General features: G+C 43.0%; 2 protein-coding genes and 4 long non-coding RNA genes across 7 annotated transcripts in view; 4 read left to right on the top strand and 2 right to left on the bottom strand.

Moving 5' to 3' along the window:
- LOC148715894 (uncharacterized) overlaps window positions 1–5,001 on the top strand; it is a 5,522-nt gene extending 521 nt beyond the window's left edge. Inside the window, exons 1-2 of the long non-coding RNA XR_015995774.1 lie at window positions 1–539; window positions 4,700–5,001. The exon at window positions 1–539 is cut by the window's left edge and continues 521 nt beyond it. This is a non-coding gene — a long non-coding RNA (uncharacterized LOC148715894). The remainder of the gene's footprint in view (window positions 540–4,699) is intronic.
- A 2,555-nt stretch (window positions 5,002–7,556) lies between these two features.
- Window positions 7,557–13,235, bottom strand: LOC148715893 (uncharacterized). Its single transcript, XM_088746329.1, has 2 exons — window positions 9,330–13,235; window positions 7,557–9,116 (listed from the first exon to the last, which is right to left on the bottom strand). The coding sequence occupies exons 1-2, from the start codon at window positions 11,118–11,120 to the stop codon at window positions 8,373–8,375; spliced, it is 2,535 nt and encodes an 844-aa protein (XP_088602455.1). The 5' UTR covers window positions 11,121–13,235; the 3' UTR covers window positions 7,557–8,372.
- A 12,227-nt stretch (window positions 13,236–25,462) lies between these two features.
- On the top strand, window positions 25,463–28,740 carry LOC148715892 (uncharacterized). Of its 2 annotated transcripts, XR_015995776.1 has the most exons (3): window positions 25,463–27,356; window positions 27,878–28,005; window positions 28,101–28,740. It is a non-coding gene; the product is annotated as an uncharacterized LOC148715892 (long non-coding RNA). The 2 variants fall into 2 exon arrangements; XR_015995775.1 differs by having other exon boundaries at window positions 25,463–28,005.
- Window positions 28,741–30,758: 2,018 nt separating this feature from the next.
- LOC148715891 (uncharacterized) lies at window positions 30,759–35,516 on the top strand. Its single transcript, XR_015995773.1, has 2 exons — window positions 30,759–30,900; window positions 35,223–35,516. It is a non-coding gene; the product is annotated as an uncharacterized LOC148715891 (long non-coding RNA).
- A 3,941-nt stretch (window positions 35,517–39,457) lies between these two features.
- On the top strand, window positions 39,458–47,107 carry LOC148715890 (uncharacterized). The gene is made up of 2 exons (XR_015995772.1): window positions 39,458–42,645; window positions 46,806–47,107. It is a non-coding gene; the product is annotated as an uncharacterized LOC148715890 (long non-coding RNA).
- A 2,555-nt stretch (window positions 47,108–49,662) lies between these two features.
- On the bottom strand, window positions 49,663–54,452 carry LOC148715889 (uncharacterized). The gene is made up of 2 exons (XM_088746328.1): window positions 51,436–54,452; window positions 49,663–51,222 (listed from the first exon to the last, which is right to left on the bottom strand). The coding sequence occupies exons 1-2, from the start codon at window positions 53,224–53,226 to the stop codon at window positions 50,479–50,481; spliced, it is 2,535 nt and encodes an 844-aa protein (XP_088602454.1). The 5' UTR covers window positions 53,227–54,452; the 3' UTR covers window positions 49,663–50,478.
- Between the last annotated feature and the right edge of the window lie 16,758 nt (window positions 54,453–71,210).

Here is a 71,210-nt window from a genome sequence, read left to right as displayed (position 1 = left end):
CGAGTTTGAGTATTCTCATTAGCTGTTTGTTGGATCGTGCATGAATATTATAGGGAGAAGTAACAGTTCAATCACTTCTGGCAGTTTAATTAGAGAGGAGGTTGAGATATGCTTAGCCTCCAAGTTCCGTGTCGATAGGAGATGTATGGTTCGATTACTTTTTAATTTTAATTTTTATTTTTCGGCTGTCCTCCCTCGCGTGGGTTCGGGTAGATTCTTGGGAAATGTGCGCTTGCCCAAAGTCCATCATCTCTCCACTACGAGAGTCCAGCCATGGAAATCCTCCAAATATGGTCAACCATTGTTCTGGCGCAGAATTCTGCGCCAGAACAATGGGACGATAGCTGGACCAGAGAACTGGACCGAGAAAATGGCGGCCAACCAGCCAGGAACGTTTCACTTCTGGCCGAGAATAGCTTTTTTTATTTCTTAACCAGTATGCGACTCCAACTGCAAAGTCGGACGGACATTCCGAGGAATTTCTGGACTCACTGGAGTACTTGTGGATGAAACGAGGTGTTTCAAGAAAAGCTTGAAAGGTAAGTAACTGCTGTTTCATTTTTGTGCCTGCAAGGCTCTCTGTTTGGTAGCATTTCCAGCATGGACGTGGTAGTGAGTTTTGTAGGTACTGCAAAGGCAACAGAGTTGACCAGTTAAGGGATTTTCGAATGCCCTATGCAGTTTGTGAAACGGAACGAAATGAAAATCTGTGATTTGCAAAAGAGAAATCTGCTAGAAAAAGAAAAAGAAAATCGTACACTAGCCTGAAGCTCAAGAAAAATCAAAGCGCTTGGGTCAGTTGCGACATTTTCAACGCGACGCGTAGAATTTTCTGTTCGAATCATTTTTTTGAACTTACATTTCTAAACCATTGCAAGGTTCTTCTGTATTTCTGCGTAGTAAAATTGTTATAAGAAAGAGCTGCATTTTGGAAGAAATGTATGTTATCTGCAAGATGACCTTTGTGTCGATAGGTCCATTGAATGGAATATTAAATTTACCATCATGATAGTTTGTTCGAGTTTTTGGAACATAAATAGTATTCCTAGTTGCACAGCGAGTTTTAACATTATGCTTATCTGAAGTTTTAATAAGGAACGAGTCATAAAGCTTTGTTAATTTGCCGATCAAGAATTGGTGCATGAGGTAAAGAGTTTGAAGTTTGATATGATCCTGAAGTTTTAGAGGTTTAAGTTGAAAAAACAAAGTACTTCTACGAGTATAAAAATCAGAGTAGGTAATCAGACGAACCATTTTCTTTGGTATTCTCTGGACTGGTTTCATATTAGGGTCATAGGTGTTACCCCAGACTATACAACAGTATGAAAAGAAAAAAGGAAGAATGATGGCATGGTGTAATCGAACTAAAGTTAATCTTTGACATGCAGATAATGCCCAATGTTGTAAAGAACAATGCGTCGTAGATAATTTTGTCCAAAGTTGTTAAAATGTTCTTTCTAACTAAGACAGCTGATAGCCTATGAGAATTTCCAAGTACTGAACACTTTTATGCTCATTAATTGCTTTGCCATCTATTTCAATTTTCATAGAGTAATTCAATTTTTTCTGGTAAGGATGGAATATTACAAAATGTGTGTGTGTGTGTGTTTTTTTTTCTATCAATATTAAGAGACAGTTTGTTTAAGCACAAAGCCATGTATTAATTTCACCGAGTTGCTTAATGACCGTTTCCTCAAGATGCTGTAAATCTTTATCAGAATAAAACAGATTTGAGTCATCTGCGAACAGATGAAAATCACAAGTGGATGAAGAATTTACGAAATCACCGATATACATATCTACTCATTGGTATACTCCAATTATTGTATTTGGGTTTTGTGGGACTGAATTTTCAATAAAAAAAAAAAGCACAGAAAAATTCATTTGAGGCAGGTGAATGTGGGGTTACAAAATTCATGGAAGAATCTAGGGAAAATAAGAAAGGTGCATAACAAGATAAGGACACAATTAACAATATTCCAATGAATCGCATGTTGGGTAGTACTCTGAAGTAACGTTACACTAAGACTGCTAATAATTTTTAACCCAATAAGATTCACAATTTGACCTGGATGTTTTGTTCTGACAGAAAGTTCAATTAAGAGACGACAAGTGTCACCAAGATAGGTTTCAGGAAAAGTCATCGGAGACGTGACTTAAACAATGTACGGGCAGGCGCATGGTGGTATATCCTATAATTTAAAGTAGCAGAATCTGTCAAATTTTCTCATTATGGATGTTGTTGTTTCATGCCAGTGTGTTTCCCAAATTCAAGCTACGTGGAGACATGAAATGAGAAGGTCAACTCCACGCCATCCTGCGAATGGTCGACGTGACGTGCGATCAAAATTCGTGCCTCTGCCGAAATCTTACTCGGCAATGAAATTTTGTCAGTGTCTGTCAATGTACCTAAAAACAATTGAAGCGTCTGTTTATTTTGGTCAGCTACTATGTGTATCAATCAGCACAACCTACTTTAATTTGTGTAAATCTGATTGGTTTCTAGTCTGATCTATTGTTGCTGAGCCTACAAGTGGTTTACATTTGGACTTGATAGAGTAAAGGCTTTTGCACTAGGGATGCATGAAAAAGACACCCGGCTGTCTTCCGCCGGTCAAGAGTGTAATTTTTCACGTATGTGCGCGTTGTAGTCTGCCCAGTAAGGGCCTGGTACACATGTATTGTTGCAAGGTATTTTTATCAGTTACATGTATTGTCTTTCGTGTTTTATCCATCGCTCCTTTTAATTTGTCCGTGACCTTGAGTACGGCTCGTCGGGTAGGGCGGTTCTATCGGAAGCCAAATTGATATTCGCGTAGAATTTCCTTTTTTTTCTTTTTTTCTAGGAAGGAATAGAGTTGGTCATGTTCCAAGCTCCAGAGAATACCGATTTCAACCTTCTGTCGTGTGTAAATTTTTAGGACACCTACACTATAACATCAGAAAATAGTAGTGGAGTTACACTGCTTAAAGGCCTTTTTCAAAACTGATGTTTTCAAGTTTTCTCTCCTCAATCATATTGTAGGCCGAGCTGTGGAATTGCCTACCACTAGATGTCAGAACAATTGAACATTTCTCATCATTTAAAAACAGCATTAACAAGTTTTCTCTTAATTAACTTGACGTAAACAAGGATAGATTTTTGTAGTTGATCAATGTATCTTTGGTCAATTCTACGTTGCGGACGTGACATTTAGAGGCGAAATTTGAGTATTAAATGTCTCCTAAAGCCAGATCCGAACTATTTGAATTGTAATGAGTCGTGTCATAAAATTACCCCTGAAGTACCTTTTTATTTTGCCAATGTTCAGGAAAGAGCTTTTCATTCACCACTAATAATGTTCAGAGTAATGCCACTGAAGTAAAAATGCTGTTTTTATTGCTTTTATCTGTAAATTGGGAAATAAATAACAAATAACATATAAAAACTCTGACGATCTAGCCCATTTTGGGCATCAAAGGCCATTTATACTTTAGAAAATTGTAAAAAAATTGATAGCCTTACATATATCATAATATGTCTATAACTATCATTTGTGTCACTAAATATCTACGTATCTTCTCATGTTTGAAAAGTTTATGAGGTTTTCTGGGTTTTTACAAATGTGTCAAGCTGGGGTATCAAAATTACCATAATACTCAACCATAAGAGCAGCATAAATAAGACCTGAAACAGTTGACAACCTAGACAGAAATTAGATAAATGTTGCTCTGAATCATACCCTGGAGGTCGTGTCCGCAACACCTTTTGTGTCTTTGTGTCTTTTATGTCTTTGTCTTTTGTCTGAGGCATCAAATGTTTGAGAATTTTTTTTTTTTGCCATTGAAAGGCCCATCCTAGTGAGTAGTTAAGATCTCAAAGTCTGATTCATAGCAATCAATTTCTTTGAGATATGGCAATTTAGATATTGGTATGTAAAATGGCTTATTCGGTTAATAAAAAACCCTAAAAAACAATGGCGTCACACACCCTGGGCGTGACCAATACTGCCAGTGTAGATTTGGATTCTTATAGAACTATGTATAAGCTTTCATTAGAAATAAGTTTGGCTCTCATATTTTGAATTGGAAAATCTGTCAAATTCTCATGTCTCATATGGAATAGCCCCCTTATGTTTTTTTTTTTCTTTTCTTTTTTCTTTAACCGAGGCAGTGTATTTTAACAAGGAATCATCCTGTCCGCTTTGAACTGGCCTAATCATGGAGAGGTTGCGATTTTTCCTTCTTTTCATTTATCTTAATTGTTCATTTGTCTACAACTTCACTAGGGAGATCTCCTTAAATTGATTCTCCTTACTGTCTGCCATAGAGTTCTCATGATGTCGGTTTGGAGAATTTTGTATTGCATCAACCTGAAACCCCCTGATTGATGATTTCATCTATTCTCAGTACTTCTCTGCTAGCTATTGTAAGGAGAAATTCTGTCTTGGTCACTTACGGGAGTCAAAGGACAAAAATCCAGCCAGGAGAAGATTTCCTGTATTTAAGGGGGGTTGCCCACATGATTCCCTAGGGAGCTGGCAAGTGTAGGGCTTACACGTTGAAAATATTGATGAAGCCAGCAGCAATATCCAAAGTTTTTCGTATGGAATTGATTGTCGGGCCGGATTACCCTTTAGTGCTGGGATGAACGAGTGTTGCGATCGATTTCCACATTGATCTCATGTTGACCTATGATTTTCTTGTCCTCTTTACACAGTACACGGTGGAGCATTTGTCGACGGAATGAGGTGGTTGCAAAGCTTGAAAGGTAGTGCGGAGCCAAGAATAGTATTTTTTTGAGGGAGCAAGAGGAACTAATGACAGTTGTATATATGTATGTGTGTGTGTGCGTGCGTGCGTGCGCGCGTAGTAATTTTAGATATGTTTGTACTTATATTTATAAATTTGGCTGTATTTTACTCGGATATACTAGCTCTCTCGAGCTACACTAAATCCAAGTTTAAATAAAGTGATACGTATGCATGCATGCATGTATGTGTGGAAGTTTCAGTGTGAGAATTGTCGTTTCGCCGTTGCTGTTTCCTCAGTTACGAGCAGCCCTGATTCAAATTTGCATGGGCCCCTGACCTTCTTTGCAGGTCCGCGGTGAATGCGTGCGGGAACCATGGCAAATGTGCGTCTGTCGTCTGATCTGGACCCGCTGGTTTGAAAGGCATTTAGCCCTAGTGCAGGATTCAAAGTTGCACTGGTCCTTGATCTCTGTCGAAATGTTTAAGCGCCTATTATAGTGGGGCTTGTGTTCTGCTCGGGTGTTAGAGGAAACTAAGCACGAAGATGTACTCGCTGTGTTCAAACTGCACGCAGAGCTAAATCAAAAATTGTGTTGCCTCCCCTGACCAAGAGAGAATTTCTCCCTACGATATCGATACATTATCAAGGGGACAAGTGATGAGAATAAAGGAAGGTATTAGTTTAGGGGATTGCTAGTCGCTTCCAGCTCCAAATTCTCGGAACTGACATGGTGAGAATTGTATGGCAGACAGTAATCGTAGTCAGGTTGAGGACACGGACACTCTCACGGCAACTCCACCGATGAGAACCTGGCTTGAAATTTCAGTCTAAGTAGGTTGTCGTGTGAGGGGGGCTTCAAATGCAACTCTCGGCCCGACCGGTTCTAAATGACAAGCAAAACTCGCCTGCGAGAACGGGAGACGAGGAAAAGGTGCTGATGACGCGCTCTTGACCCCGAAACTCCCAAGATGTGATTGTCAAGTGTCCCCTCTAGCTGCCAGACATTTCCTTGTAGACAGGTTATGGGAATTGGGTGCGCGATCGAGGGGACATCATCTACCTGACGAGTTTGAGTATTCTCATTAGCTGTTTGTTGGATCGTGCATGAATATTATAGGGAGAAGTAACAGTTCAATCACTTCTGGCAGTTTAATTAGAGAGGAGGTTGAGATATGCTTGGCCTCCAAGTTCCGTGTCGATAGAGGATGTATGGTTCGATTACTTTTTAATTTTTATTTTTATTTTTCGGCTGTCCTCCCTCGCGTGGGTTCGGGTAGATTCTTGGGAAATGTGCGCTTGCCCAAAGTCCATCATCTCTCCACTACGAGAGTCCAGCCATGGAAATCCTCCAAATATGGTCAACCATTGTTCTGGCGCAGAATTCTGCGCCAGAACAATGGGACGATAGCTAGACTAGAGAACTGGACCGAGAAAATGGCGGCCAACCAGCCAGGAACCTTTCATTTTTCGCTGAGAATAGCTTTTTTTATTTCTTAACCAGTATGCGACTCCAACTTCAAAGTCGGACGGGCATTCCGAGGAATTTCTGGACATTGTTGTACTTGTGGATGAAACGAGGTGTTTCAAGAAAAGCTTGAAAGGTGAGTAACTGCTGGTTCATTGTTGGGCCGGCAAGGCTTTTTGGTAGCATGTCCAGCATGGACATGGTAATGATTTTTGTAGGTACGGCAAAGCCGACAGAGTAGACCAGTTAAGGGATTTTTTCGAATGCCCTATGAAGCAATCTTTTTCTTTTTTTTTTTTTTTTTTTTTTCCTCGATGTTCAAGAGTGTTTTGCAAGTTTTCCACCTCGAGACAGGGGCACTGGTTTTTAAATCCTTGCAAATGACTTTGAGGGTAGTGATGATCGATGGTGATGATCTCAGCAATGGCCCCAACAAGTTTAATAATAGTGATGCAAAAAGCGAGGGGGAAAAAAAAGACAAAACAAAAACAAAACAAAACAAAACAGTCCTTGGACTTTGGAAAGTGCCCACGATACAGACCAGTACTAATGAGAGCACTATTTGCCACAAAAACACAAACTCGTTTTATTGCCTTTCCACTTACGAGTTATTGTACAGCTGCCACGAAATCTAGAACTTGTTGAGTTAGAAGTCTTTGCCTGACAAAATCACTACCCAAATGTCAACAGTCGATAAAAGAGAGCCAAATTCCTTTTTGCTACCTCTAAGGCCTCTTTTTCCAATTTCTGTCGGTGTGGGAAGAATATTTTCCTCTAATATCAAACATTGCAACTACAGTAAAAACCCGCGTGTAAGAATGTCTGGCAAGACAGGTTCTTAAAATGTCTTCAATGAAAATGCCATTAAATAGTTATAGTGTACAAAATCAAAATCTAGAACCTGTTGAGTTAGAAGTCTTAAAATATCTTAAATGAAAGTGCCATTAAATAATTATACAGTACAAAATCGAAATCTAGAACTTGTTGAGTTAGAAGTCTTTGCCTGACAAAAACCCTACCCAAATGTCAACAGTTGATAGAAGAGAGCCAATTTCCTTTTTGCTTCTTCTAAGACCTCTTCTTCCAATTTCTGTCGGTGTCGGAAGAATATTTTCCTCTAATTTCAAACATTGCAACTACAGTAGAAACCCGCGTGTAAGAATGTCTGGCAAAACAGGTTCTTAAAATATCGTCAATGAAAATGCCATTAAATAATGATACTGTACCATACAATGTGTACTGAACAATGTACTTAATTGTACAGTTTAGAAGTTTACAGCCAGGAGGGCATTTTTTTTTTTTTCTTTTTTTAAACTTGCTTTGATACATGACTGGGAGCCATGAATACAGTGGGAGAACTGTATTGTTTTTTTACACATGTTTTACAGAAGTATCAGATGTATAGAAAACATTTGTTTTATGGTTAGAGACATATTTTGCTACGACATTGTTGAATCGTTATTCAGAATGACTCTTCTTATAAGAGCCATGCGGGTTTTGCTGAATAAACAGGTTCTGACATTTTTGGGTATCGACATCCAAAATTTCTGCCAAAAAAGGCTCTTAATTACTAGGTTCTTACACGCGGGTTTTAGCTGTATTCCAAAAACACTTGAACTTCAATTGCAGTTTTTTGTTTTGTTTTTTTTTTCTTTCCTTCTTTCTCTTTTTGTGTGTCTGGTTTTTGTTTGTTTTCAGAACCTTGTGAATTTCGAATCGGCTTTTTTTTTTTTCTTTTCTTTTTCCTTTTTTTTTTTTTAAAACCTGAAACGTTTGCACTTGCGAGAGTCATTGCCCGGCAAAAACGCGACTCGAATGTCGGCACTTGACGAGCAAAAGACACAGCAGAAACATTCTTGTTTACAGCCTAGCCGCCAAGCGGTCTACAGTTCGCTCCTGTCGGTGTTCGAACACAGTGTCTTTTTTTACTCTCCGATCGAACCCTTTACACCCTGACGACGACGGTATCCGAATCTCTCTATACGTTTCTTTTGGCACCGGCAAGGAGAATCGGTTTCCCTAGCAGAGTTAGTTTTCAGGGTTGGCAATCGTTTCCTACCTTCTCGTGATGTTCTCGAATGACTCGGCTCTACCACCGTGGGGAGAAATCGGATGCTCGTCGCTCTCGGGGTTGGAAAGGGTTCGAATGTGCGCGGTCTGCTGAGGTCGGCTCTCAGGTGGCAGTCTGCTCAGAAAAGCAGCCAGCGAAGACCTGGGCGAGAATTCTCTGTTGCTCCTCGGGGTCGTCCGGCTGCAAATACCACAACCATCTCTGGTCCTCGCCACGAACACATCTTCGAAGGAGAAAGACCAGGGCGGCCAGCTGGCTCTGGCGGTCCTCGTGGTGACCGATGGCCGTGCCCAGCTTGGACAGGTGACTCCAGACATCTCCCCAGCCTCTCTCGAGTTGCAAGTGCTTCAGCCGCGGACACAGCATGCAGAGGAAACCCGCGTTGGCCACGCTTCGAAGCTTGGTCGAGGAACAGCCAAGAAGCTCTCGCAATGCGTTGACAAGGGACGGCCTTCTCTCCTCGGGGGTTTGGCCAGAGTTCAGCAGACGTGCGATGGAGGGCGCAAGTTCCAGCATGGCAGCCAAGCGCTGGTTGCGCTTCAGGCCGAGTCCCACTAGTGTGGGTCGGTCCAATTTGTTCATGAACTGGCACACGAGGCAGTCCTGGTTTAAGCACTGTTCCGCGACTCGCTCGACGTCCCCGCCTTCCTCGTCGCACAGACAGTACGGGCAGTTTTGATCTTCTTCGCCTTGCGAGGGGCGCACTGCCGGTTCTCCCAGGCACGTGCAGTTTCGTTTGGAAGTGGTCCACAACGAGCAGACTTTGGCTGCGACCGTCTGATCGCGTACCTCTCGGTAGCTCTCCTCTGCCGTACTCTGCCTCTCCTCCTTGGCGGCTCGTGCGACCTACGGCAGGAGAAAGAGAGAAACGAAATGAAAACATGGGTCCATCTAGTCTCCCAGTGACTCGGTCTAGCCACAAACCCCCTCTAGACCCAAGATCTCGCCCATAAATTCTCCTTACTCTCTGACGTACAGTTCCCCATCACAAATTTGGTGTCGTGTGTCATATCATGATTCCTTCAGTGACTCGTTTCTTTTATTCTCATTACAGCTTACCGGTGTGGGGTCACAGGGCTGGTTGGCTCTCAAGAACCGTTCAAGCCTGTCCAGGGATTCCTCACTGGGAAGGCGCGAAGCACGGATTCCTGGCAGGGCTAGCAGGGCTCGTCGAGGATCTCCTGCAGGGGGCGGCGGAGGGCTGGCCTCTCCTGGCTCTTGGCCGCTGACGCGCGAGGTGCTCGTCTCCTGGGGGAGCACGGTCCGCCGCCGAGCCGTCGGTCTCCTACTCTGTCGATAGCCGGAGCTGCCGCTCTGCGGGCCTTGCCGGCTCTGCCGGCCTCGCCGGCTCTGCCGCTGCGGCTCTGTTCCTGGCCCTGGCCCAGCCCCGACGCCGAGCTCTTCGATGACAGTGGTGGTAGACACAAAGCGCCGAAGCAGACTCTCCATGTGCTGCCTGACGGCGGTGTCGTGCCCCTCTGTACCCGGTCCGCCCGGCGGCAAGGTCTGCGATTCTCCAGCAGTGTCCCAGCCCACCGACAATTGGGACTCTGTGCCAGAACTGCTTCCTGCCTCGTCTTCCTCTGACGTTGGTGGAGACTGGAGCAGGAGTTGCTGCCAGCGATCTGTGGAGGTCCTCCTCAGGCCTTGTGCCTGCTCAGCCGTCAGTGCTGTTAGGGTCAAGAAGTCTATGCCGAATCGCGTCATCAGATCGACCAGGCGGGCCGGTTTGTCGCGTCTGCCAGCGTGTTTTATCGCACTGGTGCGAGCCAACATCAGTTCGGATGTGGTCAGCCCCAGCCCCTCGATCATCGTTCGCGAAGTGAAGGCAGCTATGTCTCCTGCAAGATTGAAGCAAGAAAAAGAATGAAAAATGAAAATCAAAGCAAGACGCAACGAGACGAGAGAGAGAGAGAGAGAGAGAGAGAGAGAGAGAGAGAGAGAGAGAAAAAAAAACAACAGAAAAAAAAAACAAAAACAAAAAACAGAAAAATCGAAAAAACCGCGGGAAAAACACACAGAAAAACGTAAAAACCACGGGAAAAGAAAAGAAAAACAAAAAAAGAAACCAGAAAAGAGAGACAGACGAACAAGCAAGAGGGCTTCTCTTTTTACAGGGGCCCTGTATAAGAAAACCATCAGAGATGGAGAGACTGATTGTGGACTGTTTTTGTTTGTCTCACCTGTAGACATGCTACGCACTGCCTGATTGGAGATGCGCGCTGCAACCACAACGTTTCCTGGCAGCAGACCCCCGTGAGAGTGGGCTATCAGCCGACGTGGGAAGCCGTGCGTGAATTGCGCGGAGATGTCGCTCCAGTGAGGGGCCCGGAGGTGCATGACGTTGCCGAAATCGTCCACGCGCAGATCTTCCAAATGACGGTCGAACCACTCGTTCCCCGTTCTCATTTTATCGCTCAGGGCATGGCCCGCCTGGTGGAACATGGTCTCTTTGGAGAGCTCGCCCCTCATCTCCTGGCTTCTGTCGGTGGAGCGCGGCTGTTGCTCGCACCATTCTTCTCGGCTGGCCACGTAGCGGGCGCAATAGTCCCGGCACTGGTCTAGGTCTCCGAATTGGACCTGTTCGTCAACATCCTCTGGGAAAAGCCCCCGTGGCAGCCTTAAGCTGTCGAAGAGGAACAGCTGGAAGTTGAATGCCGTGGGTTCTTCTGGAGATACGGCAAGACCAACTGGGAAGTACGGTCCGATCAGCCGGCTGGTAGACGGGCGTTCCTGCCTTGCTCTAATGCTGTTGTCGAGGGCCATGTGGGTGGCCGGTGAATCCCCCTCCACGATCGAACTGTCGTCAAGAAACTCTTGGCTGTGGGTGAGAATAAACAAAAAAGACATTGAAAAGACATCAGCGCTAGGGTACCCCGCTGGTGACTATTGTTAGTAGATTCTTAGTTGCTTGTCTCGTTTTTGTGTTTCCTTCGGGCTTTTTTAATACGCTGTCGGTCGTTCGCACGCGTAACGAGTCTCTCCTTGTTGAAAATCCATGAACCCTTCCGCTCCCACGATGTCTGTCTGCTCAACAATTCTCACGGCGTCGGCGCGGCCAGCAGAAAATGTCTACTCTTAGATCGATGTTAGAATGACGTGGCTGATCCACAGATTGTTATTAGGAACCGTCACTAGTACTGTTGTTGCTATCACCATCGTCACTGGAGTGAAAGGGTTCATTCTAACTCCAGAAACGCAGTGGGTTTCTGTGAGCGTCAAGTTTATCGAGCCAAGTTAGCCTTCAAATGCCTCGGACATCCCTCGCTAGCAACTAAACGACTGCCTGAATTAGCCCTTGGACTCTCCCAGAGGTGATTTGCATTGAACTTCTCCCTATAGTATCCCATACATTTATCCCGTTAACCCAGCTGGTGAGAATACTGCAATGAATTAAGGTTGGGTTCCCTTGATTGAGCGCCAAATTCTCGTCACCAATTGACAAGGAAATGTGTCGCAGCTAGAGGGGAGAATTAACAATCAGATCTGGAGAGTCCAAGGGTTGGGGTGCATTTCTGCGGTGACAGTTCATAAATAAAAGTTCTGACGTATCACAAACTGAAATACAGGGATGTGAATACTCTAACTTCTAGTGGCGAGTCAAACTGGTCGGCGACAGGACCGACTGACCCGGTGACTAAGGGGCCGACCATTTAACTTCTGAGCTGGGGGGAGATTTTTGAAAACAAATTTCCTGCAAGCGCTTGTTGGAATAAAGAAAAAAGACATTTCATGCAGCCCAAATGTAACAGAAAAAAATGTAGCCAAAAATCGGGAAAAAAACAAAACAAAAAAACGCTATCCTGCACAGCAGATTGCTTGAAAAAAAGGGGGAAAAAAAAAATTCTTGATGACCCCGCCCCCCTCAACAGTTAAATGGTCGGCCCCTAAAGGTGTCATGAACGAACAGGGCTGGGTTGTTCAAAGGCGGGTTACAATAACCAAGGATTAGTTTGAAATTTGATTTCAGATCTGAAAGCTTTCAAAAGAAAACTTCCGTTTAATTCCATTTGTCTACAGTTTGATAATTGAATGCTCTAATAAAATGGGAAAAATCAGCCCGAAACCACTTTTGAACAGAGAAATATAGAAACCCGGATTAAATTTTAAACCTGGGTTAGCACTAATCAGCCTTCGAACAACTGGGCCCAGTTCTTCACCAACGCGTCATTACCGCCAAATTCGCTCCACTGTTGTCGAATGGCGCTTTGTGTCGATGGAATTGCGCATTAAAAAAAATTATTTCAAATGGTAAAATGTACCTTGCTTCTCCCATGACATCATCATCTGGCCCCTCCTTGTCACTATCGCGCCGAGTCGCACGGCCGCTGCTGTAAGAGAAGACAGGAGTGCTGTTTGAGATCGACCTACATCATATTTTGATGTTCCACTCGTCTCCAGTGCCGAATTAAATTTGGTAAGCAAATCAAAGGAGTCGGTGCCGTGCCGGGAATCAAAAGCGAGAGCCATCGAGTCGTTGAAAAGAAAAACAACACAACAAAACAAAACAAAAATGTTTGAAAAATGAGATAAGAAAAAAAAAAAAAAGAAAAGGTGATTTGGAATTGAAATGCTTTTGATTTCAGTTTTTGCCCTTGCCTCCGCTTCTCCCTTGAGCACAAGTCATCCGAGAATTAAGTTAAGATCGGCACAAACACGCCAATTACCACGGATTAATACAGAACGTTTTAAGAATTGCCATTTGAATGGAATCAGGCTAAGTAACAATCTACATCCTATGTTTTCATTGATTTTATATCATTATTGTAAACGATCTTTACTCTCTGTAACGTTCGTCGTGTATTTTAACGAGCGAACTAAAGACACATCAACATCAACATTACCATTACAATTACAATGACAATTAATGGCACAAGAAGAAAATCGAGGCTGAATCCTAACCTTGTGGCCTCGGTAGCTTCTGTCTGCAGGAAATCGGCGCCGGAGTAGGTGGCTCTTTGGCTTCTTGGAGTCGCAGACGCACTTTCGCCCCTCGATGTCTTTGTCCGTTTGCTTCTTGGGGGCATGTGGAAATCTTCTTGCTCCCTTGGAGCGCACTTGGCAATATGAACTCTTGATCGCGCAGCTTATTGACCTCACTCGGAGCGTACGATCTCTCGTAGTCGAGAACACAATTATTTGCACTACGCGACAGTGAGCGTGCAAGGTATTTACAGTCCTTCACCTGTCGCGCATAACTGTATCGCGTGTCGAATGACAGGAAACGAGCTCAGATATGCGGAAGGAAGCAAATGCGCTCTTAGCTGGAAAGGAAACACGGTCTCAAAACAAAAGCAAACGCGCCATTGGCACCGGAAGACAGATTCTCCCCCGGTGTTTCTTCCAGTTTCGTTTGTGTTTTCTGCCTGCCTGCCTGCCTGCCTGCCTGCCTGCCTGCCTGCCTGCCTGCCTGTTTTGTTTGTCTGTTTGTTTGTTTGTTTGTTTGTTTTGTTGGTTTGTTTTTCTTTCTTTGAAACCCAGGTCTGTTCCCCTCTTTTAATTTCCTTTTAAACGCAGCTTCTTTGGTTGTGTTTACTTCACTTTTGAAACTCGATCCGATTAATTTTAAAACAGGAAGGCCAATATGCGCTCTTGGACAGGCAGGAAGTGAAAAGAAAAATAGCAGGATCTGCATTTCAAAATGAATCTGCCGTATTTACCTAGTTACAAATGTGTTCTTAGTAGCGTAGATGTAGATGTTACGCTCAACTCGAAGCGTCTGTCTAAAAATTGCTGCAGGACATAAACTTCCGCGTACAAACAATTAAACCACAAACAGGAAGCCAATACGGTCTTCAATAGGAAGTGAACGTGGCCGCTTGTTATTCATTCATTTTTTTGTTTGTTTTTTTTTTTTGTTCTCTTCAAAAGGCAACCTTTTCAAGGAGATTTAGGAGGTCAGAGGTCAGGTTTTCTCGTACATTCTCTGTCGAGTTTCGATGAATGTTGGACCTCACGGGATCAAGTTGAAACTTGGACACATCTCTCTGGTTATATTCGGGCTAAAGAAATCATTTCGGTAGTATATTACAAAGCTAAGATACTGCGGCATGTAGGAAAAATAAATTCCCATAGCTGCCTTTGAAGCTTTTTTCTTTTTTTTTTTTTTCCCTTCTCCTTCTTAATCTTCTTCTTCAAGTTCGACACTGGCAGAATTAGAATGCACGATTTCAACAAAAATGCGGGAAACTACATGTATAGTTGATGCTTAAGAATTCATATCTCTCGTTAGCAAGTCAAGGCTAGAGAAGTGATGTTGGTACAATTAAAAAGCTAAAAGAATTCTACCTGTAGAAAAAGGTTATTTGAAAAGGCTGCTTTGAAAGGATTCATTTGTTTTTAAGACATCCTTGAAGTTCATGAATGGCAACGCTATTTAATGGAAACGGCGCAGAAACGTCATTTATGCTCGATGCGAGAAAACTCACATCTCTCGTTATATCGAGGCTAGAGAAACGATTTCCATATCCTTACAAAGCTAAATTAGTGCTGCACTTAGGAAAAATACATTGCAACGCTCGCGTTGGATCAGTCACATCAAAAACGGGCCATTTCAAAGACCACGGGACATTTGCAGGCTAGAGTCGGGTCGGGGAGCGGGGAGGAGGTGGGGCGACTGGTAACCAGCCAGACCACCAACCCCTTCACGCTACATGAAGCTGATTGTTAAGTGGTGAGGTTCACCGTGCTTTGCTTGCTCTAAGAAATTTAATTTGCTTCGGGCCAAGGTTAGCGTTCTCTGTCTCCGCTCAAGCTCCCGCATCCAGAACGACCAGGGGGGACAAAACACGCACGCACGGTGGAGGAACTCCTCCAGGCCCTCGCGCGGTGGCTGACTTGGTGAGTGCCATTAGATTGCCACTGAAAGCCCCATTAGTGTGATTTAAAGAAAGCCTTGGGCCCCTCTCGCTATATGCGCATTCCATTCCATTCCATTCCATTCCATTCCATTCCATTCCGTCGTGTATGGAAAGCCATACTGGACAAAAGTGGGCGAGAATAGTTTTGTTGGCCGAGAAATCATTTTGTCACGCGATCAAGAAAAACATTTCAGTGCCCGGTGATCGACCCCATTTAATATGGCCTTTCATAATTATAGTACCTGTCCAATCGATCTACGCACTGCTCGCAAAGAGCAATAGATATAGCTTCCCCCGCGGATTCATGAAAACTACTTTTACAGCAACAAATTAAATACCAAACTGGAGAGCCAACTCGAGAGCCAGTTCAAATCCTGCAAGCCTAGTTACTCTTCATTCAAGGCTCACTGATTCAGAAATTCTCAAAATGCATTGACCAAATCGCTTTTGGCACAACCTCTACTCCAACCAATAAATGTATCGATGAATTGATATATTGTTAACGTTCACTTTATTAGCTGTCATCGTGATTGGTCTCCCCTAGACCTTTCATTTGCATAATTATTATTGATATCATTGTATTTATTCATACAGTCATTTCATGCTAATGTCTTTATTTATGCATTATCTGTATTTATAACCATTTTATATTAGGATATATTTTTAAATGTAAGTGTATTATAGTCTACTAAGTAGATAGCAGGTCCACATCAGCAACTGATGCCATCTACTCAACCTGCTTTAACAAATCAAGAATGTATGTCTGTGTGTAACCAATTTTTTATCATATTTCATTCTCATTGCATTGCTTGCTCACCAACTCCAAATCCTCTTCAGCCCTAATTGAAACCCACAACTCCATCAAAAAACTGCATGTCTTATGTGACCATGCCTAGCTGCTAAAGATACTCCTTGTTATACAGCTAGGCTATCCTTAAAAATTCATCCATAAACAGAGCAGTTCTTAACTCCATTCTGCTGCTGGCTAACCCATAGCCCAGAAACTATCACAAGGCTTCTCCGGTCAGTGGTCTTAGGCCACAAATAGTCTGCAAGTAGGTCTATTTCCACTGCAAATTCAACCTTTCATCTATAATTATCATCACAGTGACCCTCACTCCTCCTCCATAAATGCTAAAACCAAAGCAATCCTCTAATATTTTGGACGCGCGAGCACAAAGAGCGCCGCCCTGCGATACTCACAAACAGTCTCCGACCTGTCCTCGTGCCTTCTCAGGCGCGTCCTGCCCAAAACCCTCTGCCAACCCCTTACTCTTTCCATCTCTATATTCTTATAAGCAATTCCCACTCCCTAAGGCCTGGGACCAAAGCAATCCTCTAATATTTTGGACGCGCGAGCACAAAGAGCCCCTCCCTGCGATACTCACAAACAGTCTCCGACCTGTCCTCGTGCCTTCTCAGGCGCGTCCTGCCCAAAACCCTCTGCCAACCCCTTACTCTTTCCATCTCTATATTCTTATAAGCAATTCCCACTCCCTAAGGCCTGGGACCAAAGCAATCCTCTAATATTTTGGACGCGCGAGCACAAAGAGCCCCTCCCTGCGATACTCACAAACAGTCTCCGACCTGTCCTCGTGCCTTCTCAGGCGCGTCCTGCCCAAAACCCTCTGCCAACCCCTTACTCTTTCCATCTCTATATTCTTATAAGCAATTCCCACTCCCTAAGGCCTGGGACCAAAGCAATACTCTAATATTTTGGACGCGCGAGCACAAAGAGCCCCTCCCTGCGATACTCACAAACAGTCTCCGACCTGTCCTCGTGCCTTCTCAGGCGCGTCCTGCCCAAAACCCTCTGCCAACCCCTTACTCTTTCCATCTCTATATTCTTATAAGCAATTCCCACTCCCTAAGGCCTGGGACCAAAGCAATACTCTAATATTTTGGACGCGCGAGCACAAAGAGCCCCTCCCTGCGATACTCACAAACAGTCTCCGACCTGTCCTCGTGCCTTCTCAGGCGCGTCCTGCCCAAAACCCTCTGCCAACCCCTTACTCTTTCCATCTCTATATTCTTATAAGCAATTCCCACTCCCTAAGGCCTGGGACCAAAGCAATACTCTAATATTTTGGACGCGCGAGCACAAAGAGCCCCTCCCTGCGATACTCACAAACAGTCTCCGACCTGTCCTCGTGCCTTCTCAGGCGCGTCCTGCCCAAAACCTTCTGCAAACCCCTTACTCTTTCCATCTCTATATTCTTATAAGCAATTCCCACTCCCTAAGGCCTGGGACCAAAGCAATACTCTAATATTTTGGACGCGCGAGCACAAAGAGCCCCTCCCTGCGATACTCACAAACAGTCTCCGACCTGTCCTCGTGCCTTCTCAGGCGCGTCCTGCCCAAAACCCTCTGCCAACCCCTTACTCTTTCCATCTCTATATTCTTATAAGCAATTCCCACTCCCTAAGGCCTGGGACCAAAGCAATCCTCTAATATTTTGGACGCGCGAGCACAAAGAGCGCCGCCCTGCGATACTCACAAACAGTCTCCGACCTGTCCTCGTGCCTTCTCAGGCCCGTCCTGCCCAAAACCCTCTGCCAACCCCTTACTCTTTCCATCTCTATATTCTTATAAGCAATTCCCACTCCCTCAGGCCTGGGACCAAAGCAATCCTCTAATATTTTGGACGCGCGAGCACAAAGAGCCCATCCCTGCGATACTCACAAACAGTCTCCGACCTGTCCTCGTGCCTTCTCAGCCGCGTCCTGCTAAAAACCCTCTGCCAACCCCTTACTCTTTCCATCTCTATATTCTTATAAGCAATTCCCACTCCCTAAGGCCTGGGACCAAAGCAATACTCTAATATTTTGGACGCGCGAGCACAAAGAGCGCCGCCCTGCGATACTCACAAACAGTCTCCGACCTGTCCTCGTGCCTTCTCAGGCCCGTCCTGCCCAAAACCCTCTGCCAACCCCTTACTCTTTCCATCTCTATATTCTTATAAGCAATTCCCACTCCCTCAGGCCTGGGACCAAAGCAATCCTCTAATATTTTGGACGCGCGAGCACAAAGAGCCCATCCCTGCAATACTCACAAACAGTCTCCGACCTGTCCTCGTGCCTTCTCAGCCGCGTCCTGCCCAAAACCCTCTGCCAACCCCTACTCTTTCCATCTCTATATTCTTATAAGCAATTCCCACTCCCTCAGGCCTGGGACCAAAGCAATCCTCTAATATTTTGGACGCGCGAGCACAAAGAGCCCCTCCCTGGGATACCTACAGACAGTCTGCGGTATCTCCTGGCATCTCGCCAGATGAGTCCTGGCAAAAAACCTGTATCCTATTCTGTTCTGTCCTAACATACCAAACTGCTACTGTGTCACTGCCGAGATGCCCTTGGTGATTCTCCCTACTCTGTTTATTTTTCATGTAACAATGATTGTTTTTTTTTAATTATGTCAAAGGGTACAAATAAAGTTGTTGGTGCTTGATATTGTAAGGAGGATTTCTGCCTTGGTCGCCTCTGGGAGTTAGAGGGTTCACCATGTTATCACATTCTATATGACATGAATTATCTGGTACATCTTTCATCTTTCATCTTTTTTTGTTTACAGGACTTTATTTCAGAGGACCAGAATCAGAAGTTATTACAAGAGCATGAAGGTATGCATAATACTGAATTAGTGGAATTATATCTCTTGAGTTTTCCCAAAATTCCCAGTAATTCTTAAGCCTTTCACTGCCAAGATCTCATTAGTAATTCTTCTTTCTGTCTGCCATACAATCTTTTTCATGTAAGTTTGGAAAATTTGCTATTGGATCCACTAAAAATCCCCTTGACTTGCCTGCTTCAAATGGACTTGATATCATGAGCAGGAAATTCTGTCTTGGTCACTCATGGCAGTGAAATGGTTGATAAATTTCAGTTTGCGGGATCTACAAGAACACTGAAACAGTATACAGTAACATAAAAATATGCTGCTTGACAAATGACATTTGAATTGTAACACATCCAAAGAAGTTACAACCACATTAAATGAACTCAAAGCCTGACCCTGGAAGGAAAGGCTTAAATACCACTTGTATTATCTTACATCCATGATTAAATGACTCATTGATTGGTATTCATGGCAACACACATAATTCAAGCAAGTCATTGTATTTCATGGAAAAGCCAATTGACAGATTCTATTTACATTTGTGTCAAATCCATTTGGATGATTTATTTGGACTATTTTCAATGAGTGGCCATAATGGAGGATAATTGTTTTAAAGTTTTTTTTCTAGTCAGTCAAAACTATTTGACATGTAAAACTGAGTTGAGCATATAAATCAATTTCACTGACCACTTGAATTCTTACTTGGGGGTTAGTGATGCCTATATTTATTTCATACTAGTTGCCTCCAAGTTTTCCTAAGCTTCCCAGTCATTGTTAACACTTTCACCAAGATAGCATTAGCAGTTCTCCTTACTGTCTGCCATACAATTCTTCTCTAAGTTGGAGAATTTGGTATTGGATCAACTAAAAATTCTCTTGTGGATATTTTGTAAGGAAAGATTGAAATGACTTATGTGGAACCCGACCTTAATCACTCCATGCCTAAAACTATTTCCTTATTTTTTGGTACAGTGTGAACTCAGGATAATCCCCTAACAGATTTTTCCTTCATTCTCCGCCTCACATGTGTGCTTCATATGGAATTCATCCTGTGAGAAGAGAATTTCCTTGTCACTCATGGCTGTGAAAGGGTTAATTATCTCTCAATATTAACAGCTGCCAAGGCCGCCTGCTGTTTGCATTGCGTTGCCATTGGTTTTTTGTAATCGGATGCTTTGGCGTCTTGGCGTCTTGCTTCGCGTCAACAGATTTCGTGTGGCTTTCAGTTTTGTCCACTTTGCACTAAACCTTGCGTTCAAGCTTCACCGATAGGTAAGTACCTTTTTCTCATTTTGTGTAGGCAGTGTCAGATTTATAGTTAGGGGCGGAAGATTGCCGTGAAGATTATTTCGGCTAAGGCGGTGAACTGATTTATAATAACCTAACTGGAAACGTGCTTAACACTCGAGTGAACGCCCTCCGTTTAGCTTGAAGAGCCTCGAGAACAAACTCTTAGGCTTCAAAGGAGATCGAACGTTTGGAGCAGTTAATTTATTTATCACGAGTATATCTGCGTTACTTTTCTAATGTACATTTTGTCGTTGCATTTCTGTTGTCATGGGGCTGACTGTATAATCGCACCCTTGAGCCAGTGTTTAGGCCGTTTACTTTGAAGAGCCTCGAGGCTGTTCGTCAGCAAGTGAGAAACTATAACTTAGATTTAAAAGGACGTGGCATATAGGCGTACTTTTTTAGCACGTTGTTCTGCTTCATTTTTTTTTATCATTACATGTTGGCGTTGCATTTTTGTAAACATGGGGCTAGCTGGTGTAATCGGAGCCTTGAGCGTCCCTAACGCCACCGCGGTTTAGGCGTTTAGCTGGAAGAGCCGAGAAGCTGTTTGTCAATCGGCTCCTTTTCCTTGAGTGAGAAACTGCGGCACACTGCGTTGGTGGGGGGGTCGTGTGAGGCCGTTGCTATGAAATGAATGCTTTGCTTGGAACGGAGCCTCTAATTGATCTTTCGGGAAAAATAGGGTTTGGAAAAAGAGCGACAGAGTCTAGTTTGGAACCTTTCTCAAGATAATTTTGGCTGCAAATTGCGTAGGAGACGTTAAGTAACATGGTAACCACCATTTTGATGTCCAATTGAGTCATGCGCAAAATGAATAGCTCGTGGACTAGTGTTGATGAACCGAGGCAACCATTTGCGTTCAAAATGTCGGAAACTCAATTTGGCCTTCAAAGCTTTGACGCTTGTGAGTTGACGGGATCTCCTTCAGTTTAGTTTCGCCTTGAATACGGGGTTCAAGAGAGTTGACGAGGCATTTGAAGCCGTCCAAAGAAACTGTTTCCCTAGGTGTAATCGTCCTTTTCATTACACTACTTGACACATACCCTGTTAATGAATGTACTTTCCCACTTAGCTAAAGCACCGCACTGAAGTTCATTTACAAAATGGCAGAGGGTCTTCCAAAGTTCCAGGTTGTTGAGTACGACGCCACGTCAAGTTCAGAGGAACTGCCGTCAGGCAACGAGGCTGGGTGTTCCTATGTCATCTCCTCGCGCCACCTGAGCCCTCCGCGAGTTCCGCAGAGCTACAACAGCGACAAAGGAGGTGCTAACACCGCACTATATCAACGCGCAAGTAGTGGTAGCGACTGGAGGGACAGTTTCTCCTCTGAGAGCGACACCTCCCCTGAGTTGCCGCCGCCACCACCGCCGCCTAGTCTCAACCCGCCAAGACCACCACCAGAAAAGCGACGAAAACTGGTCAAAAAACGTCACCGCCGCTATAGAGGAGAGAGGCCCTCTCCTTCCCGTAAACTAGCAATGACAAATTATGCGGAAACTGCGGATCAGCCTGCGCCAGTCTGTCAGCAAGAAACACAGCCTCAACGCCCCCCTGATAGGGAAGTGGTCCCGGACGCTCTTGCATGCCAGCCCGGACCTCCGAGTACCGGAAGGTCGCGAAAATATGCAGTGGGCGAATCGGAAATGCCCAACGATCTAAAAGAGTTCCTGCGAAAGGTTGACCATTTTTTCACCCGCAAACACTCACTCGCGCGTCAAGGCATGTACGTGTCAGAAACAACAATGGTGAAAAGCCTTGAAAGGATCTACGGTGAGTTTTATAGTTCGTGAAAACAATACAAACAAACAAACAAGGCAAACAAACGGAGGCCTTTTATTGATGACGGCACTAACCCAAATTTCCCTTAAAATCTTCAGGCTTTCTGGGCTATTGCAAGAGCCGCGGGGAATATCTGTCGCGCAGACTCTTTGAAAAGCGCTCCTTGATCGAGTCATATTTGGACTATCTTAGGGTAGGTGTATGTAGGTGTATGATAAATACTTTGTAGACATAAAGAGCAGCAGAACACCAGGTGAGCTCTCGCACAACAGAAAGAAAAAAATTAGAGAGAGCAAGCACCTGGAAAACAAACTCAGAGCAGCGGTCTCAGCTGTTGCCTTTCCTTTTTCAACAGGATGAGAGAGGTCTTTCGCCAGCAACTATATCTAACCACGCTTCCTCGCTTCTGTACCCGCTGAAGTACATACACCGCCGACAGGCCCCAGATTTCAAAAACGTAGAACTCATTCAACAGCTGCGCAAGATGGCCACTCTTCTTCAGAGACAAGGAGAGCTCGAGCGGCCAAGAACGCAACAGGAACTGGTGGCCCTCAATCGTTGGATTTCATGGTAAGCAAGCGAGTGTCTTTTTTTTTTCTTTTTTTTTTTTTCCGTGTCTCGCCTGGGGTTGACATCTGTCCTTGTTTTTTTTGCTCGATAGGGAGGATGTTCTTAAGGCGCTCGCCCTTCAGCGCGAGAAACTCGAGGCTTGCCTGGTTAGGAAAGCAAAAGCACGCGAAGCCAGTGACTTGGTATTGTTATCGCTGTACGTCCACATTCCGCCAAGTCGTTGCCTAGAGATACGGACTCTGGAGGTAATGAAACAAGAAGAAATCACAGGCCTATTCCAGGCCGCAAGCTTCAGAGAGCGAAACATTCTCCTCTTGAACACAGACCGCTCAGCGACGCTGCATCTCCAACGCTACAAAACTTGGCGTCACCACGGGCACGAAGAAATTCCAATTCAGGTTAGTGGCGAGTTTCTTCTTTGATAACTTAAGTACCTTTTAAGAATCACGCGAGGCTGCCAAAGTCTTAATTGCCTAAGTTGTATCGACAGACAGACAGACAGACAGACCGATAGACAAGTTGCATGAAGAAAAACATGCGAGGGAGCAGTTCATCTAATGTTCTCCTCTCTTGTTTTCCACCTTAGGCGAACAGCGAATTGGCCAGACTGTTGCACAACTTTGTCAAAGATTTCCGACCATTGCTGTCCGACCCTTCACAGAACAGCACGCTACTCGTGGTGAGTTCACCGCACTGCACTGCTTTATAGCTATTCATACCGTAATCGTTTCTCTCTTGTTTCTGTGCTGTTTTTGTCGTTTCAACAATCCTAGGAATGACAGCAGTAACGATAATACCTCTTTGTTGCCTGCAGAATGCCAATGGCCAGCCCTTCACTAGTAGTTCGTATACGTCTCACATCAGAGGACTCTTACAGAGGTTGACTGGCCGTGCGGTCTCAGTCAACGGCCTTCGCTCCGCATTTCTGACCTGGGCGCTCAACCGGGGTGATTGCGATGAGCAAATGAAAGACAGCCTAGCCAAGGCCCTCAGACACACTCGGAGAGAGGCTGAAGAGACGTACGACCGGCGCACTGCTGCCGAAAGGCTGAACTTAGCGCTTGACTTAGCACGTGGGCAGGCGGAGGAGAGCCTCTTGCCAAAAACACTGGAGGCTCCACAGGACAGTGAACAGCACGAAGCGGACGACATTCGGCCAGGACAATTTGTAGCACTGGTAGAGCCGGAAAGCACGCTCCAGGCTCCCAGAATACTGCTTGGGAGAGTACAAACCATACTGGAGAATAGAACGGCTTCGTTGCTTTGGTACGAGGCGGATGCTTCGGGTAGTTATTCGCTCGCACTGGACGGGTCGTTCTGGACAGAGAGTCTGGATGCATTGGTGCCTGTCCGGGTCCAGAATTCCAAAAAGCCACAAGCGTATAGACTCAAGGAGACAACGAGGTCCATTCACAAGAAAGTTCATGATTCCTAGCCCGGAAAAAGAAAATAAAAACAAAAATAAGAGACGATAGACGATGCATGTTGTACTAGTTTCTAGTAGTTTGGTTTTTGTTCGCTCTACTCACTCTAATTAGCCCGTTTGACCGGCAGATTGGAAACCTTACCAAGCTAAATCAGCGGTATATCTGTAAGCCAAGCGTGCCGGTTCATGGCAAAATTGAAGATTAATTTTCGGATTAACAGGAGTGTGGCGTTTACAATATACGTTTCTGTTTTTCTTTTTTTTATGTTGTTGTTGTTGTTGTTTGTTTTCCAATCAATACGCTCAAGAGAGTATTACCGTTACACCATAGATTAGTCATAGCTAGGGGAAACCCCACGCTAAGATGATGAATTTGAGCAAGTTTTGCACACCATCTATTTGGGTAAGCGCAAGTGCTTGGTACTAAGTAATTTTAACATGAACACGCTTTCTAAGAGCACTAAACCGAAAGAGATATCTTAATCTGATCCATTCAGAGGGTTTTAATCGCTTGGTATTCGAGGCAACGTATATAGCTGAAACAAAAGTTAGTTGCTTATATCATGTCCACTCGAATTTTGCCACTTCAAATACAAGTGGAAGTATTGCAGCGGAAATTGCTGACCAATTGCATGTTTTTAGCCTTGTGTACGATCCACATTGTAGCCCCATTCCTGATGCAATGGACGTTAGAGATTCTAAAAAGTTTGACGCGATTTCTTTTCCAAATGCGTTAAAGAACGCAAACTGGCTTCCCGTGTAAATAATAATAATGATACAAATGAGAGTGTGTCGAGATTCCTTCGCATTTTCAACAGAATTAGCAATGGGCATGCATCTTTGAAAATTAACAAAACTAAGAAAAAGTCGGCATTTAAACCCTGGGTAACTGGAGGTTTAAGGAAATCAATTAAAATTCATAATCAGCTTTGTAAGAGAATGAACATGATAAATACAAACTTTATCATCGCAACAAAATAGTGGCCATTAACAAAATATATCGCGCACTTTATGATAATAATAGGTAGTTGAAGATTCCACGAACTCTCAGAAAATGTGCGATAACACGAATGTCACCAAACACAAGTTGCAAGTAAACGACAAAAACTTTGAACGGCCGTTCTCAATATCAAAAGCGATCAAGAAGTACTTCTGCAATGTTTCCGCCGAACTTGCATCTCAACTTGCTTGCCAAATTAAATCGCCGCTCCCCTTCTTACGAGCACAGGGGAACCCTAACATTGAGACTCGTTCCGCTTTATCAGAGTAAATTAAGCTTAATGCGTATTAGGACGATGAACAATTATATGACTCGGATAAAGACCCTAGATTACTGGACAAGTGGCTAATGCATTAAGGTAATATTGCAAGCCAATGGTACAAAAGCAACGGTATGATTGTCAATCCCAAAAAAAAACCAAACCAGCATAATAGGAAAGTTACATCATGTATCCTCTTTTCCACTACAAAAATCAATTGACTTGTTTGGAATTTCTGTGGATGACACACTTTGCTTTGATGAAAACGTCTTTGACGCAGTTAACCATTCCATTCTGGCTTTCCAAACGATCTTTCTGGGTGGAATTTTAGTATCCTAACCCTAACCCGGCTTTTGTCAACCTAGGGTTCGGCTTAGGGATGAACCCTAACCCTAAAATCTAAACACTAACGCTTAGAAAAGCTTGCTATATGGAGCGATTCTATCCTAACCGCTCAAAGCTATCAGTGGGATTTTGGTTCAATACTGCACCACCCTTCGTTAATAGAGGTCAGATCTACACGATTTTTTCCGTAAGTTTCTTTTTCATGGACAAAAAGGGCCTGGGAAGAACTTTTAACGTCACGTGACGTGACCTAACTTCATTAGTTCTCTGAATATAGAAATCCAATAGGTTTATTTCAGTGCCTGCCATTGTTTTCGTTGTTTTATGTGTGTGTGTGTTCCGCTCTCCTTTTTAACCTTAAGTACTTTGTACCTAAATAACGCCAACAAACCTTTTTTCAGTTGTGTAAAATAGGAGAAGCCTGTAGCTCGCATAAGCCTCTTCGTTTCCCTAAAGGTTCCTCGCCTTATTCTAAATCTCCAGTTATTTACATCAATGTATAATCATTTCATTCATTTTGTCTCTACTGAGGTATCAAATATTACAATACTGGCAGAGACAAAGTACCTTATTATCACTTATTTTCGCGATACTTAATTTTCGTGATTTCAACAAATTCGCGAAATGAAAGTCCCGCGAATGAAAGGTGCCGCGAAAATTAAAGACGCCAAGTTTAGAGACCTTTATTTCAAGCTTTCCGTCTGCTAGGAGTTGGAGGGCTCAAACTTCAATTCAAGGCAAACCCTTCTTCCTCATTATGTGACTAATCTTGCTTGTATTGGCTTCTTAAAAAGATGTTACTAAGTTGCTGACATTGTTGAACACTTCAGCCAGTTGTTTGTTGCGTTTAATGTTTCTATTCCGTTGTGGTTAAATAAAATACAGAAATGGAGGTTTATAAAACCAGCACTAGTTACTTGATTCGCAAAATTTAACTACCTCGAAAAATGATGACTCGTCAAAGTCGCAAATATTAAGTCCGCGAAATATTTTTGTTCCAAATATGCGAAAGTAAAGTGGCGCGAAAATAAGTGATAATAATAAGGCATGCAAGAAGACTTAGAAATCAAATGTATAAAAAACGGCTGACAAGCAAAAAATGTTATTTAACGTAGAGCGCATTCTTGTAATTATTCGTTAGTTTCTAATTTTTTTGCAATGGTTTAAATAGAAAAATTACGAAAACAAGGAAACATGATTGTGTGAACTGCCTTGACATGCGCTTCCCGACAAGGGCAGGAGGCTCGGGATGCTTGGGACTGGCTGGCCTTAATTGATTGGCAACAATGACGTAAATAAACGATAGCCGAGCGTAGGGGGTCATGGCTGTTAAAAAGCTACCGAAAAAAGCGTTATAAATTACAAAACACGAATGACTAAATGAATGTGGAACCCGACCTTAATCACACCATGCCTAAAAATATTTCCTTGTCAGTTTTTAGCCCCAGAAATATATCCCTCCCTGCCTATTAAATGTATGAAAGCGATCTTTGTATTTGTTTTTGCGCGATATTTGTACTACACAAGGCACCGCTGGATGATAATTCTCGTCACTCTCTGTAGTACAATTCTTGTGATGTTAGTGCAGAGAAGTTGGTAGAGGATGAACTCAGGATAATCCCCTAACAGATTTTTCCTTCATTCTCCGCGTCACATGTGTGCTCAATATGATATTGATCCTGTGACAAGAGAATTTCCTGGTCGGCTCATGGCTGCGAAAGGGTTAATTATTTCTCAACATTAACGGTTGCCAAGACCGCCTGCTGCTTGCGTTGCATTGCGTTGCCATTGGTTTTTTTGTAATCGGACGCTGTCACATCCCGACGCTGGTATATGAGCTTTGTTCGCGTCCCCATCACGTACAGTTGCGGTAGATTTCGTGTGGCTTTCAGTTTCGTCCACTCTGCACTAAACCTTGGGTTCAAGCTTCACCTATAGGTAAGTACCTTTTTCCCATTTTGTGTAGGCAATCTCACAGTTTTCTAGTTAGGGACGGAAGGGTGCCGTGAACGTTAATGTTCTAGGGCGGTGAACTGATTTGTATTAATCTAATTGAAAATGTGCTTAATTAACACTCGAGTGGACGCCTTCCGTTTAGCTTGAAGAGCCTCGAGGAGAAACTCTTTGATTTCAAAGGAGATCGCACGTTTGGCGCAGTTAATTTATTTATCATGAGTCTATCTGCTTTACTTTTCTAATGTACATTTTGCCGTTGCATTTCTACTGTCATGGGGCTTTCTGTACGTGTGTAATGGGAGCCTTGAGCGTCCCTAACGCCAGTGCGGTTGCGGTTGAAGCCGTTTAGCTTGAAGAGCCGAGAGGCTGTTTGTCAATCGGCTTCTTTTTCTTGAGTGAGGAACTCTTACTTTTCAAAGGAGATCGCATGTTTACACATTTTTCCATGCTTGTCCGGTTATTTTGCTTAATTTTTTGATTTCGTTTTCTTTTTTTTTTTCCAGTTTATCATCATTCAAATAACAACTTTGAACTTCATTCAGACAACATCTTTTAGATTATTGTAAGATATCACATAGCAAGATAAAGATGGCCAAAAGTTTTTCAGAAAATCCGAGGCCTGAGCAACTCCGTAAGTAATTTTTTTTGGGGCAAGAGGTACTTCGCAAAGTATTCGCAAATTTGGTAATGTGAAAACTAACTATTCCAATGTGTTTGATTGTTTAGAAACACGCTGTTTTATCTGTTTGGGTGAGGAAAGTCCTCTACAGCGGACCAGCTGCTGTAAGCAGCTTAGTCACTTTGAAAGCTGCTTGAAGGAATGGTTTAGAAGACAACTGGGAAAAAGAGAAGTCGTTTGTCCACACTGCAAGCAACCAGTCCCAACAGACACCTTACGAAGTCTAAACTTACACCTCAGACCAAGTGGCGCGTCAGGGAGATGGCAATCAGCAGAAAGTTGGGCTCGAGATACTGTGCGACAGTGGGATGAAACTACAGGCTATTGGGAAGACCCAGCGTTTTGTAGCATTATGGCGCACCGCCTTCCTGAGGGCGTGAACTTTTTTAGAGATCCAGAAGATCGTTTTTTTATCAATACCTTTGACATTTTAGAAGGCCGGCAAATTGAAATGTTTCTTGGATCTACGAAAAAAATGGCATTTCAGAGGCTACATTTTGCGTTAAATAATTTGGCAGCAAATTAAATTTAGTTGTATTTGTTACTTAAAAGAACTTGTGTACCGTATTTCTTTCATTTTCTTGGGCGCTCTACACTAGGGAGAGCACAGGTCCCAATCAAAAAAGAAGGTGTTCTTTTCTTTTTATTTTTCTAATAAAATAAGTATTATGTTGTGGGATAATATAATTGTTGATTGATTATTTGAGTGGGCGTGGGTAGTTTTATGTGTGTGTGTGTGTGTGTGTGTGTGTGTGTGTGTGTGTGTATGTAAACTCCTCGCAACCATTTTTCCAAAATAGAAAGTAAATAGCGAACTTCGCCGCATGTCAGCTTAGTTTAGTCATCCTTTCACGTCACTATATATATACTTTTTTTAAAGAAAAATTTTACGTTTCGAAGTGGAGATGAGTTCCCGTGACACTTCTGCGGTCTTTCCTTACACTTAGGTGGCACGGAAAGCCGTAAAAATCTTGAACAAAAGCTCATCTTTCAAACCGGCAGTCTAAATCCCACTGGGATCAATGAACGCTTTTCATTCCACTAATTTATTCATGTTTTTCTCGTTGCCATGCACTCACCAATAACGTAGCTCCATTTTCTGCCTTTAAAAGCACACACAACCCACAATTCCTCTATTCGCTCCGACGAAGGGCTAACGCTCGAAACGTCAGCTTTTGTAATCATTACGGTGGCGAATTTACCATTTCAACTTTGTTGATATATCCAAATTATCTCGTTACTCCCACCGACGCAGCCCCAAACAGTTTCTTTCGAAACGATCAGACTTTCTTTTAGACACGAAAGGCACTGACGTGTTATTGCGCAATTTTATTTTTCTGGGAAAAAAAAAACAAAAAAAAAACAGGTATAGGACAAAAACTAGTTGCGTAGATGATGTCCATTCGAATTTTGCGACCTCAAATACAAGTGGAAGTATTGCAGAGGAAATTGTTGACCACTTGCCTCTCTTTAGCCTTGTGTACGATCCACATTGTAGCCCCATTCCTGATGCAATTGACGTTATCAAAATTTCATTCCCTATCGATTGCTTGGCAATAACAAAGAAATTAAACCCTCAACCTAGCCCCAACTTAGCCTTAAGGTTAGACATAGAGTTGGGGTTAGCCGCACAAGTTTCACGGAAGCTTCCGTCGGCCTGACCCTAACCTTAAGGTTAGACACAAGTTTCACAGAAGCTTGCGTGAATAACGAAAACAGCTGAACCATAACCCTAAAATCTAAATAATTCGGATATATCAACAAAGCTGAAATGGTAAATTGGCCACCGTAACGATTACAAAAGCTGACTTTTCGAGCGGTGGCCAATTTACCATTTCAACTTTGTTGATATATCCAAATTATCTCGTTACTCCCACCGACGCAGCCCCAAACAGTTTCTTTCGAAACGATCAGACTTTCTTTTAGACACGAAAGGCACTGACGTGTTATTGCGCAATTTTATTTTTCTGGGAAAAAAGAAACAGGTATAGGACAAAAACTAGTTGCGTAGATGATGTCCATTCGAATTTTGCGACCTCAAATACAAGTGGAAGTATTGCAGAGGAAATTGTTGACCACTTGCCTCTCTTTAGCCTTGTGTACGATCCACATTGTAGCCCCATTCCTGATGCAATTGACGTTATCAAAATTTCATTCCCTATCGATTGCTTGGCAATAACAAAGAAATTAAACCCTCAACCTAGCCCTAACTTAGCCTTAAGGTTAGACATAGAGTTGGGGTTAGCCGCACAAGTTTCACGGAAGCTTCCGTCGGCCTGACCCTAACCTTAAGGTTAGACACAAGTTTCACAGAAGCTTGCGTGAATAACGAAAACAGCTGAACCATAACCCTAAAATCTAAATAATTCGGATATATCAACAAAGCTGAAATGGTAAATTGGCCACCGTAACGATTACAAAAGCTGACTTTTCGAGCGGTGGCCAATTTACCATTTCAACTTTGTTAATATATCCAAATTATTTCGTTACCCCCACCGACGCAGCCCCTAACAGTTTCTTTAGAAACTACCAGCCTAAAATCTAAACACTAACGCTTACAACGAATTTGTATATGGGGCGATTCTACCGCTCAAAGCTACCAGTGGGATTTTGGTTCAACACTGCACCATGGTCGTTCCGTGAAGAGAGGACACTCCATTACGACACCTCCCGTGACTTTTTTCCTAGAGGAAAAGGGCCTGGGAAGAGCTTTTGAGGTCACGCGCCTGGTACTTTTAAATACCAGAGCTGCCATATTTTATAGTATTCGAAGTGTTGGCGTCTTTCCTTCAAGTCTTTTCTTATTTCCTTCGCTTGAAAACAGATCAGATGTGTGGAGAGAAAGAGGTAAGCTCATTTTCTATCTTTAGTTACAAAACACCAGGCAAATGTCGCTTGACCATCCGTTGGTTGGCCACCATCGAACCGCGCGCGCTCGTCGGAAACCATTATTTTTCTCTCGCGGATGGCTTTCCGACGTTCTTCACTTGCAAGAATCCTTCCAATACTCGTCTCTAGGGTGAATTGAGCGGAATATTTGCCCATTGACCGCAACCTGAAGAATGAACTTCTCTTGAGTCGCGGTGTTAACCATAGTTTTCCAAGTGCCTTGCTTATTTTTGGCGAATGTTTTGACTGTGGCGTGGATGATTCCAAATGGCTTGCTGCAGTTTGCGAAACGGAACGAAATGAAAATCTGTGATTTGCAAAAGAGAAATCTGCTAAAAAAAGAAAAAGAAAATCGTACACAAGCCTGAAGCTCAAGAGAATCAAAGCGCTTGGGTCAGTTGCGACATTTTCAACGCGACGCGTAGAATTTTCTGTTCGAATCATTTTTTTGAACTTACATTTCTAAACCATTGCAAGGTTCTTCTGTATTTCTGCGTAGTAAAATTGTTATAAGAAAGAGCTGCATTTTGGAAGAAATGTATGTTATCTGCAAGATGACCTTTGTGTCGATAGGTCCATTGAATGGAATATTAAATTTACCATCATGATAGTTTGTTCGAGTTTTTGGAACATAAATAGTATTCCTAGCTGCACAGCGAGTTTTAACATTATGCTTATCTGAAGTTTTAATAAGAAACGCGTCAAAAACCTTTGTTAATTCGCCGATCAAGAATTGATGCATGAGGTAAAGAGTTTGAAGTTTGATATGATCCTGAAGTTTTAGAAGCTTAAGTTGAAAAAGGTAATCAGACCAACCACTTTCTTTGGTATTCTTTGGAGTGGTTTCATATTAGGATCATAGGTGTTACCCCAGACTATACAACAGTATGAAAAGAAAAAAGGAAGAATGATGGCATGGTGCAATTGAACTAAGGTTAATTTTTGACATGCAGATAGTGCCTAATTTTGTAAAGAACAATGCCTCGTAGATAATTTTGGCCAAAGTTGTTAAAATGTTCTTTCTAACTAAGACATCTGACAGCCTATGAGAATTTCCAAGTACTGAACACTTTTATGTTCATTAATTGCTCTGCCATCGATTTCAATTTTCATAGAGTAATTCAATTTTTTCTGGCAAGGATGGAATATTACAAAATGTGTGTGTGTGTGTGTGTGTGTGTGTGTGTGTTTTTTTCTATCAATATTAAGAGATAGTTTGTTTAAGCACAAAGCCATGTATTAATTTCACCGAGTTGCTTAATGACCGTTTCCTCAAGATGCTGTAAATCTTTATCAGAATAAAACAGATTTGAGTCGTCTGCGAACAGATGAAAATCACAAGTGGATGAAGAATTTACGAAATCACTGATATACATATCTACTCATTGGTATACTCCAATTATTGTATTTGGGTTTTGTGGGACTGAATTTTCAATAAAAAAAAAAAGCACAGAAAAATTCATTTGAGGCAGGTGAATGTGGGGCTACAAAATTCATGGAAGAATCTAGGGAAAATAAGAAAGGTGCATAACAAGATAAGGACACAATTAACAATATTCCAATAAATCGCATGTTGGGTAGTACTCTGAAGTAACGTTACACTAAGACTGCTAATAATTTTTAACCCAATAAGATTCACAATTTGACCTGGAGGTTTGGTCTGACAGAAAGTTCAATTAAGAGACGACAAGTGTCACCAAGATAGGTTTCAGGAAAAGTCATCGGAGACATGACTTAAACAATGTACGGGCAAGCGCATGGTGGTATATCCTATAATTTAAAGTAGCGGAATCTGTCAAATTTTCTCATTATGGATGTTGTTGTTTCATGCCAGTGTGTTTCCCAAATTCAAGCTACGTGGAGACATGAAATGAAAAGGTCAACTCCACGCCATCCTGCAAATGGTCGACGTGACGTGCTATCAAAATTCGTCCTTCTGCCGAAATCTTACTCAGCAATGAAATTTTGTCAGTGTCTGTCAATGTACCTAAAAACAATTGAAGCTTCTGTTTATTTTGGTCAGCTACTATGTGTATCAATCAGCACAACCTACTTTAATTTGTGTAAATCTGATTGGTTTCTAGTGTGATCTATTGTTGCTGAGCCTACAAGTGGTTTACATTTGGACTTGATAGGGTAAAGACTTTTGCACTAGGGATGCATGAAAAAGACACCCGGCTGTCTTCCGCCGGTCAAGAGTGTAATTTTTCACGTATGTGCGCGTTATAGTCTGCCCAATAAGGGCCTGGTACACATGTATTGTTGCAAGGTATTTTTATCAGTTACATGTATTGTCTTTCGTGTTTTATCCATCGCTCCTTTTAATTTGTCCGTGACCTTGAGTACGGCTCGTCGGGTAGAGCAGTTCTATCGGAAGCCAAATTGATATTCGCGTAGAATTTCCTTTTTTTTTTTTTTTTCTAGGAAGGAATAGAGTTGGTCATGTTCCAAGCTCCAGAGAATACCGATTTCAACCTTTTGTCGTGTGTAAATTTTTAGGACACCTACACTATAACATCAGAAAATAGTAGTGGAGTTACACTGCTTAAAGGCCTTTTTCAAAACTGATGTTTTCAAGTTTTCTCTCCTCAATCATATTGTAGGCCGAGCTGTGGAATTGCCTACCACTAGATGTCAGAACAATTGAACATTTCTCATCGTTTAAAAACAGCATTAACAAGTTTTCTCTTAATTAACTTGATGTAAACAAGGATAGATTTTTGTAGTTGATCAATGTATCTTTGGTCAATTCCACGTTGCGGACGTGACATTTAGAGGCGAAATTTGAGTATTAAATGTCTCCTAAAGCCAGATCCGAACTATTTGAATTGTAATGAGTCGTGTCATAAAATTACCCCTGAAGTACCTTTTTATTTTGCCAATGTTCAGGAAAGAGCTTTTCATTCACCACTAATAATGTTCAGAGTAATGCCACTGAAGTAAAAATGCTGTTTTTATTGCTTTTATCTGTAAATTGGGAAATAAATAACAAATAACATATAAAAACTCTGACGATCTAGCCCATTTTGGGCATCAAAGGGCATTTTTACTTTGGAAAATTGTAAAAAAATTGATAGCCTTACATATATCATAATATGTCTATAACTATCATTTGTGTCACTAAATATCCACGTATCTTCTCATGTTTGAAAAGTTTATGAGGTTTTCTGGGTTTTTACAAATGTGTCAAGCTGGGGTATCAAAATTATCATAACACTTAACCATAAGAGCAGCATAAATAAGACCTGAAACAGTTGACAACCTAGACAGAAATTAAATAAATGTTGCTCTGAATCATACCCTGGAGGTCGTGTCCGCAACACCTTTTATGTCTTTGTGTCTTTTATGTCTTTGTCTTTTGTCTGAGGCATCAAATGTTTGATAATTTTTTTCTTTTGCCATTGAAAGGCCCATCCTAGTGAGTAGTTAAGATCTCAAAATCTGATTCATAGCAATCAATTTCTTTGAGATATGGCAATTTAGATATTGGTATGTAAAATGGCTTATTCGGTTAATAAAAAACCCTAAAAAACAATGGCGTCACACACCCTGGGCGTGACCAATACTGCCAGGGTAGATTTGGATTCTTATAGAACTATGTATAAGCTTTCATTAGAAATAAGTTTGGCTCTCATATTTTGAATTGGAAAATCTGTCAAATTCTCATGTCTCATATGGAATAGCCCCTTTGTTTTTTTGTTTTGTTTTGTTTTCTTTTTTCTTTAACCAAGGCAGTGTATTTTAACAAGGAATCATCCTGTCCGCTTTGAACTGGCCTAATCATGGAGAGGTTGCGATTTTTCCTTCTTTTCATTTATCTTAATTGTTCATTTGTCTACAACTTCACTAGGGAGATCTCCTTAAATTGATTCTCCTTACTGTCTGCCATAGAGTTCTCATGATGTCGGTTTGGAGAATTTTGTATTGCATCAACCTGAAACCCCCTGATTGATGATTTCATCTATTCTCAGTACTTCTCTGCTAGCTATTGTAAGGAGAAATTCTGTCTTGGTCACTTACGGGAGTCAAAGGACAAAAATCCAGCCAGGAGAAGATTTCCTGTATTTAAGGGGGTTGCCCACATGATTCCCTAGGGAGCTGGCAAGTGTAGGGCTTACACGTTGAAAATATTGATGAAGCCAGCAGCAATATCCAAAGTTTTTCGTATGGAATTGATTGTCGGGCCGGACTACCCTTTAGTGCTGGGATGAACGAGTGTTGCGATCGATTTCCACATTGATCTCATGTTGACCTATGATTTTCTTGTCCTCTTTACACAGTACACGGTGGAGCATTTGTCGACGGAATGAGGTGGTTGCAAAGCTTGAAAGGTAGTGCGGAGCCAAGAATAGTATTTTTTTGAGGGAGCAAGAAGAACTAATGACAGTTGTATATGTGTATGTGTGTGTGTGCGTGCGCGCATAGTAATTTTAGATATGTTTGTATTTATATTTATAAATTTGGCTGTATTTTACTCGGATATACTAGCTCTCTCGAGCTACACTAAATCCAAGTTTAAATAAAGTGATACGTATGCATGCATGCATGTATGTGTGGAAGTTTCAGTGTGAGAATTGTCGTTTCGCCGTTGCTGTTTCCTCAGTTACGAGCAGCCCTGATTCAAATTTGCATGGGCCCCTGACCTTCTTTGCAGATCTGCGGTGAATGCATGCGGGAACCATGGCAAATGTGCGCCTGTCGTCTGATCTGGACCCGCTGGTTTGAAAGGCATTTAGCCCTAGTGCAGGATTCAAAGTTGCACTGGTCCTTGATTTCTGTCGAAATGTTTAAGCGCCTATTATAGTGGGGCTTGTGTTTTGCTCGGGTGTTAGAGGAAACTAAGCACGAAGATGTACTCCCTGTGTTCAAACTGCACGCAGAGCTAAATCAAAAATTGTGTTGCCTCCCCTGACCAAGAGAGAATTTCTCCCTACAATATCGATACGTTATCAAGGGGACAAGTGATGAGAATAACGAAAGGTATTAGTTTAGGGGATTGCTAGTCGCTTCCAGCTCCAAATTCTCGGAACTGACATGGCGAGAATTGTATGGCAGACAGTAATCGTAGTCAGGTTGAGGACACGGACACTCTCACGGCAACTCCACCGATGAGAACCTGACTTGAAATTTCAGTCTAAGTAGGTTGTCGTGTGAGGGGGGCTTCAAATGCAACTCTCGGCCCGACGGGTTCTAAATGACAAGCAAAACTCGCCTGCGAGAACGGGAGACGAGGAAAAGGTGCTGATGATGCGCTCTTGACCCCGAAACTCCCAAGATGTGATTGTCAAGTGTCCCCTCTAGCCGCTAGACATTTCCTTGTAGACAGGTTATGGGAATTGGGTGCCCGATCGAGGCGACATCATCTACCTGACGAGTTTGAGTATTCTCATTAGCTGTTTGTTGGATCGTGCATGAATATTATAGGGAGAAGTAACAGTTCAATCACTTCTGGCAGTTTAATTAGAGAGGAGGTTGAGATATGCTTAGCCTCCAAGTTCCGTGTCGATAGGAGATGTATGGTTCGATTACTTTTTAATTTTAATTTTTATTTTTCGGCTGTCCTCCCTCGCGTGGGTTCGGGTAGATTCTTGGGAAATGTGCGCTTGCCCAAAGTCCATCATCTCTCCACTACGAGAGTCCAGCCATGGAAATCCTCCAAATATGGTCAACCATTGTTCTGGCGCAGAATTCTGCGCCAGAACAATGGGACGATAGCTGGACCAGAGAACTGGACCGAGAAAATGGCGGCCAACCAGCCAGGAACGTTTCACTTCTGGCCGAGAATAGCTTTTTTTATTTCTTAACCAGTATGCGACTCCAACTGCAAAGTCGGACGGACATTCCGAGGAATTTCTGGACTCACTGGAGTACTTGTGGATGAAACAAGGTGTTTCAAGAAAAGCTTGAAAGGTAAGTAACTGCTGTTTCATTTTTGTGCCTGCAAGGCTCTCTGTTTGGTAGCATTTCCAGCATGGACGTGGTAGTGAGTTTTGTAGGTACTGCAAAGGCAACAGAGTTGACCAGTTAAGGGATTTTCGAATGCCCTATGCAGTTTGTGAAACGGAACGAAATGAAAATCTGTGATTTGCAAAAGAGAAATCTGCTAGAAAAAGAAAAAGAAAATCGTACACTAGCCTGAAGCTCAAGAAAAATCAAAGCGCTTGGGTCAGTTGCGACATTTTCAACGCGACGCGTAGAATTTTCTGTTCGAATCATTTTTTTGAACTTACATTTCTAAACCATTGCAAGGTTCTTCTGTATTTCTGCGTAGTAAAATTGTTATAAGAAAGAGCTGCATTTTGGAAGAAATGTATGTTATCTGCAAGATGACCTTTGTGTCGATAGGTCCATTGAATGGAATATTAAATTTACCATCATGATAGTTTGTTCGAGTTTTTGGAACATAAATAGTATTCCTAGTTGCACAGCGAGTTTTAACATTATGCTTATCTGAAGTTTTAATAAGGAACGAGTCATAAAGCTTTGTTAATTTGCCGATCAAGAATTGGTGCATGAGGTAAAGAGTTTGAAGTTTGATATGATCCTGAAGTTTTAGAGGTTTAAGTTGAAAAAACAAAGTACTTCTACGAGTATAAAAATCAGAGTAGGTAATCAGACGAACCATTTTCTTTGGTATTCTCTGGACTGGTTTCATATTAGGGTCATAGGTGTTACCCCAGACTATACAACAGTATGAAAAGAAAAAAGGAAGAATGATGGCATGGTGTAATCGAACTAAAGTTAATCTTTGACATGCAGATAATGCCCAATGTTGTAAAGAACAATGCGTCGTAGATAATTTTGTCCAAAGTTGTTAAAATGTTCTTTCTAACTAAGACAGCTGATAGCCTATGAGAATTTCCAAGTACTGAACACTTTTATGCTCATTAATTGCTTTGCCATCTATTTCAATTTTCATAGAGTAATTCAATTTTTTCTGGTAAGGATGGAATATTACAAAATGTGTGTGTGTGTGTGTTTTTTTTTCTATCAATATTAAGAGACAGTTTGTTTAAGCACAAAGCCATGTATTAATTTCACCGAGTTGCTTAATGACCGTTTCCTCAAGATGCTGTAAATCTTTATCAGAATAAAACAGATTTGAGTCATCTGCGAACAGATGAAAATCACAAGTGGATGAAGAATTTACGAAATCACCGATATACATATCTACTCATTGGTATACTCCAATTATTGTATTTGGGTTTTGTGGGACTGAATTTTCAATAAAAAAAAAAAGCACAGAAAAATTCATTTGAGGCAGGTGAATGTGGGGTTACAAAATTCATGGAAGAATCTAGGGAAAATAAGAAAGGTGCATAACAAGATAAGGACACAATTAACAATATTCCAATGAATCGCATGTTGGGTAGTACTCTGAAGTAACGTTACACTAAGACTGCTAATAATTTTTAACCCAATAAGATTCACAATTTGACCTGGATGTTTTGTTCTGACAGAAAGTTCAATTAAGAGACGACAAGTGTCACCAAGATAGGTTTCAGGAAAAGTCATCGGAGACGTGACTTAAACAATGTACGGGCAGGCGCATGGTGGTATATCCTATAATTTAAAGTAGCAGAATCTGTCAAATTTTCTCATTATGGATGTTGTTGTTTCATGCCAGTGTGTTTCCCAAATTCAAGCTACGTGGAGACATGAAATGAGAAGGTCAACTCCACGCCATCCTGCGAATGGTCGACGTGACGTGCGATCAAAATTCGTGCCTCTGCCGAAATCTTACTCGGCAATGAAATTTTGTCAGTGTCTGTCAATGTACCTAAAAACAATTGAAGCGTCTGTTTATTTTGGTCAGCTACTATGTGTATCAATCAGCACAACCTACTTTAATTTGTGTAAATCTGATTGGTTTCTAGTCTGATCTATTGTTGCTGAGCCTACAAGTGGTTTACATTTGGACTTGATAGAGTAAAGGCTTTTGCACTAGGGATGCATGAAAAAGACACCCGGCTGTCTTCCGCCGGTCAAGAGTGTAATTTTTCACGTATGTGCGCGTTGTAGTCTGCCCAGTAAGGGCCTGGTACACATGTATTGTTGCAAGGTATTTTTATCAGTTACATGTATTGTCTTTCGTGTTTTATCCATCGCTCCTTTTAATTTGTCCGTGACCTTGAGTACGGCTCGTCGGGTAGAGCAGTTCTATCGGAAGCCAAATTGATATTCGCGTAGAATTTCCTTTTTTTTTTTTTTTTCTAGGAAGGAATAGAGTTGGTCATGTTCCAAGCTCCAGAGAATACCGATTTCAACCTTTTGTCGTGTGTAAATTTTTAGGACACCTACACTATAACATCAGAAAATAGTAGTGGAGTTACACTGCTTAAAGGCCTTTTTCAAAACTGATGTTTTCAAGTTTTCTCTCCTCAATCATATTGTAGGCCGAGCTGTGGAATTGCCTACCACTAGATGTCAGAACAATTGAACATTTCTCATCGTTTAAAAACAGCATTAACAAGTTTTCTCTTAATTAACTTGATGTAAACAAGGATAGATTTTTGTAGTTGATCAATGTATCTTTGGTCAATTCCACGTTGCGGACGTGACATTTAGAGGCGAAATTTGAGTATTAAATGTCTCCTAAAGCCAGATCCGAACTATTTGAATTGTAATGAGTCGTGTCATAAAATTACCCCTGAAGTACCTTTTTATTTTGCCAATGTTCAGGAAAGAGCTTTTCATTCACCACTAATAATGTTCAGAGTAATGCCACTGAAGTAAAAATGCTGTTTTTATTGCTTTTATCTGTAAATTGGGAAATAAATAACAAATAACATATAAAAACTCTGACGATCTAGCCCATTTTGGGCATCAAAGGGCATTTTTACTTTGGAAAATTGTAAAAAAATTGATAGCCTTACATATATCATAATATGTCTATAACTATCATTTGTGTCACTAAATATCCACGTATCTTCTCATGTTTGAAAAGTTTATGAGGTTTTCTGGGTTTTTACAAATGTGTCAAGCTGGGGTATCAAAATTATCATAACACTTAACCATAAGAGCAGCATAAATAAGACCTGAAACAGTTGACAACCTAGACAGAAATTAAATAAATGTTGCTCTGAATCATACCCTGGAGGTCGTGTCCGCAACACCTTTTATGTCTTTGTGTCTTTTATGTCTTTGTCTTTTGTCTGAGGCATCAAATGTTTGATAATTTTTTTCTTTTGCCATTGAAAGGCCCATCCTAGTGAGTAGTTAAGATCTCAAAATCTGATTCATAGCAATCAATTTCTTTGAGATATGGCAATTTAGATATTGGTATGTAAAATGGCTTATTCGGTTAATAAAAAACCCTAAAAAACAATGGCGTCACACACCCTGGGCGTGACCAATACTGCCAGGGTAGATTTGGATTCTTATAGAACTATGTATAAGCTTTCATTAGAAATAAGTTTGGCTCTCATATTTTGAATTGGAAAATCTGTCAAATTCTCATGTCTCATATGGAATAGCCCCTTTGTTTTTTTGTTTTGTTTTGTTTTCTTTTTTCTTTAACCAAGGCAGTGTATTTTAACAAGGAATCATCCTGTCCGCTTTGAACTGGCCTAATCATGGAGAGGTTGCGATTTTTCCTTCTTTTCATTTATCTTAATTGTTCATTTGTCTACAACTTCACTAGGGAGATCTCCTTAAATTGATTCTCCTTACTGTCTGCCATAGAGTTCTCATGATGTCGGTTTGGAGAATTTTGTATTGCATCAACCTGAAACCCCCTGATTGATGATTTCATCTATTCTCAGTACTTCTCTGCTAGCTATTGTAAGGAGAAATTCTGTCTTGGTCACTTACGGGAGTCAAAGGACAAAAATCCAGCCAGGAGAAGATTTCCTGTATTTAAGGGGGTTGCCCACATGATTCCCTAGGGAGCTGGCAAGTGTAGGGCTTACACGTTGAAAATATTGATGAAGCCAGCAGCAATATCCAAAGTTTTTCGTATGGAATTGATTGTCGGGCCGGACTACCCTTTAGTGCTGGGATGAACGAGTGTTGCGATCGATTTCCACATTGATCTCATGTTGACCTATGATTTTCTTGTCCTCTTTACACAGTACACGGTGGAGCATTTGTCGACGGAATGAGGTGGTTGCAAAGCTTGAAAGGTAGTGCGGAGCCAAGAATAGTATTTTTTTGAGGGAGCAAGAAGAACTAATGACAGTTGTATATGTGTATGTGTGTGTGTGCGTGCGCGCATAGTAATTTTAGATATGTTTGTATTTATATTTATAAATTTGGCTGTATTTTACTCGGATATACTAGCTCTCTCGAGCTACACTAAATCCAAGTTTAAATAAAGTGATACGTATGCATGCATGCATGTATGTGTGGAAGTTTCAGTGTGAGAATTGTCGTTTCGCCGTTGCTGTTTCCTCAGTTACGAGCAGCCCTGATTCAAATTTGCATGGGCCCCTGACCTTCTTTGCAGATCTGCGGTGAATGCATGCGGGAACCATGGCAAATGTGCGCCTGTCGTCTGATCTGGACCCGCTGGTTTGAAAGGCATTTAGCCCTAGTGCAGGATTCAAAGTTGCACTGGTCCTTGATTTCTGTCGAAATGTTTAAGCGCCTATTATAGTGGGGCTTGTGTTTTGCTCGGGTGTTAGAGGAAACTAAGCACGAAGATGTACTCCCTGTGTTCAAACTGCACGCAGAGCTAAATCAAAAATTGTGTTGCCTCCCCTGACCAAGAGAGAATTTCTCCCTACAATATCGATACGTTATCAAGGGGACAAGTGATGAGAATAACGAAAGGTATTAGTTTAGGGGATTGCTAGTCGCTTCCAGCTCCAAATTCTCGGAACTGACATGGCGAGAATTGTATGGCAGACAGTAATCGTAGTCAGGTTGAGGACACGGACACTCTCACGGCAACTCCACCGATGAGAACCTGACTTGAAATTTCAGTCTAAGTAGGTTGTCGTGTGAGGGGGGCTTCAAATGCAACTCTCGGCCCGACGGGTTCTAAATGACAAGCAAAACTCGCCTGCGAGAACGGGAGACGAGGAAAAGGTGCTGATGATGCGCTCTTGACCCCGAAACTCCCAAGATGTGATTGTCAAGTGTCCCCTCTAGCCGCTAGACATTTCCTTGTAGACAGGTTATGGGAATTGGGTGCCCGATCGAGGCGACATCATCTACCTGACGAGTTTGAGTATTCTCATTAGCTGTTTGTTGGATCGTGCATGAATATTATAGGGAGAAGTAACAGTTCAATCACTTCTGGCAGTTTAATTAGAGAGGAGGTTGAGATATGCTTAGCCTCCAAGTTCCGTGTCGATAGGAGATGTATGGTTCGATTACTTTTTAATTTTAATTTTTATTTTTCGGCTGTCCTCCCTCGCGTGGGTTCGGGTAGATTCTTGGGAAATGTGCGCTTGCCCAAAGTCCATCATCTCTCCACTACGAGAGTCCAGCCATGGAAATCCTCCAAATATGGTCAACCATTGTTCTGGCGCAGAATTCTGCGCCAGAACAATGGGACGATAGCTGGACCAGAGAACTGGACCGAGAAAATGGCGGCCAACCAGCCAGGAACGTTTCACTTCTGGCCGAGAATAGCTTTTTTTATTTCTTAACCAGTATGCGACTCCAACTGCAAAGTCGGACGGACATTCCGAGGAATTTCTGGACTCACTGGAGTACTTGTGGATGAAACGAGGTGTTTCAAGAAAAGCTTGAAAGGTAAGTAACTGCTGTTTCATTTTTGTGCCTGCAAGGCTCTCTGTTTGGTAGCATTTCCAGCATGGACGTGGTAGTGAGTTTTGTAGGTACTGCAAAGGCAACAGAGTTGACCAGTTAAGGGATTTTCGAATGCCCTATGCAGTTTGTGAAACGGAACGAAATGAAAATCTGTGATTTGCAAAAGAGAAATCTGCTAGAAAAAGAAAAAGAAAATCGTACACTAGCCTGAAGCTCAAGAAAAATCAAAGCGCTTGGGTCAGTTGCGACATTTTCAACGCGACGCGTAGAATTTTCTGTTCGAATCATTTTTTTGAACTTACATTTCTAAACCATTGCAAGGTTCTTCTGTATTTCTGCGTAGTAAAATTGTTATAAGAAAGAGCTGCATTTTGGAAGAAATGTATGTTATCTGCAAGATGACCTTTGTGTCGATAGGTCCATTGAATGGAATATTAAATTTACCATCATGATAGTTTGTTCGAGTTTTTGGAACATAAATAGTATTCCTAGTTGCACAGCGAGTTTTAACATTATGCTTATCTGAAGTTTTAATAAGGAACGAGTCATAAAGCTTTGTTAATTTGCCGATCAAGAATTGGTGCATGAGGTAAAGAGTTTGAAGTTTGATATGATCCTGAAGTTTTAGAGGTTTAAGTTGAAAAAACAAAGTACTTCTACGAGTATAAAAATCAGAGTAGGTAATCAGACGAACCATTTTCTTTGGTATTCTCTGGACTGGTTTCATATTAGGGTCATAGGTGTTACCCCAGACTATACAACAGTATGAAAAGAAAAAAGGAAGAATGATGGCATGGTGTAATCGAACTAAAGTTAATCTTTGACATGCAGATAATGCCCAATGTTGTAAAGAACAATGCGTCGTAGATAATTTTGTCCAAAGTTGTTAAAATGTTCTTTCTAACTAAGACAGCTGATAGCCTATGAGAATTTCCAAGTACTGAACACTTTTATGCTCATTAATTGCTTTGCCATCTATTTCAATTTTCATAGAGTAATTCAATTTTTTCTGGTAAGGATGGAATATTACAAAATGTGTGTGTGTGTGTGTTTTTTTTTCTATCAATATTAAGAGACAGTTTGTTTAAGCACAAAGCCATGTATTAATTTCACCGAGTTGCTTAATGACCGTTTCCTCAAGATGCTGTAAATCTTTATCAGAATAAAACAGATTTGAGTCATCTGCGAACAGATGAAAATCACAAGTGGATGAAGAATTTACGAAATCACCGATATACATATCTACTCATTGGTATACTCCAATTATTGTATTTGGGTTTTGTGGGACTGAATTTTCAATAAAAAAAAAAAGCACAGAAAAATTCATTTGAGGCAGGTGAATGTGGGGTTACAAAATTCATGGAAGAATCTAGGGAAAATAAGAAAGGTGCATAACAAGATAAGGACACAATTAACAATATTCCAATGAATCGCATGTTGGGTAGTACTCTGAAGTAACGTTACACTAAGACTGCTAATAATTTTTAACCCAATAAGATTCACAATTTGACCTGGATGTTTTGTTCTGACAGAAAGTTCAATTAAGAGACGACAAGTGTCACCAAGATAGGTTTCAGGAAAAGTCATCGGAGACGTGACTTAAACAATGTACGGGCAGGCGCATGGTGGTATATCCTATAATTTAAAGTAGCAGAATCTGTCAAATTTTCTCATTATGGATGTTGTTGTTTCATGCCAGTGTGTTTCCCAAATTCAAGCTACGTGGAGACATGAAATGAGAAGGTCAACTCCACGCCATCCTGCGAATGGTCGACGTGACGTGCGATCAAAATTCGTGCCTCTGCCGAAATCTTACTCGGCAATGAAATTTTGTCAGTGTCTGTCAATGTACCTAAAAACAATTGAAGCGTCTGTTTATTTTGGTCAGCTACTATGTGTATCAATCAGCACAACCTACTTTAATTTGTGTAAATCTGATTGGTTTCTAGTCTGATCTATTGTTGCTGAGCCTACAAGTGGTTTACATTTGGACTTGATAGAGTAAAGGCTTTTGCACTAGGGATGCATGAAAAAGACACCCGGCTGTCTTCCGCCGGTCAAGAGTGTAATTTTTCACGTATGTGCGCGTTGTAGTCTGCCCAGTAAGGGCCTGGTACACATGTATTGTTGCAAGGTATTTTTATCAGTTACATGTATTGTCTTTCGTGTTTTATCCATCGCTCCTTTTAATTTGTCCGTGACCTTGAGTACGGCTCGTCGGGTAGGGCGGTTCTATCGGAAGCCAAATTGATATTCGCGTAGAATTTCCTTTTTTTTCTTTTTTTCTAGGAAGGAATAGAGTTGGTCATGTTCCAAGCTCCAGAGAATACCGATTTCAACCTTCTGTCGTGTGTAAATTTTTAGGACACCTACACTATAACATCAGAAAATAGTAGTGGAGTTACACTGCTTAAAGGCCTTTTTCAAAACTGATGTTTTCAAGTTTTCTCTCCTCAATCATATTGTAGGCCGAGCTGTGGAATTGCCTACCACTAGATGTCAGAACAATTGAACATTTCTCATCATTTAAAAACAGCATTAACAAGTTTTCTCTTAATTAACTTGACGTAAACAAGGATAGATTTTTGTAGTTGATCAATGTATCTTTGGTCAATTCTACGTTGCGGACGTGACATTTAGAGGCGAAATTTGAGTATTAAATGTCTCCTAAAGCCAGATCCGAACTATTTGAATTGTAATGAGTCGTGTCATAAAATTACCCCTGAAGTACCTTTTTATTTTGCCAATGTTCAGGAAAGAGCTTTTCATTCACCACTAATAATGTTCAGAGTAATGCCACTGAAGTAAAAATGCTGTTTTTATTGCTTTTATCTGTAAATTGGGAAATAAATAACAAATAACATATAAAAACTCTGACGATCTAGCCCATTTTGGGCATCAAAGGCCATTTATACTTTAGAAAATTGTAAAAAAATTGATAGCCTTACATATATCATAATATGTCTATAACTATCATTTGTGTCACTAAATATCTACGTATCTTCTCATGTTTGAAAAGTTTATGAGGTTTTCTGGGTTTTTACAAATGTGTCAAGCTGGGGTATCAAAATTACCATAATACTCAACCATAAGAGCAGCATAAATAAGACCTGAAACAGTTGACAACCTAGACAGAAATTAGATAAATGTTGCTCTGAATCATACCCTGGAGGTCGTGTCCGCAACACCTTTTGTGTCTTTGTGTCTTTTATGTCTTTGTCTTTTGTCTGAGGCATCAAATGTTTGAGAATTTTTTTTTTTTGCCATTGAAAGGCCCATCCTAGTGAGTAGTTAAGATCTCAAAGTCTGATTCATAGCAATCAATTTCTTTGAGATATGGCAATTTAGATATTGGTATGTAAAATGGCTTATTCGGTTAATAAAAAACCCTAAAAAACAATGGCGTCACACACCCTGGGCGTGACCAATACTGCCAGTGTAGATTTGGATTCTTATAGAACTATGTATAAGCTTTCATTAGAAATAAGTTTGGCTCTCATATTTTGAATTGGAAAATCTGTCAAATTCTCATGTCTCATATGGAATAGCCCCCTTATGTTTTTTTTTTTCTTTTCTTTTTTCTTTAACCGAGGCAGTGTATTTTAACAAGGAATCATCCTGTCCGCTTTGAACTGGCCTAATCATGGAGAGGTTGCGATTTTTCCTTCTTTTCATTTATCTTAATTGTTCATTTGTCTACAACTTCACTAGGGAGATCTCCTTAAATTGATTCTCCTTACTGTCTGCCATAGAGTTCTCATGATGTCGGTTTGGAGAATTTTGTATTGCATCAACCTGAAACCCCCTGATTGATGATTTCATCTATTCTCAGTACTTCTCTGCTAGCTATTGTAAGGAGAAATTCTGTCTTGGTCACTTACGGGAGTCAAAGGACAAAAATCCAGCCAGGAGAAGATTTCCTGTATTTAAGGGGGGTTGCCCACATGATTCCCTAGGGAGCTGGCAAGTGTAGGGCTTACACGTTGAAAATATTGATGAAGCCAGCAGCAATATCCAAAGTTTTTCGTATGGAATTGATTGTCGGGCCGGATTACCCTTTAGTGCTGGGATGAACGAGTGTTGCGATCGATTTCCACATTGATCTCATGTTGACCTATGATTTTCTTGTCCTCTTTACACAGTACACGGTGGAGCATTTGTCGACGGAATGAGGTGGTTGCAAAGCTTGAAAGGTAGTGCGGAGCCAAGAATAGTATTTTTTTGAGGGAGCAAGAGGAACTAATGACAGTTGTATATATGTATGTGTGTGTGTGCGTGCGTGCGTGCGCGCGTAGTAATTTTAGATATGTTTGTACTTATATTTATAAATTTGGCTGTATTTTACTCGGATATACTAGCTCTCTCGAGCTACACTAAATCCAAGTTTAAATAAAGTGATACGTATGCATGCATGCATGTATGTGTGGAAGTTTCAGTGTGAGAATTGTCGTTTCGCCGTTGCTGTTTCCTCAGTTACGAGCAGCCCTGATTCAAATTTGCATGGGCCCCTGACCTTCTTTGCAGGTCCGCGGTGAATGCGTGCGGGAACCATGGCAAATGTGCGTCTGTCGTCTGATCTGGACCCGCTGGTTTGAAAGGCATTTAGCCCTAGTGCAGGATTCAAAGTTGCACTGGTCCTTGATCTCTGTCGAAATGTTTAAGCGCCTATTATAGTGGGGCTTGTGTTCTGCTCGGGTGTTAGAGGAAACTAAGCACGAAGATGTACTCGCTGTGTTCAAACTGCACGCAGAGCTAAATCAAAAATTGTGTTGCCTCCCCTGACCAAGAGAGAATTTCTCCCTACGATATCGATACATTATCAAGGGGACAAGTGATGAGAATAAAGGAAGGTATTAGTTTAGGGGATTGCTAGTCGCTTCCAGCTCCAAATTCTCGGAACTGACATGGTGAGAATTGTATGGCAGACAGTAATCGTAGTCAGGTTGAGGACACGGACACTCTCACGGCAACTCCACCGATGAGAACCTGGCTTGAAATTTCAGTCTAAGTAGGTTGTCGTGTGAGGGGGGCTTCAAATGCAACTCTCGGCCCGACCGGTTCTAAATGACAAGCAAAACTCGCCTGCGAGAACGGGAGACGAGGAAAAGGTGCTGATGACGCGCTCTTGACCCCGAAACTCCCAAGATGTGATTGTCAAGTGTCCCCTCTAGCTGCCAGACATTTCCTTGTAGACAGGTTATGGGAATTGGGTGCGCGATCGAGGGGACATCATCTACCTGACGAGTTTGAGTATTCTCATTAGCTGTTTGTTGGATCGTGCATGAATATTATAGGGAGAAGTAACAGTTCAATCACTTCTGGCAGTTTAATTAGAGAGGAGGTTGAGATATGCTTGGCCTCCAAGTTCCGTGTCGATAGAGGATGTATGGTTCGATTACTTTTTAATTTTTATTTTTATTTTTCGGCTGTCCTCCCTCGCGTGGGTTCGGGTAGATTCTTGGGAAATGTGCGCTTGCCCAAAGTCCATCATCTCTCCACTACGAGAGTCCAGCCATGGAAATCCTCCAAATATGGTCAACCATTGTTCTGGCGCAGAATTCTGCGCCAGAACAATGGGACGATAGCTAGACTAGAGAACTGGACCGAGAAAATGGCGGCCAACCAGCCAGGAACCTTTCATTTTTCGCTGAGAATAGCTTTTTTTATTTCTTAACCAGTATGCGACTCCAACTTCAAAGTCGGACGGGCATTCCGAGGAATTTCTGGACATTGTTGTACTTGTGGATGAAACGAGGTGTTTCAAGAAAAGCTTGAAAGGTGAGTAACTGCTGGTTCATTGTTGGGCCGGCAAGGCTTTTTGGTAGCATGTCCAGCATGGACATGGTAATGATTTTTGTAGGTACGGCAAAGCCGACAGAGTAGACCAGTTAAGGGATTTTTTCGAATGCCCTATGAAGCAATCTTTTTCTTTTTTTTTTTTTTTTTTTTTTCCTCGATGTTCAAGAGTGTTTTGCAAGTTTTCCACCTCGAGACAGGGGCACTGGTTTTTAAATCCTTGCAAATGACTTTGAGGGTAGTGATGATCGATGGTGATGATCTCAGCAATGGCCCCAACAAGTTTAATAATAGTGATGCAAAAAGCGAGGGGGAAAAAAAAGACAAAACAAAAACAAAACAAAACAAAACAGTCCTTGGACTTTGGAAAGTGCCCACGATACAGACCAGTACTAATGAGAGCACTATTTGCCACAAAAACACAAACTCGTTTTATTGCCTTTCCACTTACGAGTTATTGTACAGCTGCCACGAAATCTAGAACTTGTTGAGTTAGAAGTCTTTGCCTGACAAAATCACTACCCAAATGTCAACAGTCGATAAAAGAGAGCCAAATTCCTTTTTGCTACCTCTAAGGCCTCTTTTTCCAATTTCTGTCGGTGTGGGAAGAATATTTTCCTCTAATATCAAACATTGCAACTACAGTAAAAACCCGCGTGTAAGAATGTCTGGCAAGACAGGTTCTTAAAATGTCTTCAATGAAAATGCCATTAAATAGTTATAGTGTACAAAATCAAAATCTAGAACCTGTTGAGTTAGAAGTCTTAAAATATCTTAAATGAAAGTGCCATTAAATAATTATACAGTACAAAATCGAAATCTAGAACTTGTTGAGTTAGAAGTCTTTGCCTGACAAAAACCCTACCCAAATGTCAACAGTTGATAGAAGAGAGCCAATTTCCTTTTTGCTTCTTCTAAGACCTCTTCTTCCAATTTCTGTCGGTGTCGGAAGAATATTTTCCTCTAATTTCAAACATTGCAACTACAGTAGAAACCCGCGTGTAAGAATGTCTGGCAAAACAGGTTCTTAAAATATCGTCAATGAAAATGCCATTAAATAATGATACTGTACCATACAATGTGTACTGAACAATGTACTTAATTGTACAGTTTAGAAGTTTACAGCCAGGAGGGCATTTTTTTTTTTTTCTTTTTTTAAACTTGCTTTGATACATGACTGGGAGCCATGAATACAGTGGGAGAACTGTATTGTTTTTTTACACATGTTTTACAGAAGTATCAGATGTATAGAAAACATTTGTTTTATGGTTAGAGACATATTTTGCTACGACATTGTTGAATCGTTATTCAGAATGACTCTTCTTATAAGAGCCATGCGGGTTTTGCTGAATAAACAGGTTCTGACATTTTTGGGTATCGACATCCAAAATTTCTGCCAAAAAAGGCTCTTAATTACTAGGTTCTTACACGCGGGTTTTAGCTGTATTCCAAAAACACTTGAACTTCAATTGCAGTTTTTTGTTTTGTTTTTTTTTTCTTTCCTTCTTTCTCTTTTTGTGTGTCTGGTTTTTGTTTGTTTTCAGAACCTTGTGAATTTCGAATCGGCTTTTTTTTTTTTCTTTTCTTTTTCCTTTTTTTTTTTTTAAAACCTGAAACGTTTGCACTTGCGAGAGTCATTGCCCGGCAAAAACGCGACTCGAATGTCGGCACTTGACGAGCAAAAGACACAGCAGAAACATTCTTGTTTACAGCCTAGCCGCCAAGCGGTCTACAGTTCGCTCCTGTCGGTGTTCGAACACAGTGTCTTTTTTTACTCTCCGATCGAACCCTTTACACCCTGACGACGACGGTATCCGAATCTCTCTATACGTTTCTTTTGGCACCGGCAAGGAGAATCGGTTTCCCTAGCAGAGTTAGTTTTCAGGGTTGGCAATCGTTTCCTACCTTCTCGTGATGTTCTCGAATGACTCGGCTCTACCACCGTGGGGAGAAATCGGATGCTCGTCGCTCTCGGGGTTGGAAAGGGTTCGAATGTGCGCGGTCTGCTGAGGTCGGCTCTCAGGTGGCAGTCTGCTCAGAAAAGCAGCCAGCGAAGACCTGGGCGAGAATTCTCTGTTGCTCCTCGGGGTCGTCCGGCTGCAAATACCACAACCATCTCTGGTCCTCGCCACGAACACATCTTCGAAGGAGAAAGACCAGGGCGGCCAGCTGGCTCTGGCGGTCCTCGTGGTGACCGATGGCCGTGCCCAGCTTGGACAGGTGACTCCAGACATCTCCCCAGCCTCTCTCGAGTTGCAAGTGCTTCAGCCGCGGACACAGCATGCAGAGGAAACCCGCGTTGGCCACGCTTCGAAGCTTGGTCGAGGAACAGCCAAGAAGCTCTCGCAATGCGTTGACAAGGGACGGCCTTCTCTCCTCGGGGGTTTGGCCAGAGTTCAGCAGACGTGCGATGGAGGGCGCAAGTTCCAGCATGGCAGCCAAGCGCTGGTTGCGCTTCAGGCCGAGTCCCACTAGTGTGGGTCGGTCCAATTTGTTCATGAACTGGCACACGAGGCAGTCCTGGTTTAAGCACTGTTCCGCGACTCGCTCGACGTCCCCGCCTTCCTCGTCGCACAGACAGTACGGGCAGTTTTGATCTTCTTCGCCTTGCGAGGGGCGCACTGCCGGTTCTCCCAGGCACGTGCAGTTTCGTTTGGAAGTGGTCCACAACGAGCAGACTTTGGCTGCGACCGTCTGATCGCGTACCTCTCGGTAGCTCTCCTCTGCCGTACTCTGCCTCTCCTCCTTGGCGGCTCGTGCGACCTACGGCAGGAGAAAGAGAGAAACGAAATGAAAACATGGGTCCATCTAGTCTCCCAGTGACTCGGTCTAGCCACAAACCCCCTCTAGACCCAAGATCTCGCCCATAAATTCTCCTTACTCTCTGACGTACAGTTCCCCATCACAAATTTGGTGTCGTGTGTCATATCATGATTCCTTCAGTGACTCGTTTCTTTTATTCTCATTACAGCTTACCGGTGTGGGGTCACAGGGCTGGTTGGCTCTCAAGAACCGTTCAAGCCTGTCCAGGGATTCCTCACTGGGAAGGCGCGAAGCACGGATTCCTGGCAGGGCTAGCAGGGCTCGTCGAGGATCTCCTGCAGGGGGCGGCGGAGGGCTGGCCTCTCCTGGCTCTTGGCCGCTGACGCGCGAGGTGCTCGTCTCCTGGGGGAGCACGGTCCGCCGCCGAGCCGTCGGTCTCCTACTCTGTCGATAGCCGGAGCTGCCGCTCTGCGGGCCTTGCCGGCTCTGCCGGCCTCGCCGGCTCTGCCGCTGCGGCTCTGTTCCTGGCCCTGGCCCAGCCCCGACGCCGAGCTCTTCGATGACAGTGGTGGTAGACACAAAGCGCCGAAGCAGACTCTCCATGTGCTGCCTGACGGCGGTGTCGTGCCCCTCTGTACCCGGTCCGCCCGGCGGCAAGGTCTGCGATTCTCCAGCAGTGTCCCAGCCCACCGACAATTGGGACTCTGTGCCAGAACTGCTTCCTGCCTCGTCTTCCTCTGACGTTGGTGGAGACTGGAGCAGGAGTTGCTGCCAGCGATCTGTGGAGGTCCTCCTCAGGCCTTGTGCCTGCTCAGCCGTCAGTGCTGTTAGGGTCAAGAAGTCTATGCCGAATCGCGTCATCAGATCGACCAGGCGGGCCGGTTTGTCGCGTCTGCCAGCGTGTTTTATCGCACTGGTGCGAGCCAACATCAGTTCGGATGTGGTCAGCCCCAGCCCCTCGATCATCGTTCGCGAAGTGAAGGCAGCTATGTCTCCTGCAAGATTGAAGCAAGAAAAAGAATGAAAAATGAAAATCAAAGCAAGACGCAACGAGACGAGAGAGAGAGAGAGAGAGAGAGAGAGAGAGAGAGAGAGAGAGAGAAAAAAAAACAACAGAAAAAAAAAACAAAAACAAAAAACAGAAAAATCGAAAAAACCGCGGGAAAAACACACAGAAAAACGTAAAAACCACGGGAAAAGAAAAGAAAAACAAAAAAAGAAACCAGAAAAGAGAGACAGACGAACAAGCAAGAGGGCTTCTCTTTTTACAGGGGCCCTGTATAAGAAAACCATCAGAGATGGAGAGACTGATTGTGGACTGTTTTTGTTTGTCTCACCTGTAGACATGCTACGCACTGCCTGATTGGAGATGCGCGCTGCAACCACAACGTTTCCTGGCAGCAGACCCCCGTGAGAGTGGGCTATCAGCCGACGTGGGAAGCCGTGCGTGAATTGCGCGGAGATGTCGCTCCAGTGAGGGGCCCGGAGGTGCATGACGTTGCCGAAATCGTCCACGCGCAGATCTTCCAAATGACGGTCGAACCACTCGTTCCCCGTTCTCATTTTATCGCTCAGGGCATGGCCCGCCTGGTGGAACATGGTCTCTTTGGAGAGCTCGCCCCTCATCTCCTGGCTTCTGTCGGTGGAGCGCGGCTGTTGCTCGCACCATTCTTCTCGGCTGGCCACGTAGCGGGCGCAATAGTCCCGGCACTGGTCTAGGTCTCCGAATTGGACCTGTTCGTCAACATCCTCTGGGAAAAGCCCCCGTGGCAGCCTTAAGCTGTCGAAGAGGAACAGCTGGAAGTTGAATGCCGTGGGTTCTTCTGGAGATACGGCAAGACCAACTGGGAAGTACGGTCCGATCAGCCGGCTGGTAGACGGGCGTTCCTGCCTTGCTCTAATGCTGTTGTCGAGGGCCATGTGGGTGGCCGGTGAATCCCCCTCCACGATCGAACTGTCGTCAAGAAACTCTTGGCTGTGGGTGAGAATAAACAAAAAAGACATTGAAAAGACATCAGCGCTAGGGTACCCCGCTGGTGACTATTGTTAGTAGATTCTTAGTTGCTTGTCTCGTTTTTGTGTTTCCTTCGGGCTTTTTTAATACGCTGTCGGTCGTTCGCACGCGTAACGAGTCTCTCCTTGTTGAAAATCCATGAACCCTTCCGCTCCCACGATGTCTGTCTGCTCAACAATTCTCACGGCGTCGGCGCGGCCAGCAGAAAATGTCTACTCTTAGATCGATGTTAGAATGACGTGGCTGATCCACAGATTGTTATTAGGAACCGTCACTAGTACTGTTGTTGCTATCACCATCGTCACTGGAGTGAAAGGGTTCATTCTAACTCCAGAAACGCAGTGGGTTTCTGTGAGCGTCAAGTTTATCGAGCCAAGTTAGCCTTCAAATGCCTCGGACATCCCTCGCTAGCAACTAAACGACTGCCTGAATTAGCCCTTGGACTCTCCCAGAGGTGATTTGCATTGAACTTCTCCCTATAGTATCCCATACATTTATCCCGTTAACCCAGCTGGTGAGAATACTGCAATGAATTAAGGTTGGGTTCCCTTGATTGAGCGCCAAATTCTCGTCACCAATTGACAAGGAAATGTGTCGCAGCTAGAGGGGAGAATTAACAATCAGATCTGGAGAGTCCAAGGGTTGGGGTGCATTTCTGCGGTGACAGTTCATAAATAAAAGTTCTGACGTATCACAAACTGAAATACAGGGATGTGAATACTCTAACTTCTAGTGGCGAGTCAAACTGGTCGGCGACAGGACCGACTGACCCGGTGACTAAGGGGCCGACCATTTAACTTCTGAGCTGGGGGGAGATTTTTGAAAACAAATTTCCTGCAAGCGCTTGTTGGAATAAAGAAAAAAGACATTTCATGCAGCCCAAATGTAACAGAAAAAAATGTAGCCAAAAATCGGGAAAAAAACAAAACAAAAAAACGCTATCCTGCACAGCAGATTGCTTGAAAAAAAGGGGGAAAAAAAAAATTCTTGATGACCCCGCCCCCCTCAACAGTTAAATGGTCGGCCCCTAAAGGTGTCATGAACGAACAGGGCTGGGTTGTTCAAAGGCGGGTTACAATAACCAAGGATTAGTTTGAAATTTGATTTCAGATCTGAAAGCTTTCAAAAGAAAACTTCCGTTTAATTCCATTTGTCTACAGTTTGATAATTGAATGCTCTAATAAAATGGGAAAAATCAGCCCGAAACCACTTTTGAACAGAGAAATATAGAAACTCGGATTAAATTTTAAACCTGGGTTAGCACTAATCAGCCTTCGAACAACTGGGCCCAGTTCTTCACCAACGCGTCATTACCGCCAAATTCGCTCCACTGTTGTCGAATGGCGCTTTGTGTCGATGGAATTGCGCATTAAAAAAAATTATTTCAAATGGTAAAATGTACCTTGCTTCTCCCATGACATCATCATCTGGCCCCTCCTTGTCACTATCGCGCCGAGTCGCACGGCCGCTGCTGTAAGAGAAGACAGGAGTGCTGTTTGAGATCGACCTACATCATATTTTGATGTTCCACTCGTCTCCAGTGCCGAATTAAATTTGGTAAGCAAATCAAAGGAGTCGGTGCCGTGCCGGGAATCAAAAGCGAGAGCCATCGAGTCGTTGAAAAGAAAAACAACACAACAAAACAAAACAAAAATGTTTGAAAAATGAGATAAGAAAAAAAAAAAAAAGAAAAGGTGATTTGGAATTGAAATGCTTTTGATTTCAGTTTTTGCCCTTGCCTCCGCTTCTCCCTTGAGCACAAGTCATCCGAGAATTAAGTTAAGATCGGCACAAACACGCCAATTACCACGGATTAATACAGAACGTTTTAAGAATTGCCATTTGAATGGAATCAGGCTAAGTAACAATCTACATCCTATGTTTTCATTGATTTTATATCATTATTGTAAACGATCTTTACTCTCTGTAACGTTCGTCGTGTATTTTAACGAGCGAACTAAAGACACATCAACATCAACATTACCATTACAATTACAATGACAATTAATGGCACAAGAAGAAAATCGAGGCTGAATCCTAACCTTGTGGCCTCGGTAGCTTCTGTCTGCAGGAAATCGGCGCCGGAGTAGGTGGCTCTTTGGCTTCTTGGAGTCGCAGACGCACTTTCGCCCCTCGATGTCTTTGTCCGTTTGCTTCTTGGGGGCATGTGGAAATCTTCTTGCTCCCTTGGAGCGCACTTGGCAATATGAACTCTTGATCGCGCAGCTTATTGACCTCACTCGGAGCGTACGATCTCTCGTAGTCGAGAACACAATTATTTGCACTACGCGACAGTGAGCGTGCAAGGTATTTACAGTCCTTCACCTGTCGCGCATAACTGTATCGCGTGTCGAATGACAGGAAACGAGCTCAGATATGCGGAAGGAAGCAAATGCGCTCTTAGCTGGAAAGGAAACACGGTCTCAAAACAAAAGCAAACGCGCCATTGGCACCGGAAGACAGATTCTCCCCCGGTGTTTCTTCCAGTTTCGTTTGTGTTTTCTGCCTGCCTGCCTGCCTGCCTGCCTGCCTGCCTGCCTGCCTGCCTGCCTGCCTGTTTTGTTTGTCTGTTTGTTTGTTTGTTTGTTTGTTTTGTTGGTTTGTTTTTCTTTCTTTGAAACCCAGGTCTGTTCCCCTCTTTTAATTTCCTTTTAAACGCAGCTTCTTTGGTTGTGTTTACTTCACTTTTGAAACTCGATCCGATTAATTTTAAAACAGGAAGGCCAATATGCGCTCTTGGACAGGCAGGAAGTGAAAAGAAAAATAGCAGGATCTGCATTTCAAAATGAATCTGCCGTATTTACCTAGTTACAAATGTGTTCTTAGTAGCGTAGATGTAGATGTTACGCTCAACTCGAAGCGTCTGTCTAAAAATTGCTGCAGGACATAAACTTCCGCGTACAAACAATTAAACCACAAACAGGAAGCCAATACGGTCTTCAATAGGAAGTGAACGTGGCCGCTTGTTATTCATTCATTTTTTTGTTTGTTTTTTTTTTTTGTTCTCTTCAAAAGGCAACCTTTTCAAGGAGATTTAGGAGGTCAGAGGTCAGGTTTTCTCGTACATTCTCTGTCGAGTTTCGATGAATGTTGGACCTCACGGGATCAAGTTGAAACCTGGACACATCTCTCTGGTTATATTCGGGCTAAAGAAATCATTTCGGTAGTATATTACAAAGCTAAGATACTGCGGCATGTAGGAAAAATAAATTCCCATAGCTGCCTTTGAAGCTTTTTTCTTTTTTTTTTTTTTCCCTTCTCCTTCTTAATCTTCTTCTTCAAGTTCGACACTGGCAGAATTAGAATGCACGATTTCAACAAAAATGCGGGAAACTACATGTATAGTTGATGCTTAAGAATTCATATCTCTCGTTAGCAAGTCAAGGCTAGAGAAGTGATGTTGGTACAATTAAAAAGCTAAAAGAATTCTACCTGTAGAAAAAGGTTATTTGAAAAGGCTGCTTTGAAAGGATTCATTTGTTTTTAAGACATCCTTGAAGTTCATGAATGGCAACGCTATTTAATGGAAACGGCGCAGAAACGTCATTTATGCTCGATGCGAGAAAACTCACATCTCTCGTTATATCGAGGCTAGAGAAACGATTTCCATATCCTTACAAAGCTAAATTAGTGCTGCACTTAGGAAAAATACATTGCAACGCTCGCGTTGGATCAGTCACATCAAAAACGGGCCATTTCAAAGACCACGGGACATTTGCAGGCTAGAGTCGGGTCGGGGAGCGGGGAGGAGGTGGGGCGACTGGTAACCAGCCAGACCACCAACCCCTTCACGCTACATGAAGCTGATTGTTAAGTGGTGAGGTTCACCGTGCTTTGCTTGCTCTAAGAAATTTAATTTGCTTCGGGCCAAGGTTAGCGTTCTCTGTCTCCGCTCAAGCTCCCGCATCCAGAACGACCAGGGGGGACAAAACACGCACGCACGGTGGAGGAACTCCTCCAGGCCCTCGCGCGGTGGCTGACTTGGTGAGTGCCATTAGATTGCCACTGAAAGCCCCATTAGTGTGATTTAAAGAAAGCCTTGGGCCCCTCTCGCTATATGCGCATTCCATTCCATTCCATTCCATTCCATTCCATTCCATTCCGTCGTGTATGGAAAGCCATACTGGACAAAAGTGGGCGAGAATAGTTTTGTTGGCCGAGAAATCATTTTGTCACGCGATCAAGAAAAACATTTCAGTGCCCGGTGATCGACCCCATTTAATATGGCCTTTCATAATTATAGTACCTGTCCAATCGATCTACGCACTGCTCGCAAAGAGCAATAGATATAGCTTCCCCCGCGGATTCATGAAAACTACTTTTACAGCAACAAATTAAATACCAAACTGGAGAGCCAACTCGAGAGCCAGTTCAAATCCTGCAAGCCTAGTTACTCTTCATTCAAGGCTCACTGATTCAGAAATTCTCAAAATGCATTGACCAAATCGCTTTTGGCACAACCTCTACTCCAACCAATAAATGTATCGATGAATTGATATATTGTTAACGTTCACTTTATTAGCTGTCATCGTGATTGGTCTCCCCTAGACCTTTCATTTGCATAATTATTATTGATATCATTGTATTTATTCATACAGTCATTTCATGATAATGTCTTTATTTATGCATTATCTGTATTTATAACCATTTTATATTAGGATATATTTTTAAATGTAAGTGTATTATAGTCTACTAAGTAGATAGCAGGTCCACATCAGCAACTGATGCCATCTACTCAACCTGCTTTAACAAATCAAGAATGTATGTCTGTGTGTAACCAATTTTTTATCATATTTCATTCTCATTGCATTGCTTGCTCACCAACTCCAAATCCTCTTCAGCCCTAATTGAAACCCACAACTCCATCAAAAAACTGCATGTCTTATGTGACCATGCCTAGCTGCTAAAGATACTCCTTGTTATACAGCTAGGCTATCCTTAAAAATTCATCCATAAACAGAGCAGTTCTTAACTCCATTCTGCTGCTGGCTAACCCATAGCCCAGAAACTATCACAAGGCTTCTCCGGTCAGTGGTCTTAGGCCACAAATAGTCTGCAAGTAGGTCTATTTCCACTGCAAATTCAACCTTTCATCTATAATTATCATCACAGTGACCCTCACTCCTCCTCCATAAATGCTAAAACCAAAGCAATCCTCTAATATTTTGGACGCGCGAGCACAAAGAGCGCCGCCCTGCGATACTCACAAACAGTCTCCGACCTGTCCTCGTGCCTTCTCAGGCGCGTCCTGCCCAAAACCCTCTGCCAACCCCTTACTCTTTCCATCTCTATATTCTTATAAGCAATTCCCACTCCCTAAGGCCTGGGACCAAAGCAATCCTCTAATATTTTGGACGCGCGAGCACAAAGAGCCCCTCCCTGCGATACTCACAAACAGTCTCCGACCTGTCCTCGTGCCTTCTCAGGCGCGTCCTGCCCAAAACCCTCTGCCAACCCCTTACTCTTTCCATCTCTATATTCTTATAAGCAATTCCCACTCCCTAAGGCCTGGGACCAAAGCAATCCTCTAATATTTTGGACGCGCGAGCACAAAGAGCCCCTCCCTGCGATACTCACAAACAGTCTCCGACCTGTCCTCGTGCCTTCTCAGGCGCGTCCTGCCCAAAACCCTCTGCCAACCCCTTACTCTTTCCATCTCTATATTCTTATAAGCAATTCCCACTCCCTAAGGCCTGGGACCAAAGCAATACTCTAATATTTTGGACGCGCGAGCACAAAGAGCCCCTCCCTGCGATACTCACAAACAGTCTCCGACCTGTCCTCGTGCCTTCTCAGGCGCGTCCTGCCCAAAACCCTCTGCCAACCCCTTACTCTTTCCATCTCTATATTCTTATAAGCAATTCCCACTCCCTAAGGCCTGGGACCAAAGCAATACTCTAATATTTTGGACGCGCGAGCACAAAGAGCCCCTCCCTGCGATACTCACAAACAGTCTCCGACCTGTCCTCGTGCCTTCTCAGGCGCGTCCTGCCCAAAACCTTCTGCAAACCCCTTACTCTTTCCATCTCTATATTCTTATAAGCAATTCCCACTCCCTAAGGCCTGGGACCAAAGCAATACTCTAATATTTTGGACGCGCGAGCACAAAGAGCCCCTCCCTGCGATACTCACAAACAGTCTCCGACCTGTCCTCGTGCCTTCTCAGGCGCGTCCTGCCCAAAACCCTCTGCCAACCCCTTACTCTTTCCATCTCTATATTCTTATAAGCAATTCCCACTCCCTAAGGCCTGGGACCAAAGCAATCCTCTAATATTTTGGACGTGCGAGCACAAAGAGCGCCGCCCTGCGATACTCACAAACAGTCTCCGACCTGTCCTCGTGCCTTCTCAGGCCCGTCCTGCCCAAAACCCTCTGCCAACCCCTTACTCTTTCCATCTCTATATTCTTATAAGCAATTCCCACTCCCTCAGGCCTGGGACCAAAGCAATCCTCTAATATTTTGGACGCGCGAGCACAAAGAGCCCATCCCTGCGATACTCACAAACAGTCTCCGACCTGTCCTCGTGCCTTCTCAGCCGCGTCCTGCTAAAAACCCTCTGCCAACCCCTTACTCTTTCCATCTCTATATTCTTATAAGCAATTCCCACTCCCTAAGGCCTGGGACCAAAGCAATACTCTAATATTTTGGACGCGCGAGCACAAAGAGCGCCGCCCTGCGATACTCACAAACAGTCTCCGACCTGTCCTCGTGCCTTCTCAGGCCCGTCCTGCCCAAAACCCTCTGCCAACCCCTTACTCTTTCCATCTCTATATTCTTATAAGCAATTCCCACTCCCTCAGGCCTGGGACCAAAGCAATCCTCTAATATTTTGGACGCGCGAGCACAAAGAGCCCATCCCTGCAATACTCACAAACAGTCTCCGACCTGTCCTCGTGCCTTCTCAGCCGCGTCCTGCCCAAAACCCTCTGCCAACCCCTACTCTTTCCATCTCTATATTCTTATAAGCAATTCCCACTCCCTCAGGCCTGGGACCAAAGCAATCCTCTAATATTTTGGACGCGCGAGCACAAAGAGCCCCTCCCTGGGATACCTACAGACAGTCTGCGGTATCTCCTGGCATCTCGCCAGATGAGTCCTGGCAAAAAACCTGTATCCTATTCTGTTCTGTCCTAACATACCAAACTGCTACTGTGTCACTGCCGAGATGCCCTTGGTGATTCTCCCTACTCTGTTTATTTTTCATGTAACAATGATTGTTTTTTTTTAATTATGTCAAAGGGTACAAATAAAGTTGTTGGTGCTTGATATTGTAAGGAGGATTTCTGCCTTGGTCGCCTCTGGGAGTTAGAGGGTTCACCATGTTATCACATTCTATATGACATGAATTATCTGGTACATCTTTCATCTTTCATTTTTTTTTGTTTACAGGACTTTATTTCAGAGGACCAGAATCAGAAGTTATTACAAGAGCATGAAGGTATGCATAATACTGAATTAGTGGAATTATATCTCTTGAGTTTTCCCAAAATTCCCAGTAATTCTTAAGCCTTTCACTGCCAAGATCTCATTAGTAATTCTTCTTTCTGTCTGCCATACAATCTTTTTCATGTAAGTTTGGAAAATTTGCTATTGGATCCACTAAAAATCCCCTTGACTTGCCTGCTTCAAATGGACTTGATATCATGAGCAGGAAATTCTGTCTTGGTCACTCATGGCAGTGAAATGGTTGATAAATTTCAGTTTGCGGGATCTACAAGAACACTGAAACAGTATACAGTAACATAAAAATATGCTGCTTGACAAATGACATTTGAATTGTAACACATCCAAAGAAGTTACAACCACATTAAATGAACTCAAAGCCTGACCCTGGAAGGAAAGGCTTAAATACCACTTGTATTATCTTACATCCATGATTAAATGACTCATTGATTGGTATTCATGGCAACACACATAATTCAAGCAAGTCATTGTATTTCATGGAAAAGCCAATTGACAGATTCTATTTACATTTGTGTCAAATCCATTTGGATGATTTATTTGGACTATTTTCAATGAGTGGCCATAATGGAGGATAATTGTTTTAAAGTTTTTTTTCTAGTCAGTCAAAACTATTTGACATGTAAAACTGAGTTGAGCATATAAATCAATTTCACTGACCACTTGAATTCTTACTTGGGGGTTAGTGATGCCTATATTTATTTCATACTAGTTGCCTCCAAGTTTTCCTAAGCTTCCCAGTCATTGTTAACACTTTCACCAAGATAGCATTAGCAGTTCTCCTTACTGTCTGCCATACAATTCTTCTCTAAGTTGGAGAATTTGGTATTGGATCAACTAAAAATTCTCTTGTGGATATTTTGTAAGGAAAGATTGAAATGACTTATGTGGAACCCGACCTTAATCACTCCATGCCTAAAACTATTTCCTTATTTTTTGGTACAGTGTGAACTCAGGATAATCCCCTAACAGATTTTTCCTTCATTCTCCGCCTCACATGTGTGCTTCATATGGAATTCATCCTGTGAGAAGAGAATTTCCTTGTCACTCATGGCTGTGAAAGGGTTAATTATCTCTCAATATTAACAGCTGCCAAGGCCGCCTGCTGTTTGCATTGCGTTGCCATTGGTTTTTTGTAATCGGATGCTTTGGCGTCTTGGCGTCTTGCTTCGCGTCAACAGATTTCGTGTGGCTTTCAGTTTTGTCCACTTTGCACTAAACCTTGCGTTCAAGCTTCACCGATAGGTAAGTACCTTTTTCTCATTTTGTGTAGGCAGTGTCAGATTTATAGTTAGGGGCGGAAGATTGCCGTGAAGATTATTTCGGCTAAGGCGGTGAACTGATTTATAATAACCTAACTGGAAACGTGCTTAACACTCGAGTGAACGCCCTCCGTTTAGCTTGAAGAGCCTCGAGAACAAACTCTTAGGCTTCAAAGGAGATCGAACGTTTGGAGCAGTTAATTTATTTATCACGAGTATATCTGCGTTACTTTTCTAATGTACATTTTGTCGTTGCATTTCTGTTGTCATGGGGCTGACTGTATAATCGCACCCTTGAGCCAGTGTTTAGGCCGTTTACTTTGAAGAGCCTCGAGGCTGTTCGTCAGCAAGTGAGAAACTATAACTTAGATTTAAAAGGACGTGGCATATAGGCGTACTTTTTTAGCACGTTGTTCTGCTTCATTTTTTTTTATCATTACATGTTGGCGTTGCATTTTTGTAAACATGGGGCTAGCTGGTGTAATCGGAGCCTTGAGCGTCCCTAACGCCACCGCGGTTTAGGCGTTTAGCTGGAAGAGCCGAGAAGCTGTTTGTCAATCGGCTCCTTTTCCTTGAGTGAGAAACTGCGGCACACTGCGTTGGTGGGGGGGTCGTGTGAGGCCGTTGCTATGAAATGAATGCTTTGCTTGGAACGGAGCCTCTAATTGATCTTTCGGGAAAAATAGGGTTTGGAAAAAGAGCGACAGAGTCTAGTTTGGAACCTTTCTCAAGATAATTTTGGCTGCAAATTGCGTAGGAGACGTTAAGTAACATGGTAACCACCATTTTGATGTCCAATTGAGTCATGCGCAAAATGAATAGCTCGTGGACTAGTGTTGATGAACCGAGGCAACCATTTGCGTTCAAAATGTCGGAAACTCAATTTGGCCTTCAAAGCTTTGACGCTTGTGAGTTGACGGGATCTCCTTCAGTTTAGTTTCGCCTTGAATACGGGGTTCAAGAGAGTTGACGAGGCATTTGAAGCCGTCCAAAGAAACTGTTTCCCTAGGTGTAATCGTCCTTTTCATTACACTACTTGACACATACCCTGTTAATGAATGTACTTTCCCACTTAGCTAAAGCACCGCACTGAAGTTCATTTACAAAATGGCAGAGGGTCTTCCAAAGTTCCAGGTTGTTGAGTACGACGCCACGTCAAGTTCAGAGGAACTGCCGTCAGACAACGAGGCTGGGTGTTCCTATGTCATCTCCTCGCGCCACCTGAGCCCTCCGCGAGTTCCGCAGAGCTACAACAGCGACAAAGGAGGTGCTAACACCGCACTATATCAACGCGCAAGTAGTGGTAGCGACTGGAGGGACAGTTTCTCCTCTGAGAGCGACACCTCCCCTGAGTTGCCGCCGCCACCACCGCCGCCTAGTCTCAACCCGCCAAGACCACCACCAGAAAAGCGACGAAAACTGGTCAAAAAACGTCACCGCCGCTATAGAGGAGAGAGGCCCTCTCCTTCCCGTAAACTAGCAATGACAAATTATGCGGAAACTGCGGATCAGCCTGCGCCAGTCTGTCAGCAAGAAACACAGCCTCAACGCCCCCCTGATAGGGAAGTGGTCCCGGACGCTCTTGCATGCCAGCCCGGACCTCCGAGTACCGGAAGGTCGCGAAAATATGCAGTGGGCGAATCGGAAATGCCCAACGATCTAAAAGAGTTCCTGCGAAAGGTTGACCATTTTTTCACCCGCAAACACTCACTCGCGCGTCAAGGCATGTACGTGTCAGAAACAACAATGGTGAAAAGCCTTGAAAGGATCTACGGTGAGTTTTATAGTTCGTGAAAACAATACAAACAAACAAACAAGGCAAACAAACGGAGGCCTTTTATTGATGACGGCACTAACCCAAATTTCCCTTAAAATCTTCAGGCTTTCTGGGCTATTGCAAGAGCCGCGGGGAATATCTGTCGCGCAGACTCTTTGAAAAGCGCTCCTTGATCGAGTCATATTTGGACTATCTTAGGGTAGGTGTATGTAGGTGTATGATAAATACTTTGTAGACATAAAGAGCAGCAGAACACCAGGTGAGCTCTCGCACAACAGAAAGAAAAAAATTAGAGAGAGCAAGCACCTGGAAAACAAACTCAGAGCAGCGGTCTCAGCTGTTGCCTTTCCTTTTTCAACAGGATGAGAGAGGTCTTTCGCCAGCAACTATATCTAACCACGCTTCCTCGCTTCTGTACCCGCTGAAGTACATACACCGCCGACAGGCCCCAGATTTCAAAAACGTAGAACTCATTCAACAGCTGCGCAAGATGGCCACTCTTCTTCAGAGACAAGGAGAGCTCGAGCGGCCAAGAACGCAACAGGAACTGGCGGCCCTCAATCGTTGGATTTCATGGTAAGCAAGCGAGTGTCTTTTTTTTTTCTTTTTTTTTTTTTCCGTGTCTCGCCTGGGGTTGACATCTGTCCTTGTTTTTTTTGCTCGATAGGGAGGATGTTCTTAAGGCGCTCGCCCTTCAGCGCGAGAAATTCGAGGCTTGCCTGGTTAGGAAAGCAAAAGCACGCGAAGCCAGTGACTTGGTATTGTTATCGCTGTACGTCCACATTCCGCCAAGTCGTTGCCTAGAGATACGGACTCTGGAGGTAATGAAACAAGAAGAAATCACAGGCCTATTCCAGGCCGCAAGCTTCAGAGAGCGAAACATTCTCCTCTTGAACACAGACCGCTCAGCGACGCTGCATCTCCAACGCTACAAAACTTGGCGTCACCACGGGCACGAAGAAATTCCAATTCAGGTTAGTGGCGAGTTTCTTCTTTGATAACTTAAGTACCTTTTAAGAATCACGCGAGGCTGCCAAAGTCTTAATTGCCTAAGTTGTATCGACAGACAGACAGACAGACAGACCGATAGACAAGTTGCATGAAGAAAAACATGCGAGGGAGCAGTTCATCTAATGTTCTCCTCTCTTGTTTTCCACCTTAGGCGAACAGCGAATTGGCCAGACTGTTGCACAACTTTGTCAAAGATTTCCGACCATTGCTGTCCGACCCTTCACAGAACAGCACGCTACTCGTGGTGAGTTCACCGCACTGCACTGCTTTATAGCTATTCATACCGTAATCGTTTCTCTCTTGTTTCTGTGCTGTTTTTGTCGTTTCAACAATCCTAGGAATGACAGCAGTAACGATAATACCTCTTTGTTGCCTGCAGAATGCCAATGGCCAGCCCTTCACTAGTAGTTCGTATACGTCTCACATCAGAGGACTCTTACAGAGGTTGACTGGCCGTGCGGTCTCAGTCAACGGCCTTCGCTCCGCATTTCTGACCTGGGCGCTCAACCGGGGTGATTGCGATGAGCAAATGAAAGACAGCCTAGCCAAGGCCCTCAGACACACTCGGAGAGAGGCTGAAGAGACGTACGACCGGCGCACTGCTGCCGAAAGGCTGAACTTAGCGCTTGACTTAGCACGTGGGCAGGCGGAGGAGAGCCTCTTGCCAAAAACACTGGAGGCTCCACAGGACAGTGAACAGCACGAAGCGGACGACATTCGGCCAGGACAATTTGTAGCACTGGTAGAGCCGGAAAGCACGCTCCAGGCTCCCAGAATACTGCTTGGGAGAGTACAAACCATACTGGAGAATAGAACGGCTTCGTTGCTTTGGTACGAGGCGGATGCTTCGGGTAGTTATTCGCTCGCACTGGACGGGTCGTTCTGGACAGAGAGTCTGGATGCATTGGTGCCTGTCCGGGTCCAGAATTCCAAAAAGCCACAAGCGTATAGACTCAAGGAGACAACGAGGTCCATTCACAAGAAAGTTCATGATTCCTAGCCCGGAAAAAGAAAATAAAAACAAAAATAAGAGACGATAGACGATGCATGTTGTACTAGTTTCTAGTAGTTTGGTTTTTGTTCGCTCTACTCACTCTAATTAGCCCGTTTGACCGGCAGATTGGAAACCTTACCAAGCTAAATCAGCGGTATATCTGTAAGCCAAGCGTGCCGGTTCATGGCAAAATTGAAGATTAATTTTCGGATTAACAGGAGTGTGGCGTTTACAATATACGTTTCTGTTTTTCTTTTTTTTATGTTGTTGTTGTTGTTGTTTGTTTTCCAATCAATACGCTCAAGAGAGTATTACCGTTACACCATAGATTAGTCATAGCTAGGGGAAACCCCACGCTAAGATGATGAATTTGAGCAAGTTTTGCACACCATCTATTTGGGTAAGCGCAAGTGCTTGGTACTAAGTAATTTTAACATGAACACGCTTTCTAAGAGCACTAAACCGAAAGAGATATCTTAATCTGATCCATTCAGAGGGTTTTAATCGCTTGGTATTCGAGGCAACGTATATAGCTGAAACAAAAGTTAGTTGCTTATATCATGTCCACTCGAATTTTGCCACTTCAAATACAAGTGGAAGTATTGCAGCGGAAATTGCTGACCAATTGCATGTTTTTAGCCTTGTGTACGATCCACATTGTAGCCCCATTCCTGATGCAATGGACGTTAGAGATTCTAAAAAGTTTGACGCGATTTCTTTTCCAAATGCGTTAAAGAACGCAAACTGGCTTCCCGTGTAAATAATAATAATGATACAAATGAGAGTGTGTCGAGATTCCTTCGCATTTTCAACAGAATTAGCAATGGGCATGCATCTTTGAAAATTAACAAAACTAAGAAAAAGTCGGCATTTAAACCCTGGGTAACTGGAGGTTTAAGGAAATCAATTAAAATTCATAATCAGCTTTGTAAGAGAATGAACATGATAAATACAAACTTTATCATCGCAACAAAATAGTGGCCATTAACAAAATATATCGCGCACTTTATGATAATAATAGGTAGTTGAAGATTCCACGAACTCTCAGAAAATGTGCGATAACACGAATGTCACCAAACACAAGTTGCAAGTAAACGACAAAAACTTTGAACGGCCGTTCTCAATATCAAAAGCGATCAAGAAGTACTTCTGCAATGTTTCCGCCGAACTTGCATCTCAACTTGCTTGCCAAATTAAATCGCCGCTCCCCTTCTTACGAGCACAGGGGAACCCTAACATTGAGACTCGTTCCGCTTTATCAGAGTAAATTAAGCTTAATGCGTATTAGGACGATGAACAATTATATGACTCGGATAAAGACCCTAGATTACTGGACAAGTGGCTAATGCATTAAGGTAATATTGCAAGCCAATGGTACAAAAGCAACGGTATGATTGTCAATCCCAAAAAAAAACCAAACCAGCATAATAGGAAAGTTACATCATGTATCCTCTTTTCCACTACAAAAATCAATTGACTTGTTTGGAATTTCTGTGGATGACACACTTTGCTTTGATGAAAACGTCTTTGACGCAGTTAACCATTCCATTCTGGCTTTCCAAACGATCTTTCTGGGTGGAATTTTAGTATCCTAACCCTAACCCGGCTTTTGTCAACCTAGGGTTCGGCTTAGGGATGAACCCTAACCCTAACCCTCACCCTAGCCTAAAACTTGCCTATTTCTACCAAAAGTCTGCCCAGGGGATAAGTCATGACGTCCTGACAGCGTGACATTAATGACGTCACAACCACTTCAAATGTCACCCAACACGCGTCACAGACATACACGCGTATAGAGAAAAGACCAAAGAAACAAAAACAACAGAACAAAAACACAAAAAAAGCACAATAGTGCGCCGTAATACCCATCCCGCTGGACTACAAGCTCAGTGAGTTTCAGCCTCCCTGCTCACGTATCCCATCTTTCCCAGGGCTCTCAACATGCCACCAGCGCGCGTTTTCTCGGATTTTGCGGGCATGCCACGCGGCCGTGCCTATTGTTTGAGACGAGCGCTTTGTGCGCCGTAATACCCATCCCGCTGGACTACAAGCTCAGTGAGTTTCAGTCTCCCTGCCCACGTATCCCATCTTTGCCAGGGCTCTCAACATGCCACCAGCGCGCGTTTTCTCGGATTTTGCGGGCACGCCACGCGGCCGTGCCTATTGTTTGAGACGCGCGCTTTGTGCGCCGTAATACCCATCCCGCTGGACTACAAGCTCAGTGAGTTTCAGCCTCCCTGCCCACGTATCCCATCTTTGCCAGGGCTCTCAACATGCCACCAGACAGGAACATTTTGATATGTATAAAACTCAATAGGTTAAGAAACCCCTTAAGATACAGCAGTCAGTTACGGTTGCAATCTAGGGCTAGGGTTAGGCTAGGGGTTAGGGTTGCAATCTAGGGCTAGGGTTGCAATCTAGGGTTAGGGTTGCAATCTAGGGCTAGGGTTGCAATCTAGGGTTAGGGTTAGGCTAGGGGTTAGGGTTAGCATCTTCACGTCTAGGGGAATCGCCCTAGAATTAACTCAGTCCTGCCCAAATCTGGCATGTGGATTGTAAAGTGCATGATCTTTTATGGGGAAAAGTATCAGCTCAATCCATGGCGAAGCATGCATTTTTGAACGAAGCAAAAAGGTGCGGTATAGGTATAACACCCACACAAGACTTGAACTTGTAACTCCACCTTGAAACTAGGGCTTGATCTCAATCCTGCTAAAAGCTTTATTCCTGGGAGTTGAGCTCTGAAATTTTCACAGGATTCTTATGGCGTTCTCTCCATCTCGTGGAGCAAGTTTGATGTCAATCCGTGTCATACTTTTCATTTTAGGTGCATTTTGTCTTCAGATGTCCATCCGCCACAAAGAGTTAGTGCTAGGCTTACCATGTTTCTAAGGTCTTGCCACGCATCATTTCATCGAATCACAGCATGTGATACACTGTTAGGAAGGTCTCGTCGAGAAGAACATCTTCACGTGTTTCAATCTACTGAGCCTAATAATGCGCATGCGTTGGAGAAGGTAAAAAGTCGAAAAAAAGGGGCATTTTGACAGTTCCGTTTGAAAGGCTACGAAAACCATGAAAACCTCCCGAAACTGACAGAAGAGGACATTGAAATGATTGTTCATTCTATTGACAGTCGTGTGGTTTAATGGGTGTAGAAAATGATCCATTGGAGAATTTTCTACGAATTTTCTTGTTTGACGGGGTGAAATAAGTACGCTTTGCAGACCTATCTTTCTTAGCTTTCAAAATTCGTAGAAAAATCAATTTTCATCCGTTTCTCGTTAAACTTACATCGATGCAATTAGCTTTGAAAGTACTTTCCACTAGAGTTATAAAAAGAGATGAAAGTTGGCGTCTCCACACTCTGTCAAAGTTGAAACTTTTTCTCACTTTTACCCCGACCTATTAAAAATGGAAAAATTGCTCTGCTCACAGTATTTTCAACGTCAGTGGTCATTAAACAGCAGGAAAAAGAGAAAAAGGAGGAAAAAGGAAGAGAACAAAAGAAAAAAGAAACAGACAAAAAAGGGGAACTCCGGTATCGAACCCCGGACCGTCAGATTCTCGGTAATCTGCCCGCGGCGGTCATGGAGGGTCAAGAGTTCAATACCGGCCGGTGCGCCACTAAACTCTTTTTTGCTTTTTTTGCTTTTTTCCTCCTTTTTCTTCTTTTACCCCTCCTATTTTCATGCACTTTAGCTGCCGAGCATGGTTTTTCTCTTTATTTTTGAAAATAACCATCTTACCGATTTTCACTTGTACATGTACAAGTAAACAAACAAAATGGCGGACTGCACAATGCGATCGTAGTTTTGCTTTTATCGCCTAAGCCAAGGCCTAAGCCAGCCCACGGACACCCGAAATCAGCTTGCCTCTCCACGCTCTATGTATTGGCCCAGTTTTTTTGCAAAGAAAACGCTTCCTTTGCCAAACAAACGCAAAACCGAACCGGACCACGTGGTGGCAGCCATTCGCAAGTTGCCATCCTAGTTTTCTGCTTTTAGGCCTGAGCAGAAGCCCAAGGCAGCCCACGGACACCCGAAGTCAGCTTAAGAGTCCATTCTGTACCTAGCGGCCCATTCTATTTGCACTTTCAAGCCGTTCCTTTGGCCAACAGACGCACAACATGCTGCCAGCTCATTTGCATAATGCCAAAATCATTTGGCGAGGAGAGGTAGCCCTTCTTGCAAGCTACAACAACTACTAAGTCCCCGAAGCAACTCGCAAATCCCAAGCCCAGCTACTCGCCCGACTCGCATTCCACCCACAAAGCCCAAATCTCAACGCATTTTATTTTTTATTACATTTCAACATCACATCACAGCAGAGTTGCTTCAAGAGTCTTAGCGGCTGTTCGCTCGGGTTCTAATCCACTAGACTGAAACTTGGCCCCTGGCCGAGATACCCCTTCCATTCTTTGAAGAGCTCCTAAGGGCTTTACGGAACCTAGAGGCTTCATGATGCCTCCTCGGTCTCACCAAGCCAACCCAGCGGGAACCCAAGCCAAGTGAACCCAAGCCTCAACCGCTCCTTACCCAGCCCAGGCCCAGGCCCCCCTCTTCAAAATTCTCACCAAGGCCAGCTGAAAAATGCCCACCAGGGCAAATGAACATTTCTGCCGAGGGCAACTGAACACTGCCGAGGGAAAATCAACAACACTGTTCCTTCTATCCTTTTTCCTGCTCTAAAAGACCTTTTGCTGTTGATTTTCTCTAACGCTCGCCTCCGTTCATTAGTTATGACTTCATTCCTATGGAGACTTTGCACCTTGACAGCTTTGCAAGGCCTACACTACTTGCATGGTAGGCTATTGCCTTTTATTTCAATTAACCCTTACCTGACGCTTAAGACTGCTCTTAAAGCAAGATATAGAGTTAGGGTTAGTTAGAAAAACAGCTAGGGTAACCTAAAACCTGGGTTTGACCCGGTTAAATCTTTGAAATTGCTCACTCTTTAGACAGGGATTCTAAGGGTGAATCTTTCAAATTGCTAACCCCTCAAAGGGTGATTTTTCCAAATCTCTCACCCTTCTAAGGGTGAATCTCTCAAATTGCTAACCCTTCAAAGGGTGAATTTTTCAAATCTCTCACCCTTCTAAGGGTGAATCTCTCTAACCCTTTACCCTTCTAATGGTGAATCTCTGAAAAACCCTAACCCTAACACCTAGCTAGCCCTCACCCCTAACTCAAACCCTAACCCTAACCCTAAACCCTAACCCCTAACCCTAACCCTAACCCTAACCTAAACCCTAACCCTAAACCCTAACCCTAACCCTAACCTTACGGTTAGGGTTAGGGTTAGGGTTAGGTTAGGGTTAGGGTTAGGGTTAGGGTTAGGGTTAGGGTTAGGGTTAGGGTTAGGGTTAGGGTTAGGTTCGCTTATCATTTGCCCTCGTAAGAAATGTTCAATTTTGCTCGGTAATGTTCAGTTCCCCTCGCTTGATGTTCATTTTCCCTCTGTTGATG

This window comes from Stylophora pistillata, unplaced genomic scaffold (genome assembly GCF_964205215.1).
Source record: "Stylophora pistillata unplaced genomic scaffold, jaStyPist1.2 SCAFFOLD_983, whole genome shotgun sequence".
Lineage (NCBI taxonomy): Eukaryota > Metazoa > Cnidaria > Anthozoa > Scleractinia > Pocilloporidae > Stylophora > Stylophora pistillata.
The sequence above is the reverse complement of the archived record's forward strand: the minus strand, read 5'-3'. Positions and strand labels throughout refer to the sequence as shown.

Bases quoted from the DNA above. Each gene is read 5' to 3' on its own strand.
- LOC148715893 (XM_088746329.1), bottom strand. From the start codon at position 11,120: ATGTCTTTTTTGTTTATTCTCACCCACAGCCAAGAGTTTCTTGACGAC. The intron at 9,117-9,329 runs GTAAGCTGTAAT...CTCCTGCCGTAG, and splicing joins AGCCCTGTGACCCCACACCG to GTCGCACGAGCCGCCAAGGA.
- LOC148715889 (XM_088746328.1), bottom strand. From the start codon at position 53,226: ATGTCTTTTTTGTTTATTCTCACCCACAGCCAAGAGTTTCTTGACGAC. The intron at 51,223-51,435 runs GTAAGCTGTAAT...CTCCTGCCGTAG, and splicing joins AGCCCTGTGACCCCACACCG to GTCGCACGAGCCGCCAAGGA.